We start from the raw sequence: 72,089 nt of genomic DNA, 5'->3' as shown, positions 1-72,089 counted from the left end.
TATTCCCCTTCATTTGTTCATGAATCCAACCATGCATGAAGGGAGATGACCAGCCACAATGCTCCCCCCCTCAAGCCACCATCCATGCACCTCCAAAATTGCCATGAATCCCTTCCCCATTAACATAAGCATGAAGACATGTATTTAGCCCCTTCACATGAACAGTCATATGCACCACATTAAAGGCTTGTTCTTGAATATTCTAGAAGGATGCTTTGTGCATCAATTCGGCTAGATTGAGGAGCCATTCATCATCCACCCAAATAGTCACCTGCACATATATAAATAAACATCAATCCTTTGCACAATTCACTCCCAAATTCAACTAAAACTGTTAACTATAACTAGACTCTTGACTCTAGACTCACGTGTATAAGATAGATATAAACATACTATGGACACAAACACACACACATATTCAACACTCTTGAACAAATGGCACAAACAAATTTTTATGTGGTAATTAGCATACACATATATACATATATAACGTGTGATAAGAAAACAACAACATATTATAAACATACACTCCACACGCATACAACTAACTTAGGTGACATACACTTAGCACATAATTTAAACACATATTTTAGGAAACAATTAAAAAGCAACAACTATGTAATAGCCTATTTTTTAGTGGTGTCGAAAACAGTGGTTTTGGGGCCACCAAATTCGATGAGTAAGTTCGTAAATATTATTATTTAATATTTATGAGTCAAGTACGGTTTTCAAAAGGTTTTTGTTATGGTAATTTATGTGATATGAATGATTAATTAAGTTTAAGTGGTAAGACCCTAAAGTCAAGTGCTTTTAGAAAATAAGGTATCGAGACCTCGTTTCTATTAACCAAGTCGTAAATATTTTTATAAATTTTTACAAAATTTCATTAAGGTGGTATTAAAGTTTTGTTGAAAAATTTTAACGTTTTGATAGTTAATTAAGCGAAAAGGACTAAATCGTAAAAGTTGAAAAAGTCAATCGCTATTAGTTTAAAGGTGTTAATTGATTAAAGAATTATAATTGGATGGCCTTATTGAGTAAATTATCCATCCTAAAGATAGTGGGATGGTTGGATGCTTTAATTTCTTTTAATTATAATGTTTTATATGTTATTTTATAGAAAAAATAAAGAATAAAAAGGTTAATAAATTAAAAACAAAAGTCATCTTCTTCTTTAACACATCGAATGTCCATGGAAAAATAAATGGAGAAGCTTCAAGCTTCGTCCTTGGTTTAGACGATGCATGTAAATCCGTTTTAGCCCCATTTTAAATAATTTTTATGGTTTTGAAATCGTTGCAATTAGGTCCAACTAGCTCAAACCTTCGATTTTGAAACTGTTAAAGATTTTAAATGTTTCCATTGATGAACTTTGTGCTTTTAGATGTTAAATGATGAATATGAAATGTTGGTTGAGATTTAAAAGCATTTTGTTAAGTAATTTTGATAAATTTTCTAATTAGGGACTAAATTGTTGAAATAGTAAAAGTAAAAGGATTTGATGTGAAATTTTTGCAAATATGGGTTGTATTGGAAGCTAAAAATATTTGGATATTATGAAATTTCAATAAAAATGGTTAATTTGCATGTTTTAGGCTCAGGGACTGGATTAAATAAAAGTAAAATTTTAGGGGTAATTTTGTAAAATGTCAAAAATGACTAAATTGCATAAGTACATTGTTTTACTATCGAAATTAATATATTGAATAAAATTATTAATTTAGATCAAGATTGAGTGGAAAATCAAGGAGAATGGAAAATTACCAAAATACCCCTATACTTTTTTATTTCTACAATTTAGCCAGGTAAGTTCATACATTTAAATAGCATTTTAATTGTTGTTTTAAATGCTATCATGTTATATTATCATATCATGCCTCAACAGAAAAATCCAATGACATATCAACGAGCATCGATTAATGAAAAGGAATGGTGACAACCATCGAATATGAAAAGGGATGGTTTCGACCATTGAATATGAAAAGGGATGGTGAAGACCATCAAATATAAAAAGGGATGGTGACGGCCATAGAATATGAAAAGGGATGGTTTCAACCTTCGAATATGAAAAGGGATGGTTTCAACCATCGATTAAAGAAAATGGATGGTTTCGACCATCGTTTAGCATACTTGTGTGAGCTTCGGTAAGGGTTTCGATTGACTCACTATGAAAAATATGGAAAGGTATGAAGTACCAATGATCAAAGTATGAATATTCATGATTATGAAAGGTATGATTTAAGTGATGCTATGTTTATGTACCATATCTTACCATGTGATGATATTGCTAAGTTATGTGTTTAATCACTAGCTTGTGACTATGGTAAATGTTATGTTTATGTCTTTTGTGTTACTCAAATGAACTGGTAAGTGTTCAATATGAATCGAGACATGTGTGTTATGAAGGATGATAAATCCAATTGGATCATGCTCAAGTATAAATCTATGTTAAGTTCACATGACTTATATTCAATTATGCTAACATGTGTTGTTGGTGGGGCTTAGGCTTGTGCCAAGTTTATGGTTGAATTATATCATGATTAATCTTAATGAAATACATTGAAACAGTAAGTGCTTAATTGGTAACGTGCTTATGTCCATGAAAAGGTGGAATAAACCAAAGTATGTAATTTATTATGCAATGGTTGATTGTGTATTTGTTTCCAAAAGTGCTATGTTTAAATGCACTGGTTTGTATTCATGGTTGATATTATGTGTATATCTTGTATGTTATGCATATGAAACGAGTGAGGAAAGCTAATGAAATGGTAAATTCATAGTTGAAATGAAATTTGATGAAAAGAGGGTAATGAGTTGGAATGATGTACTATATGTGAGAAGTTTACGTATGCTATGGATGAATATACCTATATCATAGATAAATACACTAATTCGGGAATTGATAATGTTATTTAGGCCTATGATAAGCATTGGGAACGGAATGAAAAGAAAGTAGATTGAAAAGTGTATAATCTTATAGAAAAGTTGATGATTATCTATTAAGTCCCATAAAATCCTATCATGTTATGAATGATAAAATGTATGTGACATTAATGAACTTACTCATTTGTGAGTTGATGATTATATCGATTTATGAATCTTATGGCATTGGCATAGATTTATGTTTATTCTATAAAGTTTATTATTGAAATGGAATATTATGCTTAAAGTTTATACGAACTTACTAAGCATGCATTGCTTACATAGTTATTTTCCTTTACTTTACAGATTATCAGAAGCTCGATCGAGTTAGAACCTAGTCAGAGATCCATCACACTATCCATCGATTTTATTGGTAGATTTTTATGCTTTGGTCGCAATTATAATTCCATGTATAGGTGTTTTGTGCTTGATGATATGGCCATTATGTTTGGCTTCTAAATATGGTTTATGATTGATGACATTTTGGCATTTTTGGGTTTGATGGCTAATGTTGAATTGATTTAGTGATGATATGTTTGGAATGGCCAAATTGGTATGCTTGTGTGTTATATTGGCATGAAATGTTGCTTTGAATTTGTAAAACTTATGTTATTTTGATGCCTTGATGATTGGTGTTTATAAGATTAAATTGATGTATGATTTGTGACCAAAGTGATAATTGTTGACATGGTTGCAAAATGATCATTTATGCCATGTATTGATATAGAATTTAAATCAAATATGTTTAGTTGAATTATGACCATTTGGACATTAATTTGGTATGATTGATATGTATCAATGGTGATATGTTTTGGCATGGAAACAAAATAGTTGATAAATGGTAAATGTGTGGTTGATTTGATGATTATGTTTGAGGTGCCTTTTTGGCATATTGGTTGTATGGATAAATGACCTATTGAATTGGTCTTAATATGCATGATTTGATATGTTTGAAACTTAATTGTATGCGCAAATGTCTTATAGGTGTGAGCTTGTAATGGGTGAAAAGAATGGCCTGAAATTGGCATATTTCTTGTCCACACGGCCTAAGACACGGACGTGTGTCTCAACCGTGTGTGACACACGGCCACGTGACATGGCCATGTGTCCCCTGTAGTTTTTAAAAGGTTGCATTTCGTGAGTTACATAGCCTTACTCACGGGTGTGTGGCTTAGCCGTGTGAACCAAGTCAAAGAGTTACACGGGCACGGACACAGGCTGGGACATGGTCGTGTGTTCCTACTTCGAATGCCCAGACGGCCTGAGACACTGGCATGTGTCTCAGCCGTGTGAGTCACCTGGCCTGCCACACAGCCGTGTGACCCCTGTAGTATAATTTTTTTATCTTTTTCCATGAAGTTCTAAATGTTTTTGATTTAGTACCGAATTGTTTCTGAAGTGTTTCTAAGGCCTCGAGGGCTCGAAAAAGGGACGTTACGCATGTGTTTGCTTTTATTTTGCAATGATTATTAAATGTTGTAAATGAATGATTTGAGTTACGTTTTAACGGTAATGCTCTGTATCCCTATTCTGGCAACGGATACGGGTTAAGGGTGTTACAAACTAACATAATTAAACAAAAATTTAATATGTAATAAAACGAAACATAATATTTTAAAACATATTAAATTGCAGCAAACATGTTTAAGACACATTAAAAACCATGTAATAACAAGGTATATGATAAATAAAAGTTTTGGAATTCACCACGAATTTAAAGTGCATAATTAAGCCTCAACGTCCACATGCAAGAATTGCATGGTTTGAATGATTTAATCTTGCACTTAGGCCCTCCGAGCTTGGTCCAGTTTTGAGTCCTTTTTGCTAAGTCACACGATCTGACCGAAATCACACAATTGATTAGTTAAAACATCACTCGCCTTTGTATAGACAAGTTCTTTCTTTTCCCTCTCTTCTTTTTCAATCTCGGTTTCTTTTCTTCCTTTTTTCTTAGTTTTTTTCTCTCCCTCGCCCTCTTTTTCAATTTTGTTTTCTTACTCACATTCTCTTTTTGTTCCAATCTCTTTTCTCATAACTTCTTTTTCAATTTCTTTTTTCCTCCTCTCATTCTCTCTTAATTTTCTTTCGTCAAAAACTTTTGTTTTTCTTTTCTCTCAAACTCTTGGATTTTTGGATCCCTCACCAATTCAATTTGATCTTTACAAAGTGGTGTTGCAATGTAATAATTAGAACAGTTTGACTTATCTTAGATCGGAATGAAGGATCATCATAGAATTCATGTTCACCTTTATTTATTGATGTGAATGAAAATTCTGACACACTCAAGGTAATACTTGCATATTTAATTCACGTACCTTCATGTTTGTCACCTCGAGAGGTGCCAAACTTGTGATACACTTTACTCCGGCTTGAATCTCATGATGAATAGGAATCAAAATGTGGATCTCTTTGAAAGGAATCAATAGATGATTGCCCCTGTGGTGATCTTTCGTCTTTACGATCAAATCTTTCTTGTACTCGTTCAACTTCTGATCGTATAACTCTTCGGATCACTTTCATCAAATATTACATTTGCAAATCTGAAAATGCTTCTTGAGACATGATTTACAAAAGAGATTAGAAAGCAAAGGAATTTCAAATGGTAGTAGTGAATACCTCATCAATACAAAATCCTCAAGAATCCACTGAGAATGAAATTCACTCCACTCATGTTTTCTCTAATAAAATATTGGCTTTTTCCTCTCGAATGATCTTACCCACTCTCATGCATTTTTCCACTTGTAATTTCTCTTGTGGGGTTTTTAAGAGAACTAATAGAACTCTTTAAAACCTTTCAAAAATGTGGATTGGAAATTGGCCCAGAGTGTGCTCGGGTACTTGCAAAAGAACGAGCATTAGAATATTCAATAGGTAACAAAAATCGAGCAATCAAGATGATTTGACAAGGAAATGCAAGAATAGGTTTAAAAGGTTCAAAATGAAGATTTGAGGGTATTTTGGGTATAGGATAGACTTAAATCTTTCAGGTCAAAATTTTTTTTTGCTTCTGTCAAAACTCACCATAATGTATAATATAGGCTTAAAATCATAAAACGGATAAAATTTCTATTGAAGGGTTTCCAGACTCCTTTTTTTTCAAAAATGAAGTATTTTTTCCATTTTTTTTTGTTTTCACAATTTTTTTCACTTCGTAATTATTTTTCGAATATGTTTGTAACAGCCTATTTTCAGTGAAATCAAAATAGTAATTTTGGGACCAAAAATCATATGTCAAAAATTAAATTTTATTAATATTTTAATGTCAACGGCATGTTAGTAGTGTCATATAAAAATTTTGTCAAGAAATTTTATCGTTTGCATGTTTAATTTGATAAAAGGACTAAATTGCAAAAGTACAAACTTGTGTTATCTTAGTAAAAGCTGTCAAATTGTTATGGAATTGAAATGTGAGTGGCCTTAAATGGTAATTAGACCATTAAGTAGTGAGCAATTATGGACACCATTAATGTTATTAGTAAATGTTATATTAGTAACTTAATAAATTAAGTTAGTAAAATGATAAAAAAAATAAGGTTATCATCTTTGTTTCTTCCTTAGCCGATTTTTAACCTAAAGAAATCACCATTTTTGAGCATCCAAGCATTCGACCAACTTTTTCTAGTGCATGTAAGTGCATTTTTGTTCATTTTTTAATTATTTTTTATGTTTTTAGAGTCGTTGTAACTTAGTCTAGCTAGCTCAAGGACTAATTTGAGAAATTGTTTAAAGTATAAGGTTTTACCATGAATGTATATTAGTTGTTTTTGATGTTTGGTGGATGAAAATGAATGTTTGATGATAGTTGAGCAACTTTTGTAAATGAATTTTTGATGAATTTGTCATTTGGGGATTTAATTGAAAAATAGAAAAATGTTCATGGTAAAAATGTGAAATAAATGGAATATAGGGCTTTCTAGGGACTTAATTGATATTCGGCTAGGATGGGTTGGTACTAATTTGCATGAAGTTTCATTTTTAAGAGCTAGAGATTAAATTGTAATGAATTCAAAATTTTAAGGGTAAAAGCATAATTTTACCAAAATATGATTTTTGGATTAAATTTAATAGAATGAAATTTGAAGGAGCTAAATTTGATTATATAGATCAAGAAAAACAGCGTATGGATTTAGATCAGGGAAAAGAAAAAGTGTTGGATTAATCGATCGTATTTCTCTGTTCATGTTTGAGATAAGTTCATACATTTAAATAGTGTTGAATTTTGTTCGAATTAAATACTTTTATGTTATATTATAGTATTACGACTTTACGAAAATATCCAATGAAGTTTTGATGACTTTCGAATCCCGTTTGAACCTTAAGAATATATAGGGTTACTGTGTTTCAGGTGCTGGTCTTCTACATCCTACTGGTGGCTGAGTTTTCGTCATGTGTTGCAGTTACTTAATAGCTTGTGTGAGCAGCATTGTGTAACTATGTCCTGACTAACAGCTTGTGTGAGTAGACCCATTTATTGCTCGAGAGAGAGTAATTATATGAGATATGAGATAGTAGTGGTTTCGACCACATGTTAGCACATAGTGTGCGAGATTCTTAAGTATCTGATATTATTCTAATAGTTCAACCGGTATGAAAATGGGAAGGTTCAACAAATGCTTCGATAAGTGATGCTATGAAAATATGAAAAGGTATGAGTTGATGATGTTTAAATATGCTTAGCCATATGCATGAAAGTATGAATGCTTATAAGCAGTGTGTATAAAAGCTATGATGCTTTGAGATGATTTGCTAAGATATGTTGTTATCTAACTCGAAAGGTTGTTGTTGCTTAGGCTAATGCCAAGTTATGTTAGATTGTCTCAATTTTTTTTATGCTTATACATTGGAAGGGTAAGCTTTGTTTTTGAAGTACGAACTTACTAAGCATTACATGCTTACTTCATTTTATTTCCTTTATGTTTCTAGATAATTTTAAGCTCGTTCGGGTTGGAAGCTTGTCGGAGATCCATCACACTATCCATCAGCTAAGTTGGTAGATTTTGATGACTTTGAGTCATGCTTATAATGGCATGTATAGGTGTCTTGTTTGCTGAATTTAGTCATTATGTGTGGCTTGTGTATATGTCATTTTGGATGATGAACTAGTTAGTATGATATTATGAATATATATGGTTTTGCGTGTGGTTGTTATCTTGATGTGGTGGTGGTTAAAATGATTGAAATGAAATGATGTTTATAAATGGTCTATTATGAATTGTTGATTGGCATGGATTGAGGTAGTCTATTATGTGGTTAATGGCAAGATTTGGTAGTGTGAGTGTGGTTGGTTTTAGGTTAAAATGGTAAGATGTATGATTGATATGAAAATTGCCCAAAATGGTGCTTGCTATGCTTATTTTGGTATATGAGTATCATGGAAAATGTGTTATTGAAATTGTTCAATTGTTAGTTTAAATTATGAATGAATTGGTTATGTCTTTAAGCAAGTTTGATTGTTGAAGTTGGGGTATCATTTTGGCATATTGGTTGAATGGATAGTTTCTATAATGTGTATGCTTGAATATGCATATGTTAAGTGTGTTTTGAATGCTTGATTATAGGTACATTTGACTTGTGCAAGAGATATGAGTTTTTGAGAGAAAAATGGTTGGGAAATGACCTATTTTTCGTCCACACGGGCAGAGACACAAGCGTGTGTCTCAGCCGTGTATGACACATGGCCTGGCGACACGGCTGTGTGTCCCCTATAGCTTTCAAAGGGTTGCAAGTCAGGCTGTTACACGGCCTAGCACACGGCCTGGCACATAGGCATGTGGGGTTATTTCGAAGGGTACACGGCCTGGCACACGTAGGGGTGTGCAAAATTCAGGTAAAACTGAAAAAATTTGGTTAACCGACCGAATTAGGTTAATCAGTCAGTTAACCAATTTTTTCGGTCGGGGGCCGGTTAAGGGTTTTTTGATTTTTCGATTAACGGTTAAATTGGTTCGAAACCGATCAGTACCATGGGCCTTAAATTAAACCCAGCCCAATTTATTTTCTCTCGTTGGACTTGGACTGTCAGTCCAAGCACCGAACCTTTTCTAGTTTTCTTAATTCTCAACAGGTAAGTAACAGCATTACAGCAAGTCAGCAATAGTCGACTTTCAATCTTTCATAATTTCATTCTCCTTTTCGTTTTTTTTTTCAATTTCTTCAATACCCAGATGCCAGACGACCAGACCCAGGTTTGCTCTCTTCTCCCTTTAGGTTTTTTTTCCAATTTCTTCAATGGGTCTTTATTGTATTTCATTTTCTGGTAGATCTATTTTAGGGTTTTGTTTTGGGGTTGATACGATCCCGGCCAGGGATCCCATGATGTCAGCTTGAATTCTGCTCCTCAAGCTCCATTTAGATTGGTTCAGCTCACATAAGTGTTAATTCAGCTTACATGAGCTTAACTCAGCTCGTTTGAGCTCAGTTTAAATTTCTTTTAAGCTCATTTTATTTGCTGGAATAATTTGAATAAGTTAGTTTATTTATTTAGTTCAGCTCAAATAAGTGTTAGTATTAAATTTGTTTAAATCTGGACATATTTAATTATTTGCGATTAATGTGTTTCATGCATGGTTTAATATGTTTTAGTAATTACACAACATAAATAAGTTTGTTTCATTACAACTAATTAATGTGTTTTGTTGCTGATTTATTATGTCTAAGTCAACCGAATTAAAGAGCCACTTTAATGTGTCTTGTGGCTGCCGAATTTATTGATTATTTCCAGCCGAAATTAATTGTAATGTGCAGGTATTAATATGCATTGACCGAATTTAATTATTGTCTGCAGGTCACTAAATTCGGCTGACTTAATTGTAAAAGAGAGCATTCAATGAAGCATGCATGCTGATTTATTGAGTTTCCCAACATCCTTTTTCGTGCACAACAAAGGATTCATGAAGGGCTGCTGATTACCTTTCTCCAAGACACCTTTTTCATGTTCAACAAAAGCCTTAAAGGAGTCATGCTGGCCGAATTCAATGTGCAGCAAAAACATGTATTAAAGGAGATGTCCAGCATGCAAGGGACGTTCATTAATGAGCTGCTGAAGAGAGAATGCATGGATAGCATTAAAAGCTGCTGATTTCTCCTTTTCCCATATGCCTTTTTGTGGAGATAAATGGACAAGAGTTAATTTCTAGCAGGTGCTATTTTCGTGAACATTAAAGGGCTACTGGTTGGTATTTCCAAGTAGCCATTCGGCCAACCTCATGCTTGTTGTTTCCTTTCTTCAAGGCTAAACTTTCCACTCCCCAAAGAAGCTTTTAAAGCCATCTTAAAGTACCAAGGTCGAATGTAGACTAGTCCATAAAGTTCTCCATCAATGTCCAGCTGAACCATCTCATTCCAGAAGCTATTTTTTTTAGATTTCTAAGCCAACTGACCTAGGAAACTACAAGGGACATTTAAGGGAGCTTCCAAGCAATTTCATCTTAATTAAGCTGAATTAAGACTGTCCATTTATCTACCTTTTGTGACCATTCGGCTAGACATTCAACATTAGCTATAAATAGTTGTTTTGTAATCAATTGAAGTTTAGACAATATATACTTTTGAACCTTATATGAATTTTGATTACTTTGTGAGTTTGTTTTCAACTCTCATTGTTCTCCAAAGACTGGTCTGACTTATCAAGTATCCCTTGTGGCGTCAAACCCTTTCTTTGTTATCCCGAACTTATCACTTTGTTCCCAAAGTATGGCGTTCACTTATACCAAGGTTCCTATCATCTTTGATAGCGGGTCGAGGTCTCATCACCCATTTCACCATTCATTCACAACGTTTTCCAAACCAAAGTATTCCTATAAGTCTAAGGTTAACACAGCCCTATTGTGTTAGTTCGGTCTTGAATTCTTAGCCAAGTCCATTTATCATTTCCTGAACCATCCCATATCCTGTTTGAACTTAGTTGAGCTGAAATATCATCTTTCTTTAACCTAATCTTTGAAAGGTTTACAACTTACTCAATTCACGATCAGGCACATCAATGACTCGACTCACATCCCGAGCCAGTTCGCATCACGGGTGTTTATTGTTTAGTTTGTCTACCTTTTTTTCTGATTTACCTTCAAGGTTTCTGCTTTTCTCATCTGATTGTGGTGTAAAAACCATGGTTGCTAACGACCCCACTTTCCAACACTAAAAAGGCAGTGTCCCTCCTCTCTTCAAACCCAGTCCCGGCAACATTTGTAGCACCACAAGTCTTGAACAACATCTCAAAAGTTTAAATCCCTTCGATTATGTTTACCAAGTGAAAATGCTTGTTTACCAGGTGAATATCGTTTGTGTTTTGTCTAAATTTGGGGGCTACAATTATTTAATTTCTTTTTTATTCTTGGAATTAAGTGAAGAGACGATTTAAAATTAATAAGCTCAAGGTTTTTTTGTTTTTTGAAAGGATAAACTCTAGCTTGAAATGGTCTAAATTGTGTACTTGCTAGCATCCTACGAGTTGGAAAATAGGGATCATATATTTTCCCAAACTCAAATGTCATTGCATTTGTGCATATGTTGATCGATACTAATTTATTTTAATCGATGCCAATAAATTCTTCCATGTTTGTTATTAAGAAAGTAATAAAGAGATGGTGCCCTCCACCCGAAGGTACTCTAAAATTTTTCTGGTAAGAATGGATATGGAGGTGCCCTATGCAATGATAAAGGAATAATTTTAGCCTTATTCTCTGGACCAATCTATGCTCTTGATCCTAATTTGGTTGAATTGTTGGCAATTGGATGTCTTTGTTCAAACCAATTGGCTGCACAAAGTTAAGCTTATTGTTGAATCAAATTCTTCAAATGCTCTTAATGGAATTCCCATATGTTTGCCAAAAGATTGAGAAGTTACCATCGATTTATCCTTTGTGTTTGTTGTTAGCAAAGCAAACTGTTTAGCTGATACCTTGGCTAAAACAGGCATGGAAAGATCATCTTTATATTTAGCTTCTTCATAATTTGTTGTTGATCTTGCTCAAAACGAAGGGATTTGTTGGAGGTGGATTTTTCTGGATTGTCTCATTGCTATGTTTTTGTCCCTCTTTATGAAATGCAGGGATTTTCTCACCCTGTACTATACTGTTTTACTTTCTTAATAATAATAAAACAAATATGTATGTTGTTGCTACAGAAATAGGCTATTATAAATTATATTTCACAATAAAAACATACTTAATAACACACCATCACCTAAAAATGGTTTTTTTTTTGGATAAATTTTAGATTTTATATAATTTTTTAATTTTAAAGTGATGAAATGACACAATCTCAAAATGTCCTATAATCACACCTTAATGGAATCTGGGCTGATTTATGGAATTAATGTGAGCACAAAAAGAATTACAGAATTAAGGGATTAAATGTTAATTTATCTCTCAATTCTTTTGTTTTATCCGTCGTCATCTTTTACATCTACAGTGGTCATATGTTTCTTCTTTTTATACATATGTGATAGATTTCTAAGTTAATTACATTAATATAATCACTTAATCTTATTTTAATTTTTTATACTATGTTTGTTATATCAGTTTTAATTAAAGAAGTATTTGTGCAATTGTGCTCATGTTGGTGGGTTCTTTTATAATAAATAATTTTTTTAATAGTAGAGGAAATATTTTTTTATATTTGTAAATTAATATAATGTGTATTTATAAAGATTCACTGGTTGATTTAGGATCCAAGTTCAATCAGCTAGAAAAATATTTAAAATATAATTATTTTTTACATTAATTTATAATGGATATATTTAAATAATTATATAATTAAAATAAAAATGGTTTATATTTAGTTTTTTAAACCCTGAGCGTCACTGCCGACCGGGTAAACAAAATCTTCTTTTGTAAAATGGTTGAGTAGTTGAAAGAACACTATCATTTTTCATTTACTTCTATTTTGATGGGTTGACTCTTTATCATCTCATCTGGGGAGGAAAGCGTTTTTTTAGTCCTTAAAACTTAAAAACTCTTTATTCCCTCTATTCCATTTATTCTTTCTATTCCAATTTCAACCTTCGTTTCTCTGAATTGATGACTCGATATTATTTTAATTTATTATATACTTTTTTCTTACAGAATGTCAACCGAACCAACATCTATTGAGGGTAGTGTTACACCTCCTACTTCGATAGATTCTGAAAATTAGGGAGTTGGAGATTCAAGCCAAACAAAAGGGACTACCGGGAAAAGAAAAGTCTCTCCTCAAAGGTCAAAAGTTTGGTCTCACTTCACTAAGATTATTAATAGTGAGGGTGCAAGTAAGGTTAAATGTAATTATTGTCAAAAGGAATTTTTGCTGTGATATGAAAAAAAATGGTATAGGGTCATTGAAATATCATATTGGTTATGTAAGAAAAATCCTAGTAATGTTGAAAATAATCAAGGACAACTAGTTTTACCTAGAAAGGGAGTTGAAGGGGGGAAGGGAATCTTTCAACTTGGAGATTTGATCAAGAAGCATATAGGAAAGGATTAGCACAAATGATTGTGATTGATGAATTACCTTTCAAGTGTGTTGAAAGTGAAGGTTTTAAGAAATTTGTGTTTGCGGCATGTCCTAGGTTTCATATTCCTTCACGAACTACTATGGCTAGAGATGTTTATCAATTGTATTTAGATGAAAGGATCAAAATAAAACAACTTTTGAGTTCTTATTCTAGAGTTTGCTTAACTACTGACACATGGACTTCTTTGCAAAGAGTTAATTATTTGTGTATCACTATTCACTTTATTGATAACAATTGGAAATTGAATAAAAAGATTTTAAACTTTTGTCCAACCTCTAGTCATAAGGGTGAGTCCATTGGGATGGTGATTGAGAAATGCTTGTTGAATTGGGGGATTGATAAGTTGTTTACTGTTACTTTTGATAATGCAAGTTCAAATGATATTGCTACTGCTTATTTGAGAAAGAAATTTAACCCTCGAGGGGGTTTAGTTCAAAATGGTAAATATCTTCATATGAGAAGCATGGCACACATTGTGAATTTGATTGTTGTTGAAGGCTTAAAGGAAATGAATAAATATGTTGAACATGTTAGGAGGGCTGTTAGATATGTGAGACAATCTCCAGCTAGAATACAAAAGTTTAAGGAGTGTGTTGTGGTGGAAAGGATAAAGTGAAGAAGATGTTGTGTCTTGATGTTTGTACTAGGTGGAACTTGAACTACTTAATGTTAGACACTGCTCAGAACTTTGAGAGAGCTTTTGAGAGATTTGAGGAGCAAGATACAAACTTTAGGGCTGAACTTGAAAGAGGAGAGGGTTGGCCTAGTGTGGATGATTGGGATAATGTTAGAAACTTGAGGGATTTCTTGGAACACTTTTATGAAGTCACTTTGTGTATATCTGGCACTTCATATGTCACGTCTAATAATTTTTTTGATGAGCTTTCTGAAATTGATATTCTTTTATAAGATGCTCAGTTAAAAAGTAATGTTGATTTTAGTGTTATGGCCATCAAGATGAAAGAGAAGTATGATAAGTATTGGGGTGATATTGATAAGATGAATTTGCTTATGTTTGTTGCTTGTGTTTTAGATCCAAGACAAGAACTAAAGTATCTTGAATTTACACTTAGTGAAATGTCTAGTTCTGAAAAAGCTTGTGAAATGATGCAAAAATTGAAGGAATCTTTGTATGAATTGTTTGATGATTATAAGCCTCGACTTCATAGTACTTGTAGCCAATTGAGTGTGCCAACACATGTTTCTCTCGGTGAACCACAATAAAAAATGAAAAGGCGAATGCAAGCTTTGTATAAAAAGTGTGAGTTGGAAATTTGTGGTGAGGATAAAACATCTGAGTTGGATAAATATCTAGCTGAGGCTAATGAGGAATTTGTTGAAGATTTTTATATTTTATTGTGGTGGAAAGTGAACAGCCCTAGATTTCCCACTCTTTCAAAAATGGCCAGAGATGTGTTAGCTATACCGATTTCTACGGTTGCTTCAGAGTCTGTATTTAGCACCGGGGGACGTGTGCTTGATCAATATAGGAGTTCTTTAACTCCTAAAATTGTACAAGCTCTTGTGTGTACTCAAGATTGGATTCAAAAATCATTATCACAAGAAGACATCAAAAAGATTGAAGAACAAATCCAAGATCTTGACAAGATCAAAAATGGTATATTTATTGTTTTATTTTAATAGTTTCAATTTTTTTACGATACCACTCCTACTTATTTAATTGATTCAATGTTTATACTTTTCTTGGAATGCATCAGAGCCTACCCTAAATTCATAAGCTTTCGTTAGTTGAAGGGTATGCTTACTATCTTATTCTTGTTAACTTATAATCTATTCGTTTGTTTATATTATTTAATTTTTTTAAATACGTATATTTCTATTATATGCTAAATTTTTGCACATGTTTTTTTTAGGTTAAATGCAAATGGAGATTTTTTGGAGAGAAGAAATGGATATAAATGGAGAATATTAAAGACTTACATTTCAATTATGTGTTAATTTCATGACTTATGTAATGTTTTTAATTATCTAGTGATTCAATTCGGGTAATTCGAGTAATTCGGATAATTTGGGTAATTCGGGTAATTCGGTTAATTCGGGTAATTCGGTTAATTTTTAACCAAAAATAAAAACCATATAATTTTTGGTTAATTCGGTTAAGCGATCGGTTTAATCGAAAAATTTCGGTTCGATTAATGTTTTTTAAAAAATTTCGGTTCGATTAACGGTTAAAAATTTTGGAAGGTCGGTTAATTAGGTTATAGTTATTTCGGGTTGGTTAACCGGTCGATTAACCGAATGCACACCCCTAGGCACACGGGCGTGTGGCTTGGCCGTATGACCCATGTCAATGAGTTACACGGGTTTAGACATGGGCTAGGACACAGTCGTGTGTCCCTATTTTGAATACCCACATGGCCTAAGACACGGGCGTGTCTCTTGGCCGTGTGAGTCACACGGCCTGGCCATACGGTCGTGTGACCCCTGCAGTTTGAAAAATTATAAATTCTTCCAAAAAATTTCATATGTTTCCAATTTAGTACCGATTCGTTTCTAACGTCTTTTTAGGGCCTCGAGGGCTCGTAAAAGGGACCTTATGTATCATTTTGGTTGATATTATTATGATTTATGTTGTGGTTTGTTTCTAATATTAAAATGTTCATTATATGATGTTATACTTTGGTAATACTCTGTAGCCATAATCCGGCGATTGATACTGGCTAGGGGTGTTACAATGTTTTTTTCACAATTTTTTTTGAGCAGAATCGAAAAGATAGATACAAACCTAATTTAAGATGTTGAGCTCTAATACCAAATGTTGTAATTTTTTGAACGCTAGTTAAACATCAAAAATATGCCGGTGACACCCGAACTTATAAGTTTAGAAAATTGCTCAAATTGGAATGATCGTCTTAAAAGGAACTTAATGGATGGAACCTCGACCCGTAGTAGTTGTAGTAAAGGAACGGTAGCTATATTAAAACTTCGACCCGCTTAACTAGCAAACCTACTAGAACCTCGGAATAAGGAAGTCACCATACTCCGTGATGGGAAATAAAGTGATAAGACAATTGAACGCCAAAAACTTTAAAAGTTTGATAAGTTCAGTTTAGTTCAATGAAGAACCAGAGAGAAAATTCACACAAAGTATAATTTGATTAAAATTTTAGTAACCTCACAAATGTTCATTTACAAGCTTTATATAGACCCTAGAATGAATATTGTGGATTCATGTATGGCCGAATAGTCATGTTTTTTTTCCTAGGACCGTTCATGCATTCTTTACTAAGAAGAAAACTTCATGTTCCATGAATGTTCAACCTTTAATTCTTCTCCATCCCCCCTTGATCAAATGGCAAATGCATGGGTCAGGCATCTTCAACAAACGCGCCATAATGAGCTTGTTGTTAATGAATTTGAAACATGAATCTTTGAAGTTCATCCCCCCATTTTGGTGCATGCATATGTTCATTCAATGGTCGAATTTATGAGGCACATTCCCCTCGAGTTGTTCATGAATTCAACCATGCATAAAGGGATATGACCGGCCACAATGCTCCCCCCTCAAGCCATTTTCCATGCACCTCCATAATTTCTATGAATCCTTCCCTTTTAAGATAAGCATAAGACATGTATTTAGCCCCTTCAGATAAACAGTCATATGCGCCACATTAAAGTCATATTCAACACTCTTGAACAAATGGCACAAGCGAAGCTTTATGTGGTAATTAGCATATGCATATATACATATATAACATGTGATAGAAAAAAAAACAACATATTGAACATACACTCCATACGCATACAACAAACTCACATGACATAATAGCACATTATTTAAACACATATTTTAGGACACAATTAAAATGTAACAAGTAGACATAATTAAACACAATATGTAATATGTAATAGAACGAAACATAATATTTTACAACATATTAAAATGCAACAACCATGTTTAAGTCACATTAAAAACCATGTAATAACAAGACATAGGATAAATAAAAACTGTGGAATTCAACACAAATTTAAAGGGCATAATTAGGCTTCAACGTCCACATGCAAGAATTGCATGGTTTGAACGATTTCATCTTGTACTTGGGCCCTTCGAGCTTAGGCCAGTTTCGAGTCCTTTTTGTCAATTCACATGATGTGACCGAAATCACATCAGCCCCTTTAACCTCCTCCAATTTCTTCTATTTTTCTAATAGGTCCTTGTTTTTAACTAAAGCTTATTTTCTAAATTATTTTTAAATCTGATATCATTTTAAAAATTCATTTTAAGGAAATTAATTCCTAGTGTAACAGCCCAAAATTGACCCTAGTCGGGAAGTGGTTTCGGGACCACAAAACTGAGTCATAAAAATAATTAATTTCCATATTCTATGCTTATTATGTGTGTACATGAGTATGTGGAAGTTTCATTCTCCAATTTTGCCAATTGTATGAGAAATTATTAAATAGGGATCGATATGAGACATGGTGAAAATATGATAGGCTAATTTAAAATGGTCTATTAATGCATGTTGTGAAAATGATGGGTTTGCATGTCAAATTACCCAAAATTTGAGCTAGTGGTTGGCCATGCTATGGGTGGAAACATGTTGGGAACATGTTGGCCTAGTGAGGTATGTAGGAAAAAAATAAAATAAGGAGTATGGGTAATAAAGAAAGGAAAAACAAAAAAAATGAGTGGTTGTTCCCCCCCCCATTGTCGTGAGCTAAAGAAAGGAAAAGAAAAACTTGTTCATCCTTTTTCATCCTCTTTTGACCGAAAATTCTAAGGGAGGAGGAAGGAGTTCTTGCTTCATGTTTGGTTTGGAAGAGAATTAGGAGGAAGTTTGGCCATGCATGTAACTAGATTGAGGTATGTTTGATATTATTCTTTGAGATTCATGTATATTTTAAGTTGTAAGTTTGAAATCTACCTAGCCATGGTTCAAACTTTGTTAAATGATGGAGATGATATTCGGCCATGCATGTTACATTCTTGGTTGGTATTTTGATGTTTGATGTTGTGGTGATGAGGCATGAAGATGAGTTAAGATTCGGCCTAGGTGGAGTTTGTGTTAATGCCATTGCATGCTAAATATGAAGCTTGTTAATGATGCATGTGATGGTGGATTGATGATTCTTGAATCTCTTTTTTTTTAGCATTTTTGAGTGAGCACATATGTGCATTGGTTGCTAGATGGGGAAGAATCGGCTAGCAAGTTGTGTGCTAAGGCCGAATATAATTTTTGTAGGTTAATGAGTAATGCATGTGCTAAATTGATGGAAAGGGAGAGGATGCTTTACTAGTGTATAAATGATATAAAGATTTTAGAAATTATTTTTGCTTAGGTGTATGTATGATTAGGTATATTCGGCCATATGAGTAAATATATAGATGATGTTAAATTTGATTATGTATAATGGGCCATATAGGGTACACATTGTGATATTAACTTTGATTCTCCATAATTGATCAAGTGGGTGATTAGTAAGGGTGATTGCCGAATATACTAACATACATATGCATGTGTCATTGGATTGTAAATATTTAGCAAGGCGGTTAAACTAGTTGATTTATTGATTAAGCTCAAGGAGTTAAAGGAGGAGAATCGAGCAAAGGCAAAGAAAAGATCATCGAGTAGCCGAGTTGGAACCATCTTACCCAACACAAGTAAGTCATTAAGCATATCTTTGGTATTGATTTAAAGGATCGTAATACCTATACCATTGTGTTTAATGAGATGAAATGTATACAAATGTATATGTAAGTAGAGATGAAATTTGTCGAATGTAAAAAGGAAGTGAAGCCTATTGAGTGGCTGGTTTTCGGCACTAAGTGTGCGGGCAATAAGTGTTCACGGTCATGAGATTGGCACTAAGTGTGCGGGTTTAAATTGTACAGCACTAAGTGTGCGAGTTTAAAGTACATGGCACTAAGTGTGCGTGGTTGATTATTAAGCACTATGTGTGCGAACCCAATATATATTTTCTATAAATTATTTACATTAAGGGTGCGACCTTACCGAGTCGATTTTGGACAGCGGAAAAAGGTAAGTGTGCGAACTTGAAATGCATGGCACTAAGTGTGTGAGTTTAAAGTACATGGCACTAAGTGTGCGTGGTTGATTATTAAGCACTATGTGTGCGAACCCAACATATATTTTCTATAAATTATTTACATTAAGGGTGCGACCTTATCGAGTCGATCTTGGACAGCGGAAAAGGTAAGTGTGCGAACTTGAAATGCATGGCACTAAGTGTGCGCGGTTGATTATTAAGCACTATGTGTGCGAACCCAATATATATTTTCTATAAATTATTTACATGAAGGGTGCGACTTACCGAGTCAATTTTGGACAGCGGAAAAGGTAAGTACCTTGAGTTCATGGCTAATAGGCGCTATGTTTATATTTGGAGTTGAGCTTGGTAAGTTTTGAACCTATGTGACGATTATAGTTGAAGTCACGTACATAAGGTTCATTGTGGAATAGGTGAAAGTTCGTTTAATTGTATGATTATAACGAAAATAAAATGATGTATGAAAGGCCAATGTAGGACTTGGTATGAGATTGAACCATAGGGTTTAAGGAACTATGGTATAGTTTGGTATGGATGGAGTACTTAACCTCATTTCATTGTTTCCTGTTGTGATAATTTTATTAATGGATGGTTGTGGAATGCTTATGGCTTACTGAGTTATATACTCATTCGGTGTTTGCTTGTCACCTATTCTAGGTTTCTTGGACTCATCTCTTTTTGCGTGATCGTGCCGTCGTCGAAGTCATCACACCGGCTAGCAAGTTTTGGTACTTTCTTCTTAGTCAGCTTAGGAGAACATTTCGGCATGTATAGGCTATTATGTTGTGTTTGAACTTTGGTATGTAAACTTTTAGCCATGCGAAAATGGCATAAATGTTCGGTTGTGTTTGGTTTCATAACGTTAGGTCGTAAATCTTGATAATTCGACCTTTTTATGCCATATGTCATGGTTGATTATTTTGGTGTTAAAATTCATGATATGGCAATAGTGTAGTAGGGGGATGTTTGACAATGATTAGCCTTTGGCATGGCTAGTCATGATCATAATTTGTGATATGTATGACGAATTACTAGTTAGATCAAGGAGAAATCACGAAATGGGCATAGTTGCTTTCGTAACAGATGCTGGCAGCAGCAGTGACGTGAGATTGAAAAATCACTAAAAATAGTAGGAGTGGAATTAATTGATGAATAAATTATGTATTCGAAGCTCGATGAGTCTCTTTTTATATAGAAGCAACGAAAAGATCATATGGACAGTATGTTAAGAGATATTCAGGTTCTCGTGAGACAGGGCCAGAACGGTTTCTGGATTCCCTGTTCCGACTTTGGAAATTCATTATAAATTAACCAGAGACAATTAGGAGTCATATCATATATGGATAGATTCCTCTCTGAGTCTAGTTTCTATAGAAACAAACGGCATCAGTATTGAAGCTCTGTGCAGGGAGATATCCAGGTCGTAATGCGCAAAGGTCAGTGTAGTCGATCCCTGTAACATGGGAGACTTTGACTAATAAACTGTACTAATTGGCCTGACCAAAAATTATAGAAAAAATATGTAGATGGGCATATGAGTCTAGTTTCAGGGAAAAATCACGAAACTGATTTTCGAGTTGTGAAACTCAAGATATGATTTTTAAAGCGACTAGTACGCAGATTGGCAGTGTCTAAGAAATATTTTTATAAAGGGTTTAAAGTCTGTTAACATCTCGTGTTCGACTCCGGTGTCAGTCTCGGGTTCGGGGTGTTACACCTAGACACCTTGTAACATCCCGAGATAGGGTCTGGAAGTTTGGGCCTCACAAGTAGGACTTCACAAGAAGTAGGGTGAACAGAAGTCCACCAGAAGACTTACAGCAAGGAGTTAGCCAGTGATTCAACGAAAAGTGTATGCCAAAAGTCGTGGTAAGGAGGGTTCACCAGTTGGGTGGGCGCCCAAGTATTCACCATTATAAGTAGATTCGTACTTGAATTAGGAAGTTGACTTATATTCTACTTAGGGCACTACTCATTCACGTAAGTTGTTTTCCTAAGACAAGTAGGGTATCTTAAGAATACCAAAACACCTAATGTATATAAGTTAAGACCTTCTCATAGAGAATTCTCTAATAGATTATTTTGTTGTCAAGTCTCTGCTCAGGAACCGAGTTAATAGGAACCAAGTTAAGTCTTCAACTTGTTAGGGTTTTGTCCAGGAAACTAGGTTTGTTCATATGTTTGAATTGAATGTGTTCTATTTGTTCTATGTGTATGTTTATGTATGTTACAAACCAACTAGATCATCTACCAGCAAGGATAAAAAAAAGAAAAACTTGTTTAAAATTCTCAACAAATCGGTGAGTGTTCAGGGATCGCCATTCGTATGTATGAACTATTATGTAATTCAGGAGCCTAGGGTTTTTAAAACTAAGTTCCAAGAGTAAGATTTTCTAGAAAATCTGTTTTATGTGTGCTCCTATGTGAGCCTAATGTTTTGAAGATATGTTTTTACGAACTTTTTTTTTTGCGAGCTCAATGAGATCAAGTATTTTATGTGAGCTCTATGTTTTTAAATGTTTTAACACGACAAAAATCAGCAAATTTTGGATATAACGGCATACCATAGGATTGTGAGTACTCACTATCAAGTTTTGTGATTTGGGCGTTGAAGACTTGAGACATTTGGAGAGATAAGGGAATATCGGGCTATGATCCATTCATCGAGACATGTTGGTGTGATGGAGAGTGTTTAACTTAATGCTACACCTATGGGACATGTTAAGGACTCTCTGAGTCACAAGTGAGGTTGATGTGAGCTTAATCACATCATGTGAAGATTCGAATAGAAGGGCTCATAAGTGGACCAATGATCCATTTCTATTAGCAAACATGATCCAATTTGGACTACTATGGAAGAATGATTGGGCCCATTGTGTGAAGCCTAATACTAATATGAAACGTTACTTTGGATTAACTATTTGGGCCCTATCACTAAGCCATTTAGTTTTTGGGTTCAAGGCTTCATTGGTTTAATTTACAATCTTTCTTTAATAATGTTTTGTGTCTTTAGGTGTCAAGTGTGTCTTCAATTTATGCTTTGCGTCATATTTAGTTTCCACAACATTTGTGTGTTGTAAACTCTAAATTATATGGATTTCTAGTAATTTATGGCACCATTTTACTTAAAGATAATGTTAATCCCAAGTATTTGATAGTTAATTGGGTGAATTTTTTTCATATTATGATAATGGTCATGATTTAATAAAGTATGTAATTTTATGCTTTTATGTATTAATTTTATGCATAATTTAATTAATTCATGCTACATATTAATTTCCTTTATTCAAATGTTGTAATGAAGCCATGGAGTCGATAATTTAGGAAGCTTATTTTTATCTTGCATAGCCATAAGACTTATTCTACCTAGTTGGATGGAAAAGGCATGCAATTTGGGTCGTGAAGAGGTCACCTTGATCTAGTTAAAATGATTAAATTGAAGGACAACTCTGATAACTAAATGGGTCAAAAAAATCATCCAAACAAATGGGAAAGAAGCCCAATTCGACAGGGGCATTTAAGTAGCCCAAAATTAGCTTTTGGAGGAATTTTTCAGAAGTCTTATACTTGCAAAATAATTAAAATTGAGCTCTTAACAGTCACCCATGAAACTGTCCACCACATTGCTTGATTCAAGCATGATTTCATGCATGAATCAAGCAACCAACAACCTATCATCTCCATAATTCATGGCTGGCAAAGCAAGAGAGCCTATCAAGGGATCCCTGAAGCTATTTTTATCAAACACTCATGTCACCCCTCTACTATAAATAACAACCCTCACTTCTCACCCTCCATTCTTCGTAATAGATCGCAAGGACTCTTGCCGAGCGATACAAAAAATCCAAGGAATTTGGGTAAGGAACATTGCAAGGTAGTTGCTTTACGAAGTGGTAAGACTTTGGAACCCAAAGAAGCAGTAGTTGAGGATGAACATATTGAGAATGAGGAAAGTCAAACAACAGTTGAAATTCTTGCACCAGAAGAGCCAGATTTACAAAGTCTGATAAGGTAAAATCTAAACTAGTGAATTCTGATAAGCTAACACCTTCTTTAGATACAGATTTATCTCCTTAGAAAAGTTGTCCAGTCCAACCCAAAGTTCCATCACTTCCATATCCTTAAAGATTCCAACAACATAAGCATAAATAAGAGGTGCAATTCAAGAAGTTTTTGGACGTTCTAAAGCTACTTCACATCAATATACCATTGGTGAAGGCTTTAGAACAAATGTCGAACTATGTCAAGTCATGAAGGACATTCTGTCCAAAAAGAAGAGACTCAGTGAGTATGAGATTGTAGCACTAACAAAAGAGAGCAATGCGTTCTTACAGAACAAACTACCTCTGAAAATGAAAAACCCTTAAAGCTTTACTATACCCTGTAATATTAGAGAATCTTACTATGGTAAAGCTTTATGTGATCTTGATGCCAAAATATATTTTCAACATGTTGGGAATAGGTGAAGTAAGACCCACGATTGTGACACTTCAACTGGCAGATCGATCTTTAGCATACCTAGAAGGAAAGATCGAGGATGTTCTGGTACGTGTAGATAAGTTTATTTTTTCTTCTGATTTCATTGACTTAGATTCTAAAGCAGATAAGGAAGTGTCGATCATCCTGGGGAGACCTTTCCTAACCATAGAAAGAACATTAATAGACGTGCAAAAAGGTGAACTCACCATGAGAGTTCAAGATGATTAGGTAAAATTTAATGTTCTTAAAGCACTAAAGTTTCCAGATCCGACAGAGGAATGTTTAGTGATGGAGGAGCTAGAAACCTTAGTTTCTATGGAATGGGAGAATAATTTTGTAGAGGACCCATTGGAAAACACCTTAGGGTCTGAGCCATTGGAATATAAAAATGGTAATGAAAGTATGGCTTTGATGAAAGTAAATCCGAGGAACTATGTTCAACCAACACGGTTTGAACCATTAGAGTTAGAAGCTCGAGAATTTACACAACCGACGTTGTCAATCAAGGAACCACCAAAACTCAAACTTAAGGTACTTCTTTCTCATTTGAACTACGTTTATTTGGGTAACAATTCTACTTTATGCCTTGCTAGGCCATTATTTGTTTGCAATTTCAACCAATAATAGACTCACATCATATAAACTTTTAAAAAATATATTTTTTTTATTTGTTTTTTACTTTTAACTTATCTCTGTTTTTTTCAAGAATGCTTAAAATTTGCTCTTTCAAGGTTGAGACATTAGCAATTAATTTTTTTTTCAAACTTCACCGACTGCTTACTCAACTTGATAGGATTGAAAAAGTTTTTTCATCAATTAAAACTAATGTTTCGATTTCAAACTTAGACCGGATTGGTCGGTCAGACTAGTTCAACTAGGAATCAATTGTGGTACTGCTTTAGAGATGGGGGTTGAACCAATTGACTTGCGGAGCTTAAAAACCAAGTTGAACTAATTTTCTCTATTTTTATTTTTAAACTTTTATGATTTTTTAATAATTTATTTGTTCGAATTGAACGAACCAATTAAATCAGGAATTGGCAGCCTGCCTGGTTCAACCATCAATCTAGTTCTAAAAACCTTGATTAACTAACGGTTGAACTAACAGAGGTGTCAAATTAGAAAAAAAATCATAGTTTAGGTTTCACTTGTGACCAAAAAAATATTTAAGTACCAATATAAAAAAAAATTAGGTACCAATAGACTGGTTAAGCTTCTTTTTATATAGACTTAATGACTTAACTAACAAAGGTACAACTTGACGGTAAAAGTGATTGGGTATCACTTGTGATAAAAAAAAAATTAGATACCATGATGAGAAAAAAATATATAATTTAGATACCAATTTATGGATTAAACCAATTAATTTTTTATTTTCTTTAAACTTTTCTTATAATTTTTATATATTTTTTAGAATTTTTATACCTTTTTATATTCCAATTTTATATTTCTTTTATAACTTTATTCATTTGCATCATGCCAAAACTAACCCAAAAAGAAAAACCATTTACCATTAAAGTCAAGTAACCAATTCAGCGGAAAGAAAAAACAGTACATTTGATTCCTTCCAAATATAAAAGAGAGGAAGATCAAGCTTTTTAAACCCTTGCAAAATTATAGGTTCAACGCGAGCTTGAAATCTGGTGCAGTCAAAAAAGATGCTCCAGCAATTTATTTAGCTGCAATGCAGTTGAAACCCTGCCACTTCCAACTAAGACTATTATTTGGCGTAAATTATAACAGTAGAAATTACATATGAATACATTGGGAAGACAGATGTTACATGTAGCAAGTCAGGTCCAACGTACGGTTGGACTGAGAGAACTATATACAAGGCAACAATATAAACACACAGCGAACTCTTCCTCCAAACAGCAGTTTCTCAATGCTGCTCTGCTGTGCTGGCTTGTGTCATGTTAAAGAGGTGGAAAGGGCAATGGGAAACCCCCTTTTCCCTCCCTTTCGCAATGTCCAAAGACCTATGCCATGGCAACTGCACATCGACATTTCAAGCTGCAAAGTTGATGTCTATCCATCCAGGCAAATAAATCAGGTGTAGGTAATGAAAATTTATCGACCCTGCTGGCAAATTTGGCAAAAGCTGGCAAGCAGTTCCATCGGAAAGGTACATATTCCCAAAGATCAGTGGCCAGAATCATCAATATTTCTGTTAGAGCCACTGGATCTGGGGGTTGAACCTTTTCCCTTCCCACTTCTTCCCCTACTGCTACCACCTCCCAAGCTCTTTGAGCTCCCCATCCTGCTGCAAGCTCCACGAGAGTTCACATCTGATAGACCATTTTCTAGAGCTCGAACTAAATTCTCAAAGAAATTTCGTGTCACACTGTTCTCAAATTTCATAGTAATTAGTTAGATAAAAGATGGCATGCGAATTCTCTCAAAATGCAACTGATAAGATAAAATACTCCTCTAGAAAGTTAAATAAAAAGATAACGCTCTCTTTCCAACATGGTAACTTCTTTCCATAAAAAGGTTTTGGACGCACAATTCCTTGATAAAAATTCATGTTATGATCTAAATGAAAATTACCTGGTCAATCCAGCAAGTTTTGATCGAAACTCATTAAAATCCTTTAACTGCTCCTCTGCATTGAGGTAAACCTGAAGCTCCTTCTCGGCACATTGATGAAGTCTTTCTAACCCAGACTCAGCCTCACCTGCAAGACATACAGGGAATTAGTGCAAAGTGAGCAGGAATATAAAGCCATAGCTTATATTATAGCTTATAGATGGAGACACATTACCTTGTAGGTATTCAAAGAAGTGCCTTTTAGCATGTTCATTTTCTGGTAAATAATATCCATATGCATATGTCCATTTTAGGACTCTCCTACATTCTATTATCTACACAAGTGGAGCAGCAAAAATGAGCTAAAGCAGTATGTACAGAGGTGGACCGTTTAAAGGGCCTAGGGGGGCCTTGGACCCTTCAAAATTTTAGGAAATTATGATTTTTCACTTGAAATTTTTAGAAAATTTTAATTAGGCCCCCAATAATTTTTGGAAATTTTCATTTCTCCCTTGAAATTTTAAAAAAAATTTAATTAGACCCCCTCAAATTTTTGAAAATTTTCATAATAACTTCTAATTTTTTTGAAAATTTTAATTAAGCTCAGTTAAAATATTTGAAAAATCTCATTAATCTCACAAAAATTTTAAAATTTTTAATTAGACCCCAATTTTTTTTAAAAAAAAATTCTCATTGAACTCCTAAATATTTTTAAAATTTTACTAGCCCCCCAGAACTTAGTCCCAAGACCAGCCACTGAGTATGTAGCTAGTGCTATAAGCAAATTTTGAAATTTACCTGTAGCCACGCCTCAGTGATGAATTTCAGCTGTGATTCAGGTTGGCACTGTGTCTCGCTCAGCTTCTCCAGCTAAAATTACATTGTAGTCGTCAGCAGTTCCCATAGTAATAATGATAAAAATCAGTCTGATGCAAGATAAACACTATCAAGAGAGAACAGAACTATTCATCCTACTTCTCCCTTCTCTTCTTCCCTCTCTTCATTTTATTATTAGTAAATTTTACACTGCAATACGTTTATATTTTTGGCAGGGGAGATTTAACCCCTGGGGGCAGGGTAGGTGAAACGATGGAGAAGCCGATGACAAGGACATGACAGTACTGAATGGGCGAGAATGTCTGACCAAGTGCTCTAAAGTAATGTTCCATTGGTTACACAAATCTTAACAGTTTAAAACTTAATAATATGTGCTTTGCAGATTCAAAAGATAAACTCAGATGAAAAGCATATGCAAATGTCATGCAAAGCAACATATTAAAACCATTGGTGATGGATCATAAACTTATCCAGTGTTTTTAATAGTCTTCAAACCCATCTACATGACATCCACAAGAAATGGTACAAAAATAATTGAACAGACCAGCAACAACAAACAGGAAATTTGTAATTTTAAGAAATTTGGCTTACATGCACAGACTGCATTTGCTGTAGATCAGCCAGTGCCTTTTGCCTAGACTGCACGAAGCCAAGAAAAGTTTTAACAAGACAAATGTTTTCTCATTTAAGAAAATAGTAGCATAACATCCAGAAAAAATTCCCAGAAAATAAATTTAAGCAGTTAAAAGAAAGGTGCCAATAATGTATTTCATGCATTCAAGCCTATATATTGTATTCTGCATCATGTCAAACTACAGTACAAATTCCACAAACTAATACATACTGATTGGTTGGTTGCCCATCGTTCATAATAGTGAGTATACTTCTCTACAGATAATTTAGCCATCTCTCTTCGTTTCTCCTCCTCATCAAACTAAAAATAAATAGTATCGATCAGAAAGGCATAAAAGTGGGCAGTTAAATCATGATGCACAATGACAAAAGATGAGCACTGGGAAATGCTGACAGCAAGAATAAAGAATTAATTTCATACTGTCCCCTCCTTTTTTGCTGTCTCGTAACGGTTGCAAGCATAATAACCACCAGTTACCTCACCATGCTCTGACCATGCACCAAGGCAAAGCCTGCATACATATGTGATCAACTGACAGACTTTTATGCAAAAAGGAGAAAACAAAACAGTTGGTATGTAGCAAAAGAAAAAAAATCAGTTTGTTTTTGGTACAAGATCTTTTAGTACAACCTTCATTAAGGAAAAATATCTCTTGTTCAGAAGATAATATAGCTAAAGGAAGTAGGAAAGAGTAGCAGTTTTTTCATTAAAAAAGACAGCCAAGAAGGTAGTGAGGACAGACTTCAATCAAAATACAAGCAGCGCATATGTAAGCAAAAATATAAAGCTCACCAGCAAAATTCAAATCTACAAGGTGGTGTGCATGTCATATGCATACATCCATGGTTCTTCTCAATTGGGCGCTTGCATTTTGGACAAGGCTTGGAATTAGCCAATATCCTGAAGATTAAAATAGGCATATCAATCGATAACCAGAACATTATGAAAACATAACATGGTATAATATATAATGCGGAACAACCATTTAGTAATTGGACAATCATAAACAAGCACATTGGTATAAGGGGAAAGAGAAAAAGAAACTTCATTTTAAGGAAGAAAATTTCAAAGGAGACATTTATTTTGTTCACTTTAAAGAGGAAAGTTAAATGATAGGTAATTTAGAATATAAATTTGATATATCAGATGTCACTCGAACTTGGATGTGTCGTATACAAATGTGTCCAATACAAATATGTTCAACTTTTTTCTAAATTTTTCCATGTATTCGAAGCATCTTTGGGAAGTCATATCCTCATACCCATGTCCAAATATGCATCAGAACCTATGTCATATACTGATACTTCAAGAAAAGTGAAGAGCTGGAGTTATTTATTACACTACTTCATTTAGTAGCAAAAATAGTTAAATGCATAAAGGAAAATGAGAATCTATAACTCTAAACATTTCCATGTCCACAACCCTCTAATGTATCATCTGAGCCCCAATAACACCCCTTACCCCAACCCAAGAATCCCTTTCTCTTATTTTTTCTGATACTCAGACTTGTGGTTGTAAGGAATGAATTAAGGCAAAGCTTTCCCAAATGCCCTAGTGGGAATATCCAAAACAAGTAGTATTCAAATAAGAAAGCATTCTACAAGCATACTGTTTACTTTTTGAGATAAGAGCCCCTCGCATTCAAGATCAGCATGGTAAGGAGCAAAGAAAGTTGATTCTTTTATGTGGGCCATTCAGCACCAAATTAACAACCCCACTATTTGATATGAATTAAACAACCTCGTGCAGTACAATGAATCTAGCTACTATAATCCTGTTCCATACCAATTCATATTTTCAGATTCTGCACTGTTTTTCAGTATCCACCTGGCTACAGTGTCACAATCAACAGGACGGTGAGCTTCCTCAGTGCACTGCAAAGTCAAATTCACATTACGGGTCAATTATTCATGTTTGCTATTTCAAACATGAAAGAAGAATGAAGCAGAAAGCAATATGCATGAATTGTTAAAAGTACTCCAACCAGAAACAGCACCAGAGGTTCTTACATTCCAACAAAAGCTATATGAGCAGCGACAGGTTACATCATAATTTCCACTGCCAAAAATAAAGTCCACAGCATAATCACACCCAGGGGCAGGACACCATTTTGTCTGCAGTAAGACATAAAAGTACTGAAAAAGTTTACAGTACCAAGGAGGTGAACACGAAATAATGAAAAAAGTTGTCTATTCTTAGTGATTTCGGTGCATCATCATCATCATCATAATAATAAAGCTGAAAAAGAACATCTCAATCAATAGATTCATGCCTATAATCCATGATATGCTTGAGGAGACCCCACTTGTGAAGCTACAATTGAGAGAGAAATATTAGCAATATTTTCTTACACCCTTAACAAAGACACAAATGCGAAAGAAATAGTTCACAAAACTCCTAACTTTTAGTCAAAGGTATATTTCAAACATTAAAAGAAAAAAAAAACACGTTCTTAGAGAAGAAAGAATTGCAAAAAATCAGTAAGGTGGATGACAATTGTTTATACATGCATAAATATAAAAGCTAGAGCAGAGATAAGATAATGTGGTTAATATCTTTTTTATGCAAAACTGCAAAAGGTTACAACCAATTTTCAATAAATCACCCAATTACTAACCATAAGGCACTGGAAAACACAATCTAGAATCTTACAATTCCACTACAAATGCAGTTGCACTTCATCCTTCAACCCAAAATACATATATTAAAATAAATATTAAAAATATATTCATATATTTAAGGATTTAATTCTGAGAAATCCTTTTGCAAATTTCAAGTGAACAAAAGGTAAATGCACACGTCAAATAACAATAGTCCAATTACTCAATATATTTTAAGTATTACCTTCCTATTGTCTTCAACATAAGATCTAATGAAATAACGGGAGTACTTCTCTCGGTCTTCATCAGAAGCCAATTGATTTATCATATCTTGACCAACAGCAGCGACACAGGATGGATCAGGACATCGCAACATCAAACATCCAGGACCATCACTAATGGCTGTGCTTATATAGCCTAAACAAATAAAAAATTATATATATCACAACTATACAAGATATTCCACAAGCAATCAAATATGGAAAGGCTGGTAAACACACAAAAGTTCAAATATTTGTAAATAACTCTCAGACAGGAAAAAAATCATTAAGACATAAACCATTTCCTTAACCATATTAAAAATAACGCTAGAATAGTTAATAACCTGGTGTACCAATGAGCTTAAAAAAAGATACAACTAAAGTATAATGTACATAATCATGTAAAAAGAATTTATACATGTACAAGGCCATTACAACTGCTAGGAGTATTCCTCAATGTGGACTATTCATCATAATCATGGTAAATAGGACAAACCAAGAACTATATCCTTAGACAATAAGCCCTTTACCCCTTTCCAGACAGCTTAGACATGTGAACCCAATGCATTTTCAACAAAAAACTTCCCAAATCTAACCAATAGCTTTAAATATAACTCTGAAACTGAAAATTAAAAGGGCAGGGTCCAGTGTAGCATAAACCTAAATAACAGCATTAATAATTACATAATTTCCAAATAGTGACAGAGAATTGTTGATCTTGCTTATATCAACTTTCTAAAAATTTCATTAGCCATGTATAGAAGCTAATTGATGGTTACAACATTAATGATGAGCCTCTTTAAAGTATACTGGTAATCTCTTGTAAAAGTTTTCTTATGTTTCTTTCTTAAAAATACTTTTAGCAGTTCCTCATGCAATTTATCAAATTATATAAAAAGAAGTAAATTGAATTATACAGCTGAAAAAGATAAATAAAGGCTTCTTTTCTTCCAGAACCTAGAAGTAGATGCCTTGCCTGAACTCACAAGATCTTTTCCTAAATTTTATGATTCGGATTTTAGAACAAAAATCATTAAAAACAAATTAAAATGAGGGGAGAGGACTAGGAAAAGAGTGTAAATTAGTGGTCCCTAAGATAATTAAATGTTTTAGTGTAAATTAGTGGTCCCTAAGATAATTAAATGTTTTACTTCCAAGAAATAATCCTTTCCTTTATCAACCAAGCATGCCACTGCCAGTACCTTCTGGTGATGTAGCTCTGGCCTTAGGTATGTTGGCAGGACAGGCAATCAGTCCATCAGTTTTGAAACCAAAACAAGTAAAAATTCAGATTATACACAGCAAAGGCATGTTCTTGGTTGCCACAAAACAAAATTAAAAACAAACAGTCAAAAGATTTGACACACTAAGAAAACAGACATTAATATCAAAAAAATGTTGAACTTTTAAGTACCATGATATGAAAATAAGGTGTCGCTGTAGCACAACAGACCTGACCAGCAAGAGTTACAAAAAGGATGACCACATGCAGCAGCATGAAGCAGATCATATGGATAGGTTTCAAAACATATCCCACAAATCATCTGCCAAAATACAAGATGTGAAGAAAAATGAAAGACGTAAGCTGTCAAAGAGCACATAACAAACAAGCACTGGAACTCCTAGCTCATAAAATAAAAGTCGAAACTCCCAATTGAGAATGCATCACTTACTTCACCATCTGGGAATGGGACTACAGGCTTCTCCAATAAGCCAACAGATCTGCGAACCTTTTCCTCATCTGCAAACCATTCATCATGTACTTTACTGACATTCCTGTAAATCCAAAGTAAACATAAACCTCAAGACACACAAATCTATCATCATTAAGAGATAGCAAAATATATGCCTATTGACCAAAACAATGAAGGCAAAATGCTAATCTTCACTCTGCATTTACATACCACAGTTAAGTTCCATTAAAAGTAGGATTATCATCCTATATACAATGGCATTTAACTCCACAAAGGTTAAAAAAATGCCACATGTTCCACATATTTATCTTTTATGTTTTCTAAATACCAACTTAGAAGATGTTTTAACCTCACTTGTTGAGTTATAAAAAAAAACTCCATTGCTAATGTACCTGATGTAAATCCTTAAAGAAAATTTTCAACAAGTGAATCTGTACAAATTTGGAAGGAACAAAAGTAAAGAGATTATCGAATAATAGAAATTATACCAATAATGATCACTCACCAACTATAATAGCGTAGTAGGATTCCTGCTTCAACCTTTGAGATGGAAAGCACAGTAGATATCCTCGTGATGTCATCCTCTTGACGCTGACGAATATCTACTTCACTCAAAATGGTATAATTTTGCTAAGAAGAGAAGAGACAAATGTTTAGGATAAACAGCTTTAAAAAGTTTTAATTGTTTAACAGAACAGCGACTCAAAATACACAAACTTTTATGTACAAAAAGATGAAAAATATTATAAGCCCGTAGGGGAAACCACAGTATCAAAATTCAGTCCTATGGCAAAAGAACTAAATGCATGCAATGCAAGTAAAAGAAAAAACTATGAAGTCTGTAAATTACATTAATTATAACATCCACAAAGAAGGTGTTTCTGTTTCAGATATTCACTGCCAAATGTCAGTATATTCCCATTGGTGCTAACAGTAGAGCAGCACAAATACAGTTAAAGAAAAGGATAAGAAAGTGTTGAGAATCTTTTGATTATTTGATAGCATTAATTAGTATCTTTAGAGATTACAACTGATTTTTAGAGATTCTAATTAAGAGATATTTTTCCTTAAGTTGATTCAATCTTCATGTATATATAGTTGTACATATTTCTAAGAAATACATACATATTTCTAAGAAATACATACTTTTGAGTGAGTTTTTCCTCAATATATTAGAGTATTCATCTCTAATTTCATCATGGTATCAGTTTTTTGATCCGATGTTTTTTCCGACGCCATCACTGTGCTCTCTCCTCCCTTCCGGTCATTCTCCTCTCGGTAGTGGTGTTTTTTGGCTAAGTATTTTGTGGGATCTCTTTTGTGTTCTTTTTTTAGGTGTTCTATTCTCTAATTTTCCAAGCAGATTTTTTTGGGATATTAGTTGTTTTTTCCCAAAATTATGTATAAGGATGAGAAGCTCGTGATGCCAACAGATAATCCCTCGCTGCAAATTAGTCCTGTGAAACTTGATAGAAATAATTACCTTACTTGGTCAAGGTCCTGTTTGTTGTTTATCAAGGCTTGTGAGTTGCAGGGATATATCACCGGTAAAACGACGAAACTTGAACTCACTAATTCAATTTTTAGTCAGTGGAATTCAGGGAACTCTCTTGTTATGGCATGGCTTATCAACTCTATGCAACCTAATATTTCCAAAACTTATTTTCTGTTTGATACTGCGAACAATATTTGGAAAGTTGCTGCTCTCACCTACTCTCGTGTTGGGAATGATGCGCAAATATTTGAGATTCGTAATAAGGTCCATGGTACAAAACAAGAGGTGCTAACGATTTCTCAATATTTTGTGAATTAAGTGGGTTGTGGCAGGAACTTGATTATTATCAAGATTTTTAGCCAACTTGTACCAATGACGTCGAAAAATTTCAGACGATGGTAGAAAAGGAGCTCGTTTTTTATTTCTTGGCTGGGTTGAATACTAAGTATGATCAGATTTGGGTTCAAGTTCTTAGCAAGACTCCGTTTTCTTCTATCCATGAGGCATACTCCTATGTACAACAGGAGGAGAGTCGTCGTGTTGTTATGCTCTATAATCATCTCTTGAGAAAGTTAACCTCATTGCTAACTAGGATGGTCCATCGGGTGGTAAGTCTGACAATGATCACTTGACGTCTGACTATTGTGGTAAGTCTCGGCATACTAAAGATTCATGCTAGAAGTTGTATGGTAACCCACTTGAGGTCATCTCGGGCAAATTTGTCGGCCTCTGTGACAATAGAGGAAAAAGTCCACTTCTGCTGAGAGTTTTACCTCGGACGAGATTCAACATCTCCGACGCCTCTTATCTCAAATGGACTCTACCTCGATTGCTAAGTCTAATCATGCGAAATCAAGTACTGTTTTAAATGCTCGATCTACTTCTGAATTTTGGATTATTGATTCTGGTGCGAATAGACATATGACAAGGTCAAACAAAAGTTTATTTAAATATACCACTTGTCCATCTAAAGATACTGTGCAAATAGCCGATGGCTCCCTTACCTCTGTCTCTGGAACAAGTTCTGTTGTTTGTACTCCCAATATCACTTTATCCTCTGTCTTCTATGTCCCTAAATTTCCATTTAACCTTTTATCTGTTAGTACTAACACTACAGCCTTAAATTGTAAACTTGAATTCTTTCTTGATCATTGTGTCTTTCAAGACCTTCAAACAGGGAGGACGATCCATAGTGGTAGATTGTGGAATGGCTTTTATCTTATGGATCGATCATCCAGCATATCTCAAGCCTTATTTGGAGACAATAAAGATGTCAACCGAGAGATAATTCAGTGGCATAAGCAGTTAGGACATCCATCATTTACTGTTGCCAAGATGTTTCCTACTTTGTTTTCAAGATCTCAGTTAGACTCTTTAGTTTATAATGCCTGTGAGGTTGCTAAGCATGCACGACATAGTTATCCTTTACGTAATAATAGTATTGTTCCTTCTGAGATTATTCATTCGGATGTTTGGGGCCCTACTCACCTTACTTCTTTATCTGGTAATCAATGGTTTGTCACATTTATTGACCATTCACTATTAGGTGAGTTTTCTTTACCTAAGTTTGCTACTGATTTAGAATTACCAATAGCCCAACGAAAAGGTGTTAGAACTTGCACTTTACATCTTATCTCTTAACTTTTTATCTTATGATTCCTTATCCCCATCCTAGAGTTTTTGCTTTGTCTTTGTTCTCTATGTCTATTCCACAAGATTTGAGAGATGTTATCACTGATCCAAGATGGAAGAAGGCTATGATTGAATAAATGAGGATTTTAGCAAAAAATGAGACGTGGGAACTGGTTAATCCTTCTGAGGGGCAAAAATAGTTGGCTACAAATCAGTGCCTACAATCAAGTATAAGGCTAATGGTTCAATTGAAAGACTCAAAGCCAAATTAGTAGTGCAAGGATTCGCTCAGACATGAAATAGATTATTAAGAAACATTTGCTCCAGTTGCTAAATTGAACACGATTAGAATCCTTTTATCATGTGCAACAAATCTCGATTGAGACTTGCAACAGCTTGATGTAAAGAATGCTTTCTTACATGTCAGATCAAAAGAGTGAATCTTTGTTTCCCAAAGAAAGTATGTCTTAGTTCTTCTCACAGAGACTGACATGTTAAGTTGCAAACCAGCAGAATCACTTATTGAGAATAATCACAAGTTACAAGTAGGGATTGATAAAATAGTGGATAAAGGGAGATATCAAAGACTCATTGGACAATTAATTTATCTCGCACATACTTAACCTAATATAGCCTATGCGGTTAGTTTGGTAAGCCAAATTATGCATGATCCTTGCAAAACTCATATGCAGGCAGTATTGCGAATTTTGTGCTATTTGAAGTCTGCATCGGGCAAAGGTATTCTCTTCTCCAAAAATAGTCATCTCAAGATAGAAGTATTTACAGATGCAAATTGGGCTGGCTCTCTTGATGATAGAAGGTCTACAACAGGTTATTTTACTCTTGTGGGAGAAAACTTAGTCACTTGGAGGAGCAATAAACAAAGTGTTGTGGCTCGATCAAGTGCAAAGGCTGAATAGAGGGCCATGGCTCAAGGTGTTTGTGAGATTTTATGGCTACAACAGGTATTGGAAGAGCTAAAATTGTTGAACGAAAATGGATCAACCTTGTACTGTGACAACAAAGCAGCCATCAGCATAGCTCAAAATCTAGTGCAACACGATAGAACCAAGCGCATCGAAATAGATCGTCATTTTATCAAGGAAAAAATAGTCAGTGGTGCCTTAAGTCTATCTTATCTAGCATCCGAAAAACAATCGGTAGATGTTTTTACTACAGGGATCAACTGTAAGACTTATATCATAATCTTCTTTACAAGTTGGGCATGCGAAACATCTATGCCCCAACTTGAGTGAGAGTGTTGAGAATCTTTTGATTATTTGATAGCATTAATTAGTATATTCAATCTTCATGTATGTAGAACTGTACATATTTCTAACAAATACATACTTTTGAGTGAGTTTTTCCTCAATACATTAGAGTATTCATCTCTAATTTCATCAGAGAATTTACTAGTTTAACAAACAAAGCAGGTAATGAGCAGCACCAAGCTGGATTTCAAATTGTATCAATAAAATAACCTTTACGAAATGGAACCCAGTATGGTTGCACTTTTTCATTATGTACAACACTAAATTGTAAAGTGTAAACATTACCTAAGGTGTAATGAATTGTGGAAGGAAAAACAAATAAGGTCCCTTTTTTCAGTAGCAATGAATATGCCACAAAGTTCTTTCCAAAAGTAAAATCATTTTGGTCTAGAGTTTGGCAGCACGATTTTGACTTAGAACTTTGATATGTTTATTCAACACCTAAAGAAACTAAAGTTGAAGATTCTTGGGAAAAACAAAAATCAAAAGGTTTGTGAAAACAGAAAGAAATGGAAAAGTTGGTAAGTTTTAGTGAACCGACAGGTCATGGAATCATTTTATTGTGCTATTTAATTTAATTTCCTTTTCATCCATTCTGTTCAGTACCAACCTTAGCACTGCACATAATCCAATGGTTCAGTATCTAGAAAAAGCTTCGAATAAATAAATCTTTTTACGGGTAAGATCAATTTTTTCCGACTTTAGGAACCAAAAAGCTTCAAAATCTTGTGTGTAATCTCAAAATTTTACGGAGAAAAAAAAAAGAAAAATGAAAATCAAGCATATTAAGGTAGTCAATGTTCGCAAGCATTACCTCCTAAAGATAATATAATTTGTTAAAAAAAAAAGGCAAGAGCAATTCAATAATCACGCAGAAAAAAAAAACAATTTAATTGGAATTAGAAAAGGTTCAAATTTGTACGAAATAATAATGCATGTGACAAGCATTTAACTCACATCAACAAATTACAACATAAGCCACAAAATTAATACTGAAAAAGGAAGGCATAAGTTTTAATTTCTAAAGGAAAAAATCAAAGCAAACAAAGCGAAACCCAAAGGGAAAAAAATGGAACAGATACCTGGTGACTATGAGAGACATAATCAACGGAATCATCAGAATCGTTGTCGATAAACTCGTAATCAGCGTCATCGGCGTCGGAATCATCGTAAGTAGGTATGGCTCCAGCATCATCGTCGCGGCCACTGTAGAAATCGTCTTCCCCCGACTCGTTGGCATCGTGCATATCGAAATCATCCTCCGACTCCATATTCCTGCTTCCTTTCTTCCTTTCTTCCTTCCTTCTTTAAATATATATAATCAAGGGAGAAATCAAAACAAAGCAAACCCTAGCAGGAATAGCCCGGATGGTGTGAGATCAATGAAGGATAAATTAGGTTGGAGAATGAGTGGCAGAGATGTAAATAAGGGGAGAGAAAATGTGTGAAACTAGGGAGGGAAAGGAAAAGCAGAAAGGAAATGGAAATCGAAAATAAAATCCAGAAACTTTAGTAAGTTAAATTCGTTTTGGCTTTTGATGGGGTGAACACTGGAGAATCAAGAAAAGAAAACAAAGGTGCAATTAATTTTATTTTATATAGTTAATTATATTTAGCAAAAATACAAATTTAGTAATTCTGGACCGAAAATTAAAACATGGATCTACAAAATCACACCATCACTACTATTTGGACCGAAATTGAAGGGAAACACGTTGCAAATTTTTAACGTCAAAAGTTTTTTTTTTTCAGAAAAGGAGCATAATCATATATTTAGGTTGAAACTGGATTTTTTTTAACACCAAATAATAAGATTAATTTAGCATTGTTTTCAAGAAATAGTTTTGAAACAAAAAAATATTTTATTTAGTAATATTTTTATCTTAAAAGTATTTTTTGTCCTAAAAGTATTTTTTAAAAGTAATGTTAAATTGATTCTAAGAAAGCATTAGCGAGCAAAAAGGAAGTTAAAAGACCATGCCATCTTTATATATGTGGATACAAAGATGTTTAAGTTTATATTTATAAATATAAGAAGTATATATAATATAAAACTCTACTTATAATAAACATTAGTCTTAACTACATCAAATTTATCTTGATTTTAATGGATATTTATTTAATAATAAAATATTCATAACACTCATGTCCATACCTTTTGAAAAAAATTAGTGAGGGAAAAAAAGTATATTTACTTCTGGTGCACATAACATGTTACTTCATTAAAAATTTTATCAGAAAAATCTAGTGGGACAAAACCTTGAAAAAGGAGTACAATGTGTATTTACTCCCCTCATGGCTACATCACATTATATCTCATATTTTATGTATTTCATCTTGAATATTAACTTTTCAAATGATCACTTGAACTAATTTACTAAACATTTATATTATTATTCTTTTGGAAGTCATAAGTGAGGAAGACTTTTTGAGACATATTTTAATCTATTCAGGAGTCCCAACAATAATCATAGCAAACTTTGATCATGATCCTTCTATACATGTATATCTTGGATCATTTTATAATCTTCTTTCAACTATTATACATTAAGTCAAGTTTACCACATATATTTAAATCATTTCAACTCATATAAAATTGATGCAAACATATTGAATAATTTCCTAGGAATTGTTATATGTTTCTAGCATTCTAAATCCTTCAAAGATTTAAATATAAACTTCATTGTATTGATTCGTATAAAAGGTTATAACAATAATCATAAGACCCATGTCAAATATTTCATAAACTATTAGACTTAATAATATATCTAAAGGTTATTGCATCAACCATAAAAGAATATTGTATCTTTTCATAATTTGTAACCCATTTTTATTTTGGTCAAGCTTTTCCATGTCTATATTTCTCGATAGATTTATTCAAAATCCTCATTTAGTTGATTCTCTCAATTATAATATCATTGCAGACAAAATCATTGTCAACAATTTTTCATATTTCAAGGTTCCAAATTTTCTTATATTGGCATAACTTAACAAGATCTTCTTATTTTCATTATTTCCATCTTCAAGTACATGAATCTCTTTGGGAGTTTTAAATTACTTATGTCTTAGGTCTATTTTGAAGCACCGCCTCCACTATATGAACATTTAGATTTATTATTTTCTTTTACAATAATTTTCATCTTTGGAACCAATTGAACTACCATGCGTTAGATATGCATTACTTTCATTTATTCTAACAAGTTATTCTATTGGGACTTGAATTCAAATCAAAACTTTAGCTAGTATATAACACTTGGTTTTCTTATCAGGCCAGTAAATACATCTAACAAATAACTTGTAATAAAGTGAATTATCTTTTTGAACTTCTGGTTCAAATTACTTTCTATGAGGATCTAGATAATGATAATTCGTTCTAAGTAATTTATTTCATCCAACTATTATTTACCTCCCCCTAATGTTGAGAAACTGTCAAATCAAAGTTGTAATCGCCAAATCATGTTAAAATTGAATCTTTAATTCATTCAAAACATTTAAAAATATAAGAAGATTCATAATTAATATATATTATCTACTTTATTTGAATACTCATTTTGGGCATTGCGGTGCCCCTTTATTCATTCATTGATTATTCTCTTTTGAGTTATTAAATTTCTTTCTGAGTATTCTTTTGAAGAATTTCTCTTGAGTTTTCTTTTAGAAGAGTTTTAACTATATTTTTAGATTGTAGGAATCATCTTCAAGCTTTTTCTTGCCAAAAAGTCTTTCTTTGAGGGAAAATTGGAGTTGTTTGAAAGGGGTTCTGGATTCATCTTATTTCCAAAGCTCTTAAGACTTTCTACACACTACTTTAATATTTTCCATCTTTTTTCTTTCTTTTCTATTTTTCTCCCGTTATGTTCTTTTTATTTTGAAGCTAATATTTGAATTTACTTAATTCCAAGTCTTGTTTCCATCAAAAGGGACATTCTCTTATCTTATCTCATCAAGAAACATCCTAAAAATAGTTCTTTGCTTTTCTTGTTGTTTGAACTCTTTTGTTACAGAATAGTTTTCTTTTGGCTTAAATCTTTATTCTACTAAATTGTTTTTGTTATTTTGTGTCAGATCTAATTGGAGACTTCTTTAGAGCCCAATAGTTGTTTATTCTCTTTCAAGAAATCTTATTCTACTCATTCTTGGACTCCTTTTGGCCACCCTTACCTTTCTTTTTTGTTGGGCTTCTTTTTTAATTGTTTTCATTCAATTTCTAATCTATTTTTGTTTCTTTTGTTTAGATCTTAATTTGATAGCCTATTCTTCATCAAGAATAACCCAAACCCCTCCAAATATCTAGTTATTCATTATTCTTGGCTAACCAAACATTCTCTTTAATCTTTCTTGTGATTTCATTCGGTTTTAGTCTGTATTCTTTAAATTTGTTCTAATTATTTGTTTTCACTTAATTGACAAGAACAAGAGTTTCCTTAACCGACTTGGATTCCTTCAAGAACCCTAGTTCTTAATTCGGTCTCCTTTTTTTTTATTATTTGATTTTATTAATGCCCTATCAATTCTAATTTGGATTGTTCGTATTTTAGGTTAAGTCAAACTCCAAGTTTCTTTCTGATAATCTAGAGCCCTAAGTCAAATCTGCGACTTTGACAAACTTGTTGTCCTATTCTGCACGTGTCACTATCATTTGGTATTAGTTTCTTGGGCGTTTTGGGTGTTCTTTGTGTTTTTACAAACTAATGTCTAGCAAAACAACCTCAAACTTGTTTTTTTACCCATTTTTTAGAAAAAAAAATATTTTTTTAGTGGATAAATGTTTTGCAAACAATCTAAAACATTTCATATTGATTCTTGGCATTCTTTTAGAATATTAAGAAAATATTTCCCACAAAAAAATGATCAAAAAAGTGAAAAATAGAAAAATATGATAATTTTAAAAATTTTAAAAAATATTTTGTGGGTTTAATTTCATGCCTAAACTTTTCCAATTAGATCTACATTGTTTGAGAAGACTCCAGTTTAAATTAAGTGATTTTTAGAAATCGGGAACACCTCGAACAAACCTTGTCAGGTTGCTCCGCAATTGTCTGGTTTTCGGGTTTTAGCGATTTCCATTGACTCTTAGCCTTAGGTTTTAATTTTTTTTTAATTTATTGTTCTTTTACACATTCTAACACTTAAATCATGTTTCACATTCCTTCCTTTATGCAACACAATTCTTTGGTGTTCAACTAATTTTGAACTCCTAATGCCATTAGGTTTGTTTTGTGTAATGTCCTAATTTATTTAACCTTGATTTTGTGAAATCTATCATAAATAAGTATCTGCTTTAGTGACTAAGTGTTTTGATTGTGTGTTTGAGGTCTTGGGTTCAAGTCCCACTTTTGGAAAAATAAGCTATTTTTTATCCTAACCTATTCCTTGGCGATTGGGTTTAAATTTTATTTTCAGTAAATTCATATCAGAATGGGCCTACTGTTTTAAGTGGTAAGGTGTTAGCTTACCCTAAGGTCTCGTGTTTGAATCCTCGTGTGAGCATGAATGATAATTTTTTGCTTCTATTATGTGATAGAGGTTCGGTGGAACCAAAACTCTTTGGTTGTTAGATAAGTATCAAGGTGTGGGTTAGTGAAAAGTTAAGATATTTGTTAGAAAATAATAATTTTCTTTTTATTATTATTTTATTTTCTATTATTGTTTTCAAAAAAAATTCTCTCTATTTTGATGTTTCTCTCTTCTCACATTTTGACTTTTTCTTTCTGTTTTCCCCCTCCTTGTGCTCTGTCGATTTCTTTTCACTTCTCCTTTGATTCTGTCGTAATTCTTCATTCATATCGCTGTTCTTTGAATTCACGGTTCCTTCGTTTGGTTCGGTAAGTGGTGTGTGGCTTATTATTATCTGTTTTCGCTTTTGGTTTATGTAAATCAACTGTGGAATTTTCTTTTGAAAGGGGTAGGGGTGTGTAGTTAGGGGATTTGATGTTTTTACGAATCCATTGCGTAAGAGAAGACAGTGAAGTAGTGGTTGTCGCTCCAACGGTCTAATTTGTGTGTGTGATCATGTTTGTGGCGGTAAGTTTGTGTGCGTTGTTCAGTTTAGTATTGATGAATTCGTAGACTGATTGCTAATTGTCGTTAGAATGTTTTTTTCTTAGGTTTCGGAGGTCTCGGGTCTACTATAGCATCAAAAATGAATCATGTGTGTAATGATAACGTGAGAAAACGAAGTTCAGCAAAAGCCGAAAAAGTGGTCTGTCGACGCCACACGGGCGTGTGCCCGACCGTATGGTAGGCCATTTGACGAGTGTGTGGGGTTGTGTGGGTCACACAGTCTAGGCCAAGTCAGGTGTGTGCGCCACATGGGCATGTGGGCCCAAAATACAATATTTTTCCCTAGGGTCACATAAGCCATTTCGATCAACTGTGGGCTTTCCGTAGGGTTGGTAAGGGAAAAAAACCTAAAGCATGAGATTTGCTATTCTGATAGATTGATTTGATTATTAAGAAAATCGATATGTATGATTTTACCGTTTTGTATAAATATGTATAATATCTACATATGAGCATGCGGGACATGTAAATTATGTTATATTTGTTTATTTGTTATCTGTATCTGTCTATGGGGTGGGAGTTGTATATGTGGAGGAAGTGTTCTGTGAGGCGACATTACGTCGGTATACTGGCAGCATGGCTGCAATCTATTTTGACATGTGTCATATAGACACTATGTAATAGCCCGTTTTTAGTGAAATCAGAATAGTAGTTTCGGGACCACAAATCTAAGTTCGGAAGGAAAATTATTTTAATATTATTTCATGATTTGCATTATTATTGAAATATCGTATGAAAATTTCATAAAGAAATTTTATCGATTACATGTCTAATTAGATGGAAAGGACCAAATTGCATAAAATGCAAAAGTTGAGTTCTATTAGCTAAGATATCAAATAGCTATGAAATTCAAAATTGGAAGTCCTTATATGACAAATAGACCATTAAGAGGAGTTAGTAGATAAGTATGATGATTCATCCATGGAAAATTAAATAAAGAAAAGGACTAAATTGAAAAGAGAAATAATAAAAGATGATAAATGATTAAAATATAAAAATATCATCATTTTTTATCATATTTCCCAAATAAACTACATGGAAACCCTAGTTAGAAGAGTTTGAAGGTATCAAACTTATTTGGCTCAATTGGGTAAGTATTATTGTCCCGTTTTTAGTAATTTTTATGTTCCAGAGATTTTAATAGCTTAATCTAGCGATCTCGGGGATTAATTTACAAAGTTATCAAAGTACTAAGGTTTTTCCATGGATGAGTATGCATGAATTATGAAGTTTTACGGTAGAAAATGAAAGGTTGTTGATAGATAAACAACTTTTGTAAAGGGAATTTTGATGAAATTATGATTTAGGGACTAAATCAAAAAATGTAAAATTCATGGAAAAATTCTGAATTTTATGAAATACATGGGCTTCTATTGTTACATGTAAAAATTGGTTAGGCTTGGAATAAAGATTAAATGCATGATTCCATCTTCCGAGCCTAGGGATAAAATCATAATTAAATAAAAGTATAGGGTAAAATGATAATTTTACCAAAGATGTGAATTAAACTGAATTGAATCTAAATTGATGTTAAATTCCTTTGTGTAGATCCAGATAGACCAAATACGGAGTTAGAACAAGGAAAAAGAGAAGGTAACGGATTAGTAGAAAAGAAATACACGAATACTTGTCAAGGTAAGTTCGTGTAACTAAATTGTGTATATTTATATGTTTGAATTGAATGTTGTATATGTGACTTGTATAAATTTCATATATATGAAATTGATCACATATTCGATAATGCTCGATAAATATGAAGTCTCGTTTAGATAAATGAGATTCGATGGATACAGGGTTCCCAAATTGGTTGTGGTCCTACATTTGTTGTGGACACACCACAGCTCGAAAGAGCATCCCATTATTAGCTCTCATGAGTTTTCTGATATATGATTCTTGCGAGCTTCCCGTTAAGAGCCCTTCGGAGTATCCCGTTTGGTTGTGATTCTGCATGTGTTGTAAACACACCGCAGCTCTTATGAGCGTCCCAATATATGGCTCTTCAGAGCTTCTCGATATTGGCTCGCTTGAACCTTCCTGTTATTGGCTCGAATAAGCTTCATGTTTATATGCTCACATGAGCATTCCCGAATATGAATTGATGGATTACACTTTTTTACACTTCATGTGTATTACCCATGTATCCATCGATATTTTAAATGATTCAACGGGTGAAATTTTGATATGAAACAACATGAATACAAAATGAATTGTTACTGTATATGCCTAAAATATATGAAAGTGATGATATTTGATATGAAGAAAAATAGGATGAAAGATACATATGTATGAAACTTGCTTGATGACTGTGTGCATTTGTGAGTATGAATTATTACATGAATCTCATGACTAACATGCTTGATGAGGATATGTGTTTAGGCATTTGGTCAAAATGGTTTGAGCATGTTTAATTTACTTACCTTATGTGTGAAAGAATGGTAAGTTTAATTATATGATATATGAACTTACTAAGCTTTAAAAGCTTACTCGATTTATTTTCCTTGTTTTATAGTAATTCTGAAGCTTGAATTGGTTGGAAGCTGGTCAGAGCATCATCACACTATCCTTCAGCTCATTTCGGTATATGTAACAAATTAAATTTTGGTTATAATGGCATTTATAGGCTAAATTTGGCCAATGGTGATATGTATGTGTGTTTGGTTGAAATTAGCCATTGGTATGGCTTGTATTTGGAATGTTTTGATACGTAAAAAGTAGCCTTAATATGTTAATGTGTGTTTGAAATGGATAAATGATGGAAATAATATAGACATGTAGATGATTGGTTTGTGATAATATAAATTTTGTAAAATATGCCCATATGTATGTATGGTTATTTTGGTAAGTTTGGATAATTGAACATATGAGTTGATTTGTCATGTATAGGACTTGATTTTTGTTGGACTTAAATGTCTTGCATTGGTTTGAGGATGTGTTTAAGTGTTATGTAGGTGGAAGGCAAAGTTGGGTGAGAAATATGGCTTAGAAATGACCTTCTTTTGTCCACATGGGCAGAGACACGGGCGTGTGTCTTAGTCGCATGTGAGACACAGCCTTGCACATGGGCGTGTGACTTGGCCGTGTGTCCCTTGCATCTTTAAAATTTCAAAATAGAATACTTAAAATTGATCACATGGCCTGGCACACGGACGTATGGCTTGACCGTGCGACCCCTGCACCTGTTTAATGCAAATTATCATGTTTACATGGGCTAGACACGGCCTTGTGTCCCTATTTTTAATGTCCACATGGCTTGAGACACGGGCGTGTCTTTTGGCCATGTGAGCCACACAGCCTGCCTACACAGGTGTGTGTCCCTTGCACCTTGAAAAAATTTTGAGATTTTGCGAAAAATTCTCTAAGTACCCGGTTTAGTCCCGATTTGTTTCTAATGCATGTTTTGAGCCTCGAGGGCTCATATAAAGGACTTTATGAACAATTTATGACATGAATGTTAAATAATATGAAACATTTGTATTTGATCTATATATTCCGGTAATGCTCCGTAACCCTATTCTAATGACATATATGGTTTCGAGGGGTTACATTTATTAGTATCAAAGCTACGATTTAGTCGATTCTCAGACTAACGTAGCATATACGAGTCTAACCATACATGCCATTATATAATCCGTGATAGTGTTATATCTCCTGACCATTTTAAATATGTTTTTCATATAGTAATGTCATCAAACCGAGCTGAATCTGAAGAAGTTGAAAGCAATGCTCAAGCTTCTGTGCAAATAGCAGCATTTAGTAGTAGAAGGCCTGTATCTAAGGGTCGAGGAGGAAAGGCTAAAGAAGTCGTCTTCCAAATGATGAATGAATGGTTTACAGAATTTGTAAGAACAAACTTGGCTGTACAGCAACCCCCACATTCTCCTATTTCTCAACTGGTTCTTGATATGCCACAAGGTATAAAACTTGTTAGAACTGGTAAGCCTTCTGTAGATAAAATCCGTAAATATGGGGTAGAAGAATTCAGAGCTGCAACTGAAGATGATCTTGAAAGGGTTGAATTCTGGTTAGAAAACACTATCAAGTTTCTGGATGAATTATCTTGCACACTGGCCAAATGTCTGAAATGTGCAGTGTCTTTGTTAAAAGATTTAGCTTATCTAAGTATGATCGGGAATTTGTCTGACTGAGTAAGTATGCTAGAGAATGTATCCGATTTGAAATCGTAATGTGTAAGCGGTTTGAAGAAGGTCTGAATGAAGGCATAAAATTATTGGTTGAGATGCTTGAACTAAAAGAATTTGTTGTACTGGTCAATCAAGCTCATAAAGCCGAAGAGCTGAGTAAAGAAAAGAGACAAGTTGAGATGGAAGTCAGAGCTTCAAGTAAAAATATTTATGCGAAAGTCACAACAGTCAGCTTCAAAGAAATCGAAAAGATATCATGATCATTCTACCACCTCTGCGGGGTATTCTGGGAGAGATAGAAGTATTCAACGCTCTAGTCCAAGATCTTGGGCTACATTTATAGCAAGTGCGGGTAGAATTAGAAACACTAAACCTAGATGCAAGCACTAGAATAAAATGCATTTTGGTGAGTGTAGAATGAAAAGTGGAACATGTTTTAGATGTGGTTCCTTTGACCACTATTTAAGAGATTGCTCGGAAATGCCTGAAAGAGATACTGTTTAAACTTTAAACCCGAGCAATACAACTACTAGAGGTAAACCACCCTGTAATCTCAGCAATATAAGTGGTAGTCGGGGTACGACAAAAGATTCCATTGTCAGATCAGAAGCACGAGCACCAACTAGAACATATGCTATTCGTACACGTGAGGATACTTTTGCACCTGATGTTATTACTGGTACTTTTTTATCTTCTTGATACTGATATAACTACTTTGATTGATCCTAATTCAACACATTCATACATTTGTACGAATTTATTATTTTAAAAAATTTTACCTATTGAGTCAATTGAATTTGTGGTTAAAGTATCGAACCCCTTGGGCCAGTATGTGATGGTGGATAAAATATGCAAAAATTGTCCGTTAATGATACGAGGTTTCTGTTTCCTGGCTGATTTGATGTTATTGCCATTTGATGAATTTGATGTGATTCAGGGTATGGACTGGTTAACTCAGCGTGATGCCATGGTAAATTGTAAACAGAAGCATATTGTATTGAAATGTTAGAATGGTGAAATACTTCTTATTGAATCTGATAATTTGGATGGGTTGTGTAATATGATATCAGCTGCATCAGCACAGAAATATGTCAGAAAAAATTATGATGCTTATCTTGCTTATGAGTTGGATACTAAAGTATCTAAATCGAAGATTAAATCAGTGCCAGTAGTTTGTGAATATCCTTATGTATTTTCAAAAGAGTTACCTGGATTACTGTCGGTTAGAGAAGTGGAATTTTCTATAGATCTTGTTCCTGGGACAACACCGATATCTATAACACCCTACAGAATGGCTTTGACAGAATTAAAAGAATTGAAAGTACGGTTGCAAGAGTTGACTGATAAAGGTTTTGCTCAACCAAGTTTTTCACCATGGGGTGCACCGATTTTGTTTGTTAAGAAAAAAGATGGATCATTGAGATTATATATAGATTACCGATAGCTCAATAAAGTCACAATCAAGAATAAGTATCCACTTCCCCGCATTGATGACCTGTTTGATCAGTTGAAAGGTGCCACCGTGTTTTCAAAGATTGATCTCTGTTCTGGTTATTATCAATTACGAGTGAAAGACTCGGATGTGCCAAAAACAACATTTAGAACCAGGTATGGGCATTATGAATTCCTTGTGATGCTGTTTAGCTTGATTAATGCACCTGCGATATTTATGGACTTGATGAATAGAATTTTTAGACCGTATCTGGATAGATTTGTGGTGGTATTTATTGATGATATTCTGGTATATTCCCGAGATGAAAATGAATATGCTAATCATTTGAGAATTATTCTACAAACTCTGCATGAGAAACAACTGTATGCTAATTTAGCAAATATGAATTTTTGACTTAAGGAAGTTAGTTTTCTTGGACATATAGTATCTACTGAAGGCATTAAAGTTGACCCGAATAAATTTCAGCTATTGTTAATTAGAATCCGCCGAAAAATGTATATGAAGTCAGAAGTCAGAATTTTTTTGGGATTAGCTGGTTATTATCGAGGATTTGTACAAGGGTTTTTGATGATAGCTTCTGCGATGACAAAGCTGCTACAGAAAGATGTGAAATTTGAATGGACCGATAAAAGTCAACAAAATTTTGATCGGTTAAAAATCCTATTAACTGAAGCACCAATTCTAGTTCAGTCTGAATCGGGTAAGGAATTTGTGATTTATAGTGATGCGTCATTGAATGGTTTAGGCTGTGCTCTGATGCAAGAAGGTAAAGTAATAAACTATGCTTCCAAACAACTAAAACCACATGAAAAGAATTGCCCGATACATGATCTAGAACTAGCAGCTATTATATTTGCACTGAAAATTTGGCAACTATAAACGGAAAAATATATAGGATTTTTCCTATGTAATTTATGACCTTTTGACTGAAATCCGTTGTTAAAACAAAGTAATTGTTTAATAAATTAATGAAATTTGTGAAAATATGAAATTAGGACATAAAAATTATTAAAATGTGATTTTATACTTTATTATATAGTTTTCATGCAATAGATGGCTTATTTTATATTAATTTGAATATATTATATTTTTGAAGACATAAAGTGGGCCATGCATGATTAAATTAAATAATAAAATATAAAATTATATTTAATAATTCATTTTTAAATATTTCATTAATAATTTGGGGTTTTAATTAATTAATTAAATTAGATAAATTTTATTCTTTGGTCCTTCAACTTGTTGATTTATTCTGGACAGGTCTGGTAGCTTTGTTGGATTACAAAACCGTTCAAATTGGAGACCAAGTCAATCCCAAAATTCGGTTGCACATGGCTGTCCATAAACCACTCTTTGGTTTAATTGCACAAAGTCCTTGAAGAGTTGAAGAAATTAGAGATTTACCTAAAGATTTGCACTTGATTGAGTCTCAGTCTTGAGTTGTTGTGGCACTCAAATTGACCAAAAATCGAGGAAAAATTAGCTCAACTTGCTCAATTTATAGTCTGCCACCCATGAAAGATGCTTCAAAAGATGGAAACTCCTATTTTTAGCAAACTATCTGATACGACCCCGCCCCGGAAACATTTTTGGTTCAGCTCATTCGAGCTCAATTCAGCTCATTGAGCTCGTTATTAGCTCACTAGCTCATTTAATTTAATTTGCTGGAATAAATTAATTAGTTAAGTTAGTTATTTTAGCTTAAATAATTATTAAGTATTTAATTAAGAAATCTGGACATTTTAAATATGTTTTATTGGTTTTAATGCATGCTTTAAATTTGTCTTAAGACTATTTAAATGTGTTCTATTTAGTACAGCTTTTAATGTGTCTGGACGGATTTATTGTTGTTGTTTAATGTGTCTTTAGTGCTTTAAAGTGCCGAATTTAATATGTCTAATTGTTGACTTAATTCAGCCGAATTAATGAACCACTTTAAGGTGTCTTGTGGCTGCCGAATTTAATGTCAACTTAATTCATGTCCAGCCGAATTAATATGGCTAATTAATATGTCTTGGTTCAAGCATGAGATTAATTATGTTCAAATAGGGCTGCCGAAATTAATTGTAATGTGCATGAATTATTTGACCGAATTTATTTTGTGTCTGCAGGTCATTGAATTCGGCTAAATGGCAAAGGAAACATGCATTTAAGGAGATGTTCCCAGGCATGGACGGCATTAATTAGTTGTTGGAGCTTGCATGCATGGCCGAATTTAATGAGCAGCAAGGGAGATGTTCCCATGCATGGAACGGCATTTAAAGGAAGCAAAGACATGAATTAAATGAGTTGTTCCCATGCATGCACGGCATTAACTAGCTGATGAGTTATTTTTTTCGTGTTCAACAAAAACATCATGCTGGCCGAATTTATTGTACAGCAAAGGAGTTGTCCAGCATGCATGGTATGGCCATAAAGGAGCTGTCGTTTGAGCTCACCTAGGAGCCTTTTTCGTGGGAAACAAATGAGCCTTAAAAGCACCATCCAAATTGAAGGGATGAATGGGCAGATTCTAGAAGTCAAATTTATTGCCCATGATGTACAAACATTTGCTTCATGACTAAGGATGCATCTATGGATGGCAAGGGGGGGACGAATGTGACTTAAATGTCATTCAATGGATGAACATATATCATTAAAATCGGTTCATGGGCTGATTCATGTTACTTATTAATGGCCAGAATTGGCTATTCATGTCCTAGTTTTAGTATAAATAGTTGGCTTGTAAACATGTAAAAGGTTGGACAATATACTTTTAAACTTTATATGAAATTTGTTTACTTTGTGAGTTTGTTTTCAACTCTCATTGTTCTCCAAAGACTCGTCTGACTTATCATGTAACCCTTGTGGCGTCAACCCGTCTTTCTATCCGAACTTATCACTTTAATCCCAAAAGTGTGGCGTTCGATTCGTACTGAGGTTCCTATCATCATTGATAGCGGGTCGAAGTTTCTATCCACATAACAAACCTTCCATCAACACCCTACCAACCTAAGCAATCTCCTAAGTTACGGGTTAACACACTCCTATTGTGTTAGTTCGGCTTTGAATACTTAGCCCAAACTTCATTCATTGATTTATGTTTCATTTCCTAAACCAGCAAAACTCTTTTGAGCCTAAATAATTCCTTTCCTTCTAGCCTATTTTGTAAAGCTTTCAAATTACTCCAATTCACGATCGGGCACAACAACGATTCGGATTCATTAACCGGGTTGGATCATATCATTTGGTATCAGAGCTAGCTGAATCGGAGTAAGATCGACGTTATCGGTAATACGGTATTGTAAAAAAAATATAAAAAAAATTTGAAAAAAAAAATTAAAAAAAAGTTTGTATTCAATTTATTTGTACTTTTTGTATTTAGTATTGAAGAAAAAAAAAGAAAAAAAATTCGGAATTAGAAAAAAGGAAGAAAAAAAATCAAAATTGAAAAAAAAAAAAGAGTGATTGAAATTCATTTTGGGTTTGTAAAAGCATTGCTTGTTGCCCGAAGGATCATATCTATATAGCCACACTTAACCATTTCTATTTTGTTTGATAGCCTACCATTTCCGACGTCATTACCACCAAGCCAAATTAATTTTGTAAGCCGACGCCAAACGGTATTGATTTGTGACTTAGTTTGCGAAGAACTTCGAGAGGCGAAAATCGAGTGGAAAAAGGCAAGAGTGTTTGGTGAGACCATTCGAGAGAAGTAAAAGCCAAATTTGTGCGAATTTTTCTTTGCGAGTGAAACGTGAGATTTTTGTGGTGAGAATTAAATCATGTTTCAAGAAGAATTTTCTGAATCAGATTTCCAATATTTAATGCAAGAAATGCGTAGAATGGTGAAATCAAATTTTGATAAATTGCATGATAGATTGGATCGAATAGAGACAAGAGCCCAACAAAAACAAATTCCATCGAGACAAGAGACGGAGTTAAGATCATTCCGACGACACTACTCGACAAGAGACTCTTATCAAGACGTCTATTCAACAAGGCGTTCGAGACCAAGAGAAGCAAACTACGAGTTTGAGTCCACCCGAGATGATATACAAGAAGGTAATCATGTCTCTACAAATGCCTCAATTTATTCAACTACGAAGGATTATTTACGAAGAGGCGAACGTGTTTCAAGAATGTCAAAGTACTCGAATACGGAGGGTTATTCACAAAGAGATGATTGTGACTTGCATGATGAATCTGCCATTTCTTTCAAACGAGAAGCTTGTCGTTATGGTTCTTATAAGTTATCATCTTCTTGTAATGAAAGAACAAGACAAAAAGAAAATAGAAGAAAAGAAAAACAAGAGATGTTGATGCAAGAAAATGAACGAATCTTGAATGAAATTGAGAGAAGAAAAAAAGAAATGAGAGAAAAAGAAAAAGAAATAAAAGAAAAAGATGAAAATGAGATTTCAAAAAGAAAAGAGAGTGAAAAGCAAAAGAGATTGAAAAAGAAGAAAAAGAAAGAGTGGAAAAAGAAATTGAAAGAGAGCTTCAACAGGAATTGAGTGGAAAAGAAAAAGAGTTTGCCAAAGAAAATAGTGAAAGAGATGAGAGAGAACAAGAAAAAGTGAGCGTTGTTTTTACTAACCCACATGTGAGTTGTTCTTGTTCTATTTCTTCTTTTCAGAATTCTAAAGATTCGTGCGACGATTTTCAATTACAATACTTCCCTGATGAGAGGCGATTCAAGTTGATTCAGAAAGGTAAGAACATAGAAGACCCTTGTCCACCGGCACATAAAGGTAAGAAAGGTGAGGGATCTATGCCGTGTGAGTCTCCATTATTCCACTTGAATGTTTGTGATAATATTGATGATGATTTAGTCTTTGAAAAGGTTTCATGTCTTGACATGGCTAATTGTCATTCTTTGTTTGATGATAATTTTATTTTAAATGGAGGCATGAAGAGTTGTGTATTTGACATGATTCGTGTTGAAAATTTTGTTGATAATATTGGATTATTTCAGCTAGTGCAAATTTTGGACGTGCGAGATTGGAGGTATCCACATAAAAGGTTTGATTTATTCAATTGTCATGGTTATGTGAATCTTTTATATTTTTACACGAAATCCTTTTGTATAAGCATGCCTGTGAGAATGAAATTTTTACTGCACTATGGAATAAGTGATCAAAATCGTGAGTTCAAACCTGGAATTTGCTATGTTGACTCGTTTCGTGGGAAACTTGGGCATTCCAAACTTAGTGCAAACGATTTGATTGATGTTGTGGATTTTGAAAAATATTTGTATCCTGACACAAATGATTGTTTTCCTTTGGTTAGCCTTGAAGTGTATGTTTTGAACGATGAATGCAAGAATAAAGTTAGTACAAATTGCGATGCTGATCTGCAAACAAATGAAATTGTAATCCAACGTCTTTGGTACTTTTTGACTACGCAAGATGAAAACCCATATAAATCTATTTCTGACATTGATCGTGTTGAAAATGCTGTTGAGTTTGATTGCGTACGATCATGTATGGTTATTTGTCTTTTGAACCGATTGAGTTCACTTGTTTGCAATAATGACATATCATGACTGTTTGATAATTTGAGATATGCAAGTGTTGATCAACTAAGACTTTGGATGCATGATCGATTGAAAGAATTTTTTATTTTTTTTGGATGTAAATTGAGCTTGATTCCTTTGCTCTCTCAACCACCAAAGATGGAGAGTCAAATTGAAAAGCTTCAACTACAATATACTCCCGAGGAGCGAAGGTTTGTGTTGATCGAGCAAGGTAAAAATGATCTTTGTTTTACTACTTTTAAAGGTAAGGCTCATGAACTTTTTGAAACATCGTTGTTCTCTTTAGGTGGTGCCAAAGATTGTTTTGTTGATTTGATTCGTTATTCACATATTGGTTATGACTTGTGGAAACGATTTGAGACATTTGATTGCCTTAGAACATGTTCATTTTCGTTTCGAATAATTGACGAGGCATTAACGAGTAAATTAGTTTGTTTGCATGGTTGTGAACATGTTGCTTTGCATCTGTCCACTCCCATGGGATTTTCTTGTTCTATTTTGCTTGCATTTGGATTACAAATTTATCTGAAACCATTCTTGTTAACTCATGGTTATTCCTTTCAGTTGTCCCAATTCCAATCCATCCCGTTCGACCGAGGAAAGCTAAGTAAAAGTTGCTGCGATCGAGTGAACCAATGGCTCGACTTGAGGACAAGTCGTTCTAAAGAAGGGGGGAATAACCATGAGTCAACCCGTCTTTCTATCCGAACTTATCACTTTAATCCCAAAAGTGTGGCGTTCGATTCGTACTGAGGTTCCTATCATCATTGATAGCGGGTCGAAGTTTCTATCCACATAACAAACCTTCCATCAACACCCTACCAACCTAAGCAATCTCCTAAGTTACGGGTTAACACACTCCTATTGTGTTAGTTCGGCTTTGAATACTTAGCCCAAACTTCATTCATTGATTTATGTTTCATTTCCTAAACCAGCAAAACTCTTTTGAGCCTAAATAATTCCTTTCCTTCTAGCCTATTTTGTAAAGCTTTCAAATTACTCCAATTCACGATCGGGCACAACAACGATTCGGATTCATTAACCGGGCTGGATCATATCACTCTCTCTCTCTCCTCACCTATAAATAAGACCCTCTCATTCCTTCATTCATCATCCCTCAAGTGTCCATCAAACATCATTCTCTCTTTTTCTCTTTGCCTTTTCCAATCCCACGCCTAACATCATCTATTCATAGAGATTTTAGCAATTAAGTCTCTTAAAGAACCCTTGGTTGGCCATATTGGAGAACCATTAGCAAAGGAGCAAAGTAAAAGAACGAAGGAGTCTCGTTAGTCAGAGTCTTGGGTGATAGCCACTCTGAATTGGGTTTAATCTTTCTTTTCTTTAACTTAATATAAAGATGTTTGCTATGTGTTCTTTATTCTTGTTTACAACAATGTTAGCTTAATTTTATTTAAGTTAGGATGATTGCTTTGATTAAATAATATGTATTTGATTCATGCTTATAATGTTTGTGCCTTAATCGATCATGTTTTCAATTAAAATCAAGTCTATATTTCATTCATATTTGATTAAAATGCACTTGAATTGGCTGAGTGATCCTATCCAGACGACGGCTAATAGACGAATAATTGAAATGTGCATGTTCAATTTAGATCCTAACACGATTAAATTGTAGGTTGCATAACAACTCTAATCTAGCTCTGTTATCTGCATAGTTTTTAGATTTGTGTGATTAAATTGTTTCAAATCTAACATGTCCTTGTTACCTCACACGAATACTAAGAAACCCTTAGTAAATAAGGATTAATAAAATACGTATTTACTAAGTAAAGGATTCTGAAAGGACCTAATGTGGTTTCCAAACTCATGAAAGATCAAGTTGCCATGGAATGTTTTTCCGAATGTTATTAAGCATGTTGATAATAAATTGAGTTTAATTAAAGTAATTGTCTTAGTTTATTTATGTTATAATTGTTGCAAATTGTGTTTAATTTTACTAAAATCTATTTCAATCATATAGTTTGCATACTTAGGATAATTGACATTAGGGATCATTGCATTTAGTTTAATATATTTTAATCACCACTTCTCAACTATATTGTGTTTTTATTTACCAAATTGTTAATATAATTTTATAAATTAAGTGACTTAGCACAAATACAATCCCTGTGGAAACGATAACTTGATACTTACTTATTACTTGATAACGACTGTGTACACTTGCACAAACCTAAGCGTTACAAGTTTTTGGCGCCGTTGTCGGGGATTGTCAACTGTTGTCATTTTTTTTTCATGAAATTATTTATGATCAATTTGATTTATTTCTAACATTACTAACTTATTCTTTTTAATTCTTGTGATAACTTATTGATTCTTGAAATTATTTACCATTCTTTACTATTTCTAACATTACTATTTTTAATCTCAGGGAGATAAGATTTGTGACTTAAATCTACTTCCTTACACTTGAAGATGAGATTTGCCGTCTTCGATCTACTCTGCTATTGCTTAGGGAGACAAGATCTGTAATTTCCCAGATCTGTTCTCTGGGGAACATGACCTGCATAATGAACCTAATTATGCCTAATTATTAGGATGACATGATCAAAATGAATCAAATGCTCCTAACTGAACATGTGAATAATGTTTGCATGAATGCAGAGTTTTATTTTTTTAAGAATGATCCCGCTTAGGTTGTCATTAATCGAAATTTATTAAGGTTTTGTGACCGACGTGCTACAATGCCTTCTCGCTTGACTGGCTCTTCTGAAAACATTTAGCCAGGTTGCCCCCACTGTAAACCTTAAAGTTTAATCCATTAGGGCGCACAATTTGTGCCATCATTCTCCCACTGCAATCCAAGGTAGCAATATGTGGTTTTTCCTCAATCCTTCCCTATCACAATTTAAGGATACCGGATCTTAATCTTTCTGGACCTCTTACACCATTTCCAGGGTGTCGTACCAAAGACTTATGCACAAAAGAAGGCTCTCTTCTCCGAGGTAACCTCTTCCTATTGCCTGATGATCATCGCTTGCTTGTTTATTTAAGCTTTATCATTAACCCGTCATCTTATCATTTTGTTCAATCGATGCATTTGTCAACAAAATCCAAAGAGAAAGTCCAAATTTAGACTCTTCCTTCTCAAATTTCCAACCTTTAAACCTAGTGTGTTCTAAACAATAGTCCTATTTCAGGTTCCTATATTATTTAGAAACTTTTTAGAGTAATATGCAAAACTTCCTTTATGAAAGTTTTATTAGTCCATTAATCATTATTCCAATGCAACACACTTGCAAAAATGGTCATAGAAATGGATAAGGATAAAGTTAGTTCTGGGCATAACTCAGAATCAATAAGTTATCACAAATAGTAAAGAAGGATAATAAAGAAGTTGATTGGGAATGTATATCTTGGAAAAGAAAAGAAGTATTCCAAGAACAACAAATTCAATATAAATAATAGGAGAATTGGGTGCCCCAGATATCGTAGCTTGAACTTCTCTGTACAAACTTTCTAAAGGCCATTCTGAGTTTGACATGTGTTTAGGAGATCTACAGTGCTTTGTCGATGCCCCAAGATGTCGCCTATCCCTTCCTGTTGATTCATGCATAGCAAGATTGCCACACGCCCCGATCTGATCAAGATACAAGCTACTCTAAACACTTCATGCCCCATTCTGATCAATATTTGAGTCGCCTTTTTTGGGTTTTCAACTCAAATCCCCTTTGGCCTAAAGTGCCCTTTGCGGGTTTTCCTCTTAGCCTCTCCATTTTTACATTTTATCATCATTTTCTTTTTAGGAATCAAAGTGCCCTTTGCGGGTTTTCACTTTGATCCCTTCCTTCAAGTGAAGTATTTCTTGACTGAGTCTGAGTTTACAGGATTTGGCAAGTTTTTTCCATCCATCTCACTTAGAATCAAAGCTCCACCAGAAAAGGCCTTCTTTACGACATAAGGACCCTCCCAATTTGGCATCCATTTTCCTCTACAGTCTTTTTGTATAGGGAGAATTTTCTTCAACACCAGATCCCCTTCGCGGAATTCTCTGGGACGAACCCTTTTGTTATAGGCTCGCATCATCCGGTTTTGATACATATGACCATGTTGGATGACTCTCAACCTTTTCCCTTTTATTAAGTTCAACTGGTTGTATCGAGACTGAACCCATTCTGCCTCATCCAATTTCAATTCAGCTAATACCCGAAGAGAAGGAATCTCCACTTCAATGGGTAAAACAACTTCTATCCTATAAACTAGAGAAAAGGGTGTTGCTGCAGTAGATGTCCTAATAGATGTTCGGTAAGCTAAGAGAGCAAATGATAGCTTTTTATGCCAATCCTTGTAGGTTTCCGTCATTTTTCCACAATTCTCTTAATATTCTTATTGGCCGCCTCATTGCACCATTTATTTTTGGGCGATATGGGGACGAGTTATGGTGACTGATCTTAAACTGACTACAAACCTCCACTATTGTGTTATTATTCAAATTTAATGCATTGTCGGATATGATTCTTTTAGGCATTCCATATCAACAAATGATCTCATTTTTCAAGAATTTACTAACCACCGATTTCGTGACATTTTCATATGAAGCATCTTCCACCCATTTGGTAAAGTAATCAATGACCACAAAGATGAAACGATGCCCATTCGAAGCCTTTGGTGATATTGGCCCAATAACATCCATGCCCCACATGGAGAACGGCCACGGAGTAGTCATAACGTGTAGAGGTGAGGGAGGTACATGTATCTTATCTCCATAAATTTGACATTTATGACACTTCTTGGCATAGCTAATACAATCCCCTTCCATAGTAGACCAATAGTATTCAAATCTCATGATCTGTCTGGCCATTGTAAAACCATTTGCATGGGTTTCGCAAATGCCCTCATGGACTTCTTCCTGGATCTTTCTAGCCTCCATGGCATCTACACATCTTAACAGCACTTGATCTTTCCCTCTTTTGTACAACACTTCCCCATCTAAGACATACTCAATGGCTATTCTTCTCAGCGTTCTCTTGTCATTTTCTGTCGCTTGATTAGGGTATTTTTATTCTTCACATACTGTAGTATACTCTGATACCAAGGGTGATCATCTTTTCCCTCTTCTTCGATACTGTAGCAATGAGTCAGAACTTCATATATACTCATCTGAATAGGCTTCATGATTTCTAACTTGTTCACCTTAATCATCGAGGCTAGAGTAGCCAGTGCGTCAGCCATCTGGTTTTCCTCTCGTGGGAGATAACAGAAAGTGATGTCATCAAACTCATCAATCAATTCAAGAACCAGTTCTTTATAACTGATCAACTTAGGGTCTCTGGTTTCCTATTCTCCTTTGAGTTGGAATATCACCAACGCTGAATCTCCATACACTCTTAGCACTTTGATTTTACGTTCAATGGCCGCACGAATACCCGTAATACATGCTTCATATTCTGCCATGTTATTTGTGTAATCAAAGTCCAACTTGCTAGCGACAGGGTAATGATCTCCACTTGGGGATACCAAGACTGCACCAATTCCATTACCTATAGCATTTGAAGCCCCATCGAAATTTAACTTCCAGATGTGGTCTATTCGAGGGTTTTCTTCAGTGTTTGCCACATACAATAAGTCCTCATTTGGAAAATCAAAGTTCAAAGGCTCATAGTCTTCCAAGGCTCTACTGACTAGAAAATCAGCTATTGCACTTCCTTTTATAACCTTTTGACTTACATATACTATGTCAAATTCAGAGAGTAAAACTTGCCATCTAGCCATTCTCCCATTTAAAGCACTTGATTCCATCATGTACTTTAAAGGATCCAATTTTGAAATCAGCCAAGTCGTATGATACAACATGTATTGCCTTAGTCTTCGAGTTGTCCAAATTAAAGCACAACACAACTTTTCAATGGACGAGTGCCTCATTTCACAGTCAGTGAATTTCTTGCTGAGATAGTATATTGCTCTTTCTTTCTTTCCTGTTTCGTCATGTTGGCCCAAGACGCATCCCATGGAACTGTCAAACATCGTTAGATACAATATCAATGGCCTATCTGGACTAGGCGGTGATAGTATTGGAGCATTAGCCAAGTATTTTTTTATCTTGTCAAAAGCTTTCTGACATTCCTCATCCCATTCTCCCGGATTAGGTTTCTTTAGAAGGTGAAACACTGGATCGCATTTCTCAATCAAATGTGAAATGAACCGAGCAATGTAGTTCAACCTTTCTAGGAAACCTCGGACCTCTTTCTGGGTGCTTGGAGGAGGAAGATCTCGTATTGCTTTAATTTTATCAGGGTTAATCTCAATCCCCTTCCTACTGACTATGAAGCCTAACAACTTTCCTGATCTGGCTCCAAATATGCATTTTGCTGGGTTGAGCTTTAGCTAAAAATTTCTCAGTCTGAAGAACAATTTCCTCAAGACTCAGAGATGATCCGCTTCAGTTCTAGATTTTTCAATCATATCATCAACATAGATCTCAATTTCTTTATGCATCATGTCATGAAATAGGGTGACCATTACCCTTTGATACGTTGCTCCTGCATTCTTCAATCCAAAGGGCATTACTTTGTAACAATATGTTCCCCATAGGGTAATGAATGTGGTTTTCCTCATGTCCTCAGGATGCATCTTTATTTGATTGTATCCAGAAAAGCCGTCCATGAAAGAAAATAATGAGTAGCCAGCTGTGTTATCAACCAAAGTGTCAATGTGTGGCAACAGAAAATTGTCTTTTGGACTAGCCTTATTCAGGTCCCTATAATCCGCGCACATTTGTACATTTCCATCCTTTTTGGGAACAGGGATGATGTTTGCTACCCATTCTGAATACTTAACCTCCTGTAAGAACCCAGCATCGAACTGCTTTTTGACCTCCTCTTTTATTTTCAACGTAATATCAGGTCTTATTCTTCTGAGCTTCTGCTGAACTGGTTTGCAATCCTCTTTTATAGGTAAACGATGTACCACAATGCTAGTATTTAGCCCTGGTATATCCTGGTAGGACCATGTGAAAACATCTTTGAACTCTCGGAGTAACTCAATGAGGTCATACTTTGTCTTTCCGGTGATATCAGTTTCGATTTTCACCTCTTTTCCTTCCTCTAGGCTCACAATTTCTAATGATTCCTTATGAGGTAGGATTTGTTTATCCTCTTGTTCCACCATTCTCAACAAGTCAGGAGATACACCACAGTCTTCATCATTTTCAAAGTCATGAGACCCTTCCAAACACATGTCTTGCTCAAAAAGAGACTCCGTGTTTGAAACAACATCATTCACGTCACTGATATCTGAGGACCTATGGGGATACGCCAAAGAATATACAAAGTATAAATTTATGAATAATTATTTGTACGATCAGGTTATAAATGAAAAAAATATTTGGAAGACAATTAATCAAATGGAAAATATTTACTCGCTTGGAAAGAATAAAAGAATAATTGCTCGAAATGAATGCAAAGATGTATTTTATTAGGATAAAGATATTCAGGCTTAAGCCTATTTCACAAAGGATTTCTTATCATTCTTAGGCTAAAAACAGCAATAATGTTTTGAACATTGCTCTGAATAAGCTCTAAAGACTACAGGTATTTCTTCCGCAGTCCAATTGTTTAGCTCACTCCCAGGTTCGTAAGGGCAAATCTCCAACAAGGACCTTCTTTCAGCTATCTCTATAGCACTGATATGAATTTTTCCAACATCTTTTCAATGCCTTCCCTTCTGGACACCCCTCGCTCAGGGTAAATAAACCCACCCGACACAAAGGAATTAGATATGTGAGGGAAGGTCAAAGGCTCCCACTTGACTTCCTCTCTGCTTAAACGTGCCCTTCTTCTTTCCTACCTTTTCTCCACTTCCTTTCTCCTTTGTTTCATATCTGGCTTGTAACCTAAGCCAAAACGATCAAACTTTCCCTTCAGCATGGGTGCTTCAACCATTCATTAAAGGTATTTTCCCAACCCTTTCCCTAGCGAAGCTCCTCTTCCTACCATCAACTGCAGACCCATCTCAGTAGTCTTGGATATCTTTGGTACCGGGATCCTATTTCCTTCAGCGATAAATGTTGCGTTCACAAATTCCAAGGACCGGAAAGAACATTCCACTGCCTCATCATTGGTCTCTACATAAGGTGCATCACCCGTTACCATCGCGATAATATCCTCTTCCGTACTTATTGTTACCAATCGAACCTCTGATATTAGCTTCACCTTCTGATGTAACGATGAAGGTACTGCCCCTGCCGAGTGTATCCACGGTCTCCCTAATAAACAATTGTAGGAAGGCTTAATATCCATTACTAAAAAGTCCACCTCATAAGTAATTAGGCCAATTCTTAATGGTATTTCAATTCTTCATATAACCCTTCTTTCTACTCCATCAAATGCCCTTACTATATTCTGGCAGGGTTTCATATGTGAACTATCCACAGGTAATCGATTAAGAGTGGACAAAGGCAATACGTTCAATGCGGATCCATTATCGATCAAAACCCCTGGTAATGTGTCCCCCTGATATCGTGTAGTAATGTGTAGAGCTTTAGTAGAACCCCTACCTCTAGACGATATTTCATCATCATTGAAGAAGATAAAACTGTCAGCAGTTATATTGTTGACCAAGCGATCCAATTTATTGACTGAGATGTCCTCGGCCACATATGTTTCGTTTAGTACTTTCATCAGCGCACTTCGATGTACTTCTGAACTTAGGAGAAAAGCTAATATAGAAATGCGAGCCAGTTGTTTGTGCAGTTGCTCCACAACACTGTATTCACTGTGTTTCAAAAACTTCAAAAACTCCATTACTTCTTCTTCTTTTATTGGTTCATTAACCAATGGCTCAGATCCCACTACCTTCCCTTTCCTCTATTCCACCGTCGGAGTCTTTTCTCTTGGCAATTCTGCTCGAGTGTCATAACGCTTCCCATTATGTGTATAAGAACCCTTTCCTGGTATTCTTTTACCATATTGCCCTTAACTTCTTTTCCTGGGATTGTCACATTGCATCTGTAATTCCACGGGACCATTTTGTCATCATTATATGTGAAACTTGACGGTTTCGTGATTACAATTTTTGGTGTTACCTGAGCCCTAGCCTCATTACTCTTAGGGCGTGAGATAATGACTACAGGATGATTTATTTTGGGGGTCCCTGTTCCTGACTCTGTCGCGCATATGCTCCTCCTTTCTTTCGCATCTTCATAGAACCTCATCTCCTTGTTATCCATCATGCTTTGAACCAAAGCCCTAAATCCTTCACATTCTTGGATTTCGTGCCCTGTTTTACTGTGAAATCCACAATATTTTCTCATCTCATACCCTTCCTCCAGATCTGAAATAACTAACCCTCTTTTTGCCATCTCTTTCCATACCCGTTTCAATGGAGTTCTTACTTCGGCGATGTCAGTCTCGACTTCTTCCCCCGTACCTTTGCTTAACATATTCACTCCCTTATCATCATGATTGGGCAATGGAGCTTCTCTGCTGGGTGAGTCATCAAATTTGACAGCACCCAATTTTATAAGTCCTTCTACAACCTTCTTGAAAGCGGTACAATTTTCTATTGAGTGTCCTGAAATCCCCGCATGGTAGTCACATTGTGCGTTCGTGTCATACCATTTTGGATACGGGGGGTGTAGAGGATTCAAGTAATGAGGAGCAACAACATGTGCATTAAATATCTTCTGATACAGCTCTTTATATGTCATTGGGATGGGAGTGAACAGGGGCTTCTCAGTATTTTGCCTCATTCCTGATTCTTGTTTCGATGAGCCTTGTTGATTAGTAACCATCTTCCTTGGTTGATTCACTGTAATTGATTTACTGTATGCGTTCACATTGTTTACTTCACCTTCCCTTTTCTTTGAAGCTGACCTTCGATTATTCTCCCCACCATCTATTTTTCCACTTTTAATAGCATGTTCAATCATTTCGCCATTCAGGATTATATCTGCGAAACTCTTTGAGGCACTTCCTAACATGTGCGTGATAAACGACGCCTTCAATGTGTTAATGAAAAGCATCGTCATTTCTTTTTCCAAAAGTGGTGGCTGAACTTGAACTGCAATCTCTCTCCACCTCTGTGCATACTGTCTAAAACTTTCGTTTGATTTCTTTTCCAAGTTCTGCAAAGTAATTCTATCAGGTATTATTTCAGATACATGATTGTACTATCTCATAAAAGCCTACGCCAAATCCCTCTAAGTACTGATTTTGGCCCGGCTCAACTGGTTATACCATTTAGACGCCGCCCCAATGAGACTATCTTGAAAACAATGTATTAACAGCTAATCATTGTTAATGTACCCAGTCATTCTCCTACAGAACATTATAATATGGGCTTCAGGGCAATTAGTCCCACTATATTTCTCAAATTCCGGCATCTTGAACTTGTAAGGAAGTACCAAATCCGGAACTAGACTCAGATCTTTTGCATCTATTCCATGATAACTTTCAATGTTTTCTATTGCCTTAAACTTCTCTTCAATCCATTTCCATTTCTCCTCAAATTGTTTCGGTAATTCTTCCTTTTCTTTATCCTTCTCAGCTACTTCATCGAAGTCTGGGACAGTAAGATTAACTGGGTTTTCACCAGGGTTAGAACCTGATCCAGCTTGGAAGTTCATCGGTATTGGAATATCGGCTTGAAACCGTTGAGGCCTTTTTGAAACAGAGGATCTACGCTGCGGCACCTCAGTTTGAACCTGCGCATACGAAGGCATAAAGCCTGGAGGATAGGTGGGTCCAGTCTTGTCTTCTTCTTCATCATTAATCATAAGGCCTTTCCCCTTATTTATTCCTTTTAATAGTCAGCTCAGTCATCATGTCCTTTTGAGACTCCAGCATCTTTTCTGTCATGTCCCGTTGAATTCTTTCTAATTGCTCCTTCATTTGCATCTGTAACTGATCTTGCATTTCCTTTTGAAGTCGCTCCAAATTTTCCAATCTTTGATCCATAATTTTTGATTTTGCATGGGTACCGTAGCGGTGTTTGGTTGATGAGTTTTTGTCGGTTTCTAGATTAACTGAATCACAATTTTAACTAATTAAAACCCCTTTTTAATAATCTTGAATGTATATGATGACATGTAATGTAGATGCATGAAATGAATGCAAAAAGGAGCGTCAATTCTGATTCAATTTCTCTTTAGAAAACTTTATTGATAAACAAAATTCTTTACATAAAATGGATTATAGATATCGTTTTGCCCTAATGCTCAGAGCTCTAACTTCTTTCAAAAATGAAGCTAACTCCTGACCCCGGTCCGATTCTAGTTCATACTTTACACTTAAAACATCAGCCTGAATCACCATTGTTTGCAAATGATCAGCTACCTCCCGAACCTGAGCAATAGCTCTGCCCATAATGTAATCCCTATTTTGAATTTGATTCTGCGAATGATGAAGTTGCTCCCTCCAACGCTCTTCGTTTCCTTCCAAGGATTCGATCCGTTGTCTACAGCCTTGTAATATGTACTCCAATTCTTCTATCCTCTTTTCAATTCTTCAATCTTGCACAGACTTGTCTTTAATTCCACTACAGAATTACGACTTCTATACGCAGCAAGTGATCTCTCGAGTTCCGCTATTCTAGCTTTCAAGTCCGCTTGATAGTTTTGAGTTTCTAACACCTGCCGCTCTAAGGTCTCTTTCTGAACTTGAGTCTCCCGGGACTTTCTTTCCCACCAATCAGCTTTGCTTCTTTCTTCCTGGATCTCCTGTCGCCACTGCTCTGAAGTCTTTCCCATCCCTGCAGTTCTCATTGATACTCGTAACCTCTTGTAGTCCGTCTTTAAGCTATCAAGATCCTCCTCTACTTTATTCTACCCATTCTTTAATTTTTCAGCTTCTAATTTTTGGACGTCGACGTCTAGCCTCAAATGCATCTTCTCTTCTTCCAACCGTTCTATTTTCTTTTCAAGTTCTAAATTCCTCTTTTAAAAATCTTGTTTTATAATATCCAACTCTGATGGGATAACTTGTAGATACTCTTCCATTGGTCGAACACTCTCCAAGTTTAACTCCGGGATGTTATCACTAATCCTTTTATGTCGCCACTCACCGTACTCTGGAGTTGTCATCGAACCCACAGCTAGCCTTTTCATCCTGTGAGCCTAATTCCAAGCCTGAGAAATTTCCTTCACCTTTTTCTTGTAATTGTCTCCTCGGTACGAGAGCTCACATTGAGCAAAACCATACGTTTCCGGCACAAACTGAATTGAATTGTATTGCCTTAGGACCAGTAAAGGTGCATATCCGACGGCTCCCCAAATCCCAAGCAACGGAACCCAGTCAAAGCTTCCACAACAGTAGAGAATTCCATCAGGAATCAACCAATGAGCTCTCCATTCCACATCATCCTCTTGAAGATTTTACAGAATTGCTACCCAATTTGCTTCTGATATATTGTCCCTTCTAGGGGTAACCATTATCTCCTTTAACGGGGAGTAATGCTCAGAGAAAACCCGATATGAAACTTTGTCAACCTTCCAGAAATGACTATGGAACCAAGCTATCAACAGTTGCACACAACCTATAAATCTGCCTTCACCAACTCGCCTACACGCATTCAAAGATCTAAACGTTTCAGCCAAAATCGTAGGAACAGGTGTGACCCCTTTACCTAACCAATCAAAAAGATCTGAAACAGCTTCGTCAACATGCCCCAGTGCCCTAGGGAAAATCACTAACCCGTAGATACTCAAAGCAAACAGATCAACCTTCTTTTTTTCATCAGGATGTGCTAGGATCAAGTCTCGCAAATTCCTCCATGGGATACATTTACACTCGCCCTTCTGTTTAATCCTGGCCATGATCCATTGTTCGTTCATTCCCGTAATACTCATTAATTTCTTCCAAAATGCTGGGACATATGCGGCATTGGAATATGCTTTATCAACTTGAAGCCTAGGGCAGTGCAGTAAAGCCATATATTCCTCTACTGTAGGCACCAAATCTATATTCCCAAAAGTAAAACAACTATATGCAGGATTCCAATATTGAGCGAGAGCGCGAAACAGTCGCTCATCCACCTTGATGCTAAGTAAGTACGGTAAGTGATACGAGCCAAGGAGGTGACACTCAAGGGGTTGTTTTTCCTAGTGGTCCAATCACTCGAAGCAAGGCACGACAATTAAAATCAAAGATGAATGCTTTTGTCCAAGACTTTGTTGCTACAAATTTAATTCATCATGTTTGTGACATTGACAAATATGGGAATGCAATTCACTGGACCAATCTTGGAATAGTGAAAGCCCATAAATTGGTGGATTAATCTTTTATGTATCTTATTATTATTATTATTTACTTAATTCTCATTGGTTGGGACACATCATTTATGAGTTAAGTAATTTTATTGGTGAGGTTATTATTTATTTATTTTCTTAGATAATTTTAAAGAGTTTTATTAGGATTCAATTACTCTTTAAAGAGTTTTTATTAGGATTCAATTACTCTTGTAATTTTCCTATAAATAGGCTTGTTTTCTACACATTGGAGGACATATAAAAAAGAGAGTATTTGTTTTCTTCCAAATTTGTGTGAGGTAAATTTTTGAGAGTAGAGTGATTCTTCTCTTGCTATTTAGTTTGGAGTTTGTTACTTTCGAGGGTATTTTGGAGTTACAAATATTCAAATTTCTTTCCCGTTCATCGGTGTTTCTAGAGGTTCTTCTTCTAGGGGTTTCGTAGGGAGCCGCTCAATCATTGGCGTTTTTGGTTGCAAGTTAACCAAGGGTTCCATAGGGAAAATCTATCCTTTTATTATTATTTAACTAATTTTATTTATTCTCATTTTTATTTCTAATTTGTGTTTCTCTTGTGTCTAGATCCGGGGTTCCGCATCAGTTGGTATCAATTTCAGGCCAGTGGGTGTTATTTTTGAAGCTAAAATCAAATCCGAAACGAGTCAAAATACCAAAAACACTTTTCATCGATTTCGTCGATTCTTTTTTTTTTCTTTTTTTTGAAGTTTGTGTTTATTCTCCTCTTATTCTTTAAAAAAAAGAAAAAAGCGCAAAAAAGAAGCAAAAAGCGCAAAAAAAAAGTTGCCTACCTTTCATACGTAAGTTTCTTCTTTTCCTATTATTGTTATTATTTTTATTTTTATTTTTATTTTTCCCAAAATTGAATTTTTTCCTTCTTTTTTTCTTGACTCAAGTATAATTAAAGCTTCAATTTTTGAAAATCTTAAGACACCAAACATTTTCGATTTTTGTTTTTTTTAATTTGGGTAGAGTTTTCTTAAGTTTTCTTCTTATTAAAGCTTTTCTTTGACTCTAGAGTTAGGGATCGTTGCAGGTCTACAATTTTTTTTGTTTCTCTTACGCTTTCTAACACTTTGTTTCTTCTTGTGTTAGCAGATATTAAAGGCACGCACAATTCCTTCATCCGTGTAGCCTCCATTACAAATTGCCTCGTCAAGTTTATTGGCCTCTTAAAGCAATTAGGATCTTCATTGTTTCTTTGAAGTTTGCACCTCCGTTATTTGATCTTGATTAGTAACCCTCTCCAAACATATTTACAAGTTTTGAATCATTTAGAGAGTTATTCTTTTGAGAGCTAACGAGTGAAGTTATTATTATTTTTTCTTTCTTGTTCCTGTTTGTGTGATTTTTTCATAGATACCATGCCGATCACTAGATCCCAAACTAGTAAAAATGAAGAGGATGAGCAAAAAAAAGAGAACGATCCTTTGGTCCAGTTGTTACAAAAGGAGATGAAAAAGTTGCAAACTCAATTCGAACATTCCATGACCCAGATGTTACAAGAGCAAAGGGAGTATCTTGATGCAAAACTTACAACTCAAGAGAGATACATTGCCGATAATTACAAGAAGTTGAACGAAGCCTTTATAAGCCGATCAAATTCGCGTGATTGAACTTTTAAACGAAGGGAGGACCATGTTTTTGATGATGACTTTGAGTCTGAGTATGTACCTAGAGAAAGGTTGGAACGAAACAATGACACCCCCACCAAAATTTCCTTCTTTCTCAGGGAAGAATGATCCTGATGCTTACCTTGATTGGGAGGAAAAGATGGAAGCAGTCTTTGCTTGTTACAACTACTCTGATGAGAAAAAGGTAACATACACTGTCGCTGAGTTCATTGATTATGCACTAACATGGTGGAATCAATTATGTAAAAGCAGGATTCTTTATAGAGAGCAACCTGTTACTACTTGGGTTGAAATGAAGCGCATCTTGCAAAAATAGTTTGTTCCACCATACTATTATCGAGAACTCCATCAAAGACTCCAACATCTTGTTCAAGGAGATGGATCTGTGGATGACTACTACAAAGAGATGGAGACTATTCAGATTAGAGCCAATCTTGTTAAAGGGGCTGAGGTGACTATGGCTAGATTCTTTGCCGGCCTAAAGCATGAGATTGCAAATCGAGTTGAGTTACAACACTACATGGATGTTGAAGAGATGCTTCAAATCGCACTCACCATTGAAAAGCAATTACGAAAGAAAGGGACAATGAGGGGTGCTAGTTCAGTTTCTAATCCTGCTTGGAGAGGAAATTGGCAAAAACAAGATGATAGATTATGGAATGGGAGAGATGCACGGTTCAATCCAAATGAGCCTAGAACTTACTCCAAAGATAGAGGTATGCCTAATTCATTTAAAGGTTCTACTTCTACTAATCGAGCTCCATCTTCTTCTTCTACTTCTCCTAGCGCCATTAAGCAGCCAAAAGATATTACTTGTTTCTTTTTTTCTTTTGAAACAAATATTACTTGTTTCAAATGCCAAGGAAGGGGTCACTATGCTTGAGAATGCCCTAATAAAAAGTCATTGGTGATTCGAGAAGATGGCGAGGTTGATTTTGAGTCTGATAACGAAGATGAGATGCCTCCTTTGGAAGATGCTGATGATGTGCATACTCATGATGAGTATGAAGAATACTTGGAGTATGGTGAGAAAGCACTTGTTGCTCGAAGGGCTTTAAATGTCCAGTTTAAAGAGGAAGGGCGCGGACAAAGAGATAACATTTTCCACACGAGATGTTTGATTGGTGGACAACTTAGTTCATTGATCATCGATAGTGGAAGTTGCACCAATGTGGTGAGTTCTTCCCTTGTTGAGAAACTTGGCCTACCTTGTGTGAAGCATCCAAGGCCATACCGCTTGCAATGGCTGAATGATAGTGGGGAGGTAAAAGTATCTAAACAATGCTTAGTTTCATTTTCCATTGGTAGATACTCTGTTTAAGTTTTGTGTGATGTTGTTCCAATGCAAGCTGGGCACATATTACTTGGACGGCCATGGCAGTTTGATCGACGACTAAATCATGATGGTTTCCTTAACCAATATACCTTTGTGTTCCTTGGAAAGAAGTTTACTTTGGCTCCACTTCCTCCTCAAGAAGTCTACAATGATCAACTCAAACTTGCTAGTGAGATGGGTAAGGGAAGTGAGGTAAAATCATTAAAAAAGGCTGAGAGTAAAGAGGCCCTTAGTGTTAAGAGCCAACTTAAAGGCCCAACATTGGTAAGTGATTGCACACACAAGTCACGAGATGAGAGAGTGAGTTTATTCGCTAGGTTTTGAGATATCAAATTTGCTCTTTGTACAAAACAAACATTTGTAATTATTAGGTTTAGAGAAAAGTTTGTTTTGACTAACCCTAATACACATTTGCCTAGTTGTTTTGTTGATCTTTTGCAGGATTTTGAGGATGTATTTCCTTCTGAAATGCCTAAGGGATTACCTCCTTTACAAGGGATTGAACATCAAATTGACTTTGTGCCTGGTTCGAGTATTCCGAGTAGACCAGTCTATCGAAGCAATCCTGAAGAAACTAAGGAGTTGCAAAGGCAAGTTAAAGATCTCTTAGAGAAAGGGTTGATTCGTGAGAGTCTAAGCCCTTGTGCAGTCCCTGTACTTCTCGTCCCAAAAAAAGATGGTTCTTGGAGAATGTGTGTTGATTGTCGTGCTGTCAACAAGATTACGGTAAAGTATCGATATCCAATTCCTCGATTAGATGATATGTTGGATGAACTTAATGGTGCATGCATTTTCTCTAAAATTGACTTAAAAAGTGGTTACCATCAAATAAGAATGAAACAAGGTGATGAATGGAAAACTGCTTTTAAGACTAAGTATGGCCTGTATGAGTGGTTAGTCATGCCATTTGGCTTAACTAATGCTCCTAGCACATTCATGAGATTAATGAACCACATACTTAGACTTTTTTTTAGGAAAATTTGTCGTTGTATATTTTGATGACATACTGATTTATGGCAAAACTTTGAATGATCATGTTGGGCATGTTAAATTAGTATTGGATGTGTTAAGGCATGAACGACTCTTTGCTAATCTTGAAAAATGCACCTTTTGTATGGATAAGCTTGTTTTTTTTGTGTTTTGTGATAAGTTCTACAGGAATCCATGTGGATGAGGAGAAGGTAAAGGCAATTAAAGAATGGCCTATCCCTAAAACTGTTTCTGAGGTAAGGTCTTTCCTTGGGTTAGCCGGTTTCTACCACAGGTTTGTTCGTAACTTTTTCACAATTGCTTCGCCTTTGACTGCACTTATTAAAAAGGATGTATCTTTTCATTGGACAGATAAGCAAGAATTAGCATTTAATGAACTTAAAGATAAATTGTGTGATGCTGCTATTCTTGTTTTACCTAATTTTGAAAAGACCTTTGAGATTGAATGTGATGCTTCTGGTGTAGGTATAGGTGCCGTCCTCATGCAAGATAGTAAACCACTAGCCTACTTTAGTGAGAAACTTGGTGGAGCACATTTGAACTATTCAAGCTATGATAAAGAGTTGTATGCCTTGGTAAGGGTACTAGAAGTTTGGCAACATTACCTTTTACCAAAGGAGTTTGTGATTCACACTGACCATGAATCACTTAAGCACTTAAAAGGACAAGGTAAGTTGAACAAGCGACATGCGAGGTGGGTTAAATTCATTGAATCTTTTCCTTATGTTATAAGGTATAAGAAAGGTAAAGATAATATTGTGGCTGATGCTCTATCAAGGAGGTACACTTTACTTAGTACTTTGCATACTAAGTTATTAGGTTTTGAGTGTCTCAAAGATTTATATGCCACTAAT

At 34.8% G+C, this 72,089-nt stretch overlaps 2 protein-coding genes across 3 annotated transcripts; both read right to left on the bottom strand.

The window, feature by feature from the left end:
* Nucleotides 1-25,559: 25,559 nt before the first annotated feature.
* LOC107920360 (probable E3 ubiquitin-protein ligase ARI8) lies at nucleotides 25,560-38,606 on the bottom strand. 2 transcript variants are annotated; one of them, XM_016850039.2, is made up of 15 exons: nucleotides 37,961-38,606; nucleotides 32,986-33,110; nucleotides 32,460-32,562; nucleotides 32,201-32,330; nucleotides 30,771-30,943; nucleotides 29,936-30,040; nucleotides 29,712-29,800; nucleotides 28,719-28,826; nucleotides 28,347-28,437; nucleotides 28,137-28,226; nucleotides 27,884-27,931; nucleotides 27,254-27,325; nucleotides 26,691-26,790; nucleotides 26,477-26,603; nucleotides 25,560-26,270 (listed from the first exon to the last, which is right to left on the bottom strand). In XM_016850039.2, the coding sequence occupies exons 1-15, from the start codon at nucleotides 38,147-38,149 to the stop codon at nucleotides 26,069-26,071; spliced, it is 1,752 nt and encodes a 583-aa protein (XP_016705528.1). In that variant the 5' UTR covers nucleotides 38,150-38,606; the 3' UTR covers nucleotides 25,560-26,068. The 2 variants fall into 2 exon arrangements, with proteins under 2 accessions (XP_016705528.1, XP_016705529.1); XM_016850040.2 differs by having other exon boundaries at nucleotides 32,240-32,330; nucleotides 37,961-38,602.
* Nucleotides 38,607-48,088: 9,482 nt separating this feature from the next.
* Nucleotides 48,089-58,377, bottom strand: LOC121224951 (uncharacterized). Its single transcript, XM_041108603.1, has 3 exons — nucleotides 58,045-58,377; nucleotides 48,292-48,367; nucleotides 48,089-48,153 (listed from the first exon to the last, which is right to left on the bottom strand). The coding sequence occupies exons 1-3, from the start codon at nucleotides 58,375-58,377 to the stop codon at nucleotides 48,089-48,091; spliced, it is 474 nt and encodes a 157-aa protein (XP_040964537.1).
* Between the last annotated feature and the right edge of the window lie 13,712 nt (nucleotides 58,378-72,089).

Source organism: Gossypium hirsutum, chromosome D13 (genome assembly GCF_007990345.1).
Source record: "Gossypium hirsutum isolate 1008001.06 chromosome D13, Gossypium_hirsutum_v2.1, whole genome shotgun sequence".
NCBI lineage: Eukaryota > Viridiplantae > Streptophyta > Magnoliopsida > Malvales > Malvaceae > Gossypium > Gossypium hirsutum.
Note: the sequence above shows the minus strand (reverse complement) of the source record. Positions and strands in the feature narration are given on the sequence as shown.

Coding starts and splice junctions, on each gene's coding strand:
- LOC107920360 (XM_016850039.2), bottom strand. CDS start 38,149: ATGGAGTCGGAGGATGATTTCGATATGCACGATGCCAACGAGTCGGGG. Junction 27,326..27,883: donor AGCAAATGCAGTCTGTGCAT/GTAAGCCAAATT, acceptor ATGTAATTTTAG/CTGGAGAAGCTGAGCGAGAC. Junction 26,604..26,690: donor CTTCTTTGAATACCTACAAG/GTAATGTGTCTC, acceptor TATGTCTTGCAG/GTGAGGCTGAGTCTGGGTTA.
- LOC121224951 (XM_041108603.1), bottom strand. CDS start 58,377: ATGACGGAAACCTACAAGGATTGGCATAAAAAGCTATCATTTGCTCTC. Junction 48,368..58,044: donor AATTCCGCGAAGGGGATCTG/GTGTTGAAGAAA, acceptor GCCATTCTGTAG/GGTGTTATAGATATCGGTGT. Junction 48,154..48,291: donor TCTAACCGACAGTAATCCAG/GTAACTCTTTTG, acceptor GTGCTGATGCAG/CTGATATCATATTACACAAC.